Source organism: Pipistrellus hanaki (assembly GCF_964339955.1).
Source record: "Pipistrellus hanaki genome assembly, chromosome: 15".
NCBI classification, from domain to species: domain Eukaryota; kingdom Metazoa; phylum Chordata; class Mammalia; order Chiroptera; family Vespertilionidae; genus Pipistrellus; species Pipistrellus hanaki.
In genome coordinates, this window is record NC_140517.1 from 37934011 (window position 1) to 37994973 (window position 60963).

Below are 60963 nucleotides of genomic sequence, written 5' to 3' on the forward strand. Positions count from 1 at the left end.
CAGCGCGGTGCGGGTCACATTGCAAGGCCTGGCGGGCTGGATTTGGCCCGCGGGCCTTGTGTTTGACACATGTGACTTACAACATATAAATCTTGGTTATAATTTAATCACATAAGTGAGCTTTGGAACATTTCAGACCTGGCATGGAATGCAGTTATTACATAAGTTAATTCTCCATCATAATCTTCTGATGACTGTTCAAGATCCATATCTTTTTAATTTGCCAGTATTAAAATATTTAGACATGGGAACAACACAAGTGACATTTACAATATTGATAGCATTCTCATGATGACTCTTGAATTAGAAAAACTTATCTTACCTAACCATTTGGCCTGCTGCCTCTGCCAATTTAAAAATAATATTGAGGCTGTCGCCAAGACAATCAAACTGCGTTGTGATACCGAATGTCTGACCAACACACCTTGTGATGAAGAACTCTTAATAGAAGGACCGTTCATGAGAATATTCCGGGGGACAGTAGCTGCACAGCGAGCGGTGGCGATGGCACCGAAGTCGGTGGAGCGGGCAGTGCCGGAGGAGGAATTCCGCTGGCTGCTGCACAACGAAGTGCAGCCATGCTGAGGCAGCTACAGGACATCCTAAAGGAAGCCTCTCTTCGCTTGACTCTGCCAGGCTCAGGCATGGAGGGGCCTGCCAAGCAAGAGAACTTCATTCTGGGCAGCTGTGGCACAGACCAGGTGAAGGGTGTGCTGACTCTGCAAGGGGACACGCTGAGCCAGGCGGATGTGAACCTGAAGATGCTGTATTTTGCCTTCCGGGAAGACAAGCTGTGGAAGCTGCAGCAGATCCAGGATGCCAGGAACCATGTGAGCCAAGCCATTTACGTCCTCAAATAACTGGGATGAGAGCTACCAGTTCAGGACAGGAGCAGAGGTCCTTAAGCTGATGGGTGCTGTGATGCTGCAACTGACCAGAGCTCGCAACCGGCTGACCACCCGGCCACCCTCACTCAGCCTGAGAGTGCCGCCAGTGGCCTCGTGCATATGTTCACCCCTGCCCTGCCCTCCGTCTTGCTGGTCAACGTCTACATCAGAGGTTCCCAAACTTGTTTGTGCCGTAGACCCCTTGCCATGTTTTTCGGTTTTGGATAGACCCCCTACTTACCTGATATTGATTTTTTTGTAAATTTCTAACTGTAGTGAAGTTTAGTATTAAAATTTAATAAAAAATAATGTACCTACTTTTCTCCGGCATTCTCAAACAAAATAACACTGATTCACTATAATTTGTATGATAAACTATCAGTTTATATTTTTTTAAATATTTTCTCAGCACTTTCCTATTCAAGATTCAGGAAACGAATGAACGTATTTTTCTCACATTCATATTTATAGAGTGACGGATTGAACAAGTCGGTGCAAGTTCGCGAAGCTTTGAGACAAAAATTGGCAAGAATGTTTACTGCGCGTATGCTTGTAACAAGATGATACTGGTATATCATTATGTGCAGGTTTTTATCCTATAACTTACACAATTTTATAAACATATATAATAAATTTTTTACTTCATAGGTATTTTTATAAATAATTTATATGTTTTTATATTATAAGATAATATGATGTAAGTAAATAGGTACTATCAGTGTATGTTGAGATCCACTATCGTGGACCCCCATTTTCATTTCATGGACCCCCAAATTTTTTTTTGACGTAGACCCCTTGCAGGTTGTCATAGACCCCTGGGGGTCGATATAGACCACTCTGGGAATCACTGGTCTACATCAACCTCAACAAGCTCTGTCTCACTGTGTACCAGCTGCACACCCTGCAGCCAAATTCCACGTGAACTTACGCCCAGATGGGGGCTCCGTGCTCCAAGGCCCTGGAGCCATGTTTGAGTGGGGCTCCCAGCATCTGGAGGTGAGCCATGTGCACAAAGTGGAGTCGGTGATCCCGTGGCTAAATGATGCCCTGGTCTTCTCTACCATCTCCCTGCAGCTTTGGCAGCAGCTCAAGGATAAGATCTCAGTGTTCTCCAACTTCTGGAGCTACAGTTGTTACTTCTCTGCTTCCTTTTCTGATTTTATTTATTTGGTTCCTCTCTCTTTGTTTCTTGATGAGTCTAGCTAATAGTTTATCAATCTTGTTTATCCTTTCAAAGGACCAGCTTTTGGTTTCATTGATTTATTGTGGGGTTGTTGTGTTTTGTTTTGTTTGTTTGTTTGTTTAGTCTCTATGTCATTTATTTCTGCTCTAATCTTTATTATTTCCATCTTTCTATTTATTCTGGGCTTTTCTGGTTGTTCTCTTTCTAGTTCTTTAAGTTGTAGAGTTAAAGAGTTAATTATTAATTTTTCTGGGTTTTTTAGGGAGGCCTGTAGTGCTGTGAACTTTCCTCCCAAGCTGCTTTTGCTGTGTCCCAGAAATTTTGGGTTGTGTGTCCATTTTCATTTGTTTCCAGAAAGTTTTTTATTTCTTTCTTGATATCATTGGTAACCCATTCATTGTTTAATAACATGTTATTTAGCCTCCATGAGTTTGATTGTTTTGGGTGTTGTTGTTTTGTTTTGTTTTTACTGTAATTGATATCTAATTTCGTGCCATTGTGATCTGGGAAGATGCTTGATATGACTTTAGTCTTCTTGAATTTGTAGAGACTTGTTTTGTGTCCTAACATGTCCTCTATCTTTATGAATGATCCATGTGAACTTGAAAATAATGTATATTCTGCAGCTCTGGGGTGAAATGTTCTATAAATTCCAATTAAATACATCTCATTCAATGTGTCATTTAGAGTCACTGTTTTCTTGTTACTTTTTTGTCTGGATGATCTATCCTTTACATCAGTGGGGTGTTAAAGTCCTCTACAATGACTGTATTTTTGTCAATCTCTCCCTTATAGTCCTCTAGAAGTTTTGTTGTATATTTAGGTGATCCTATATTGGGTGCATATATGTTTAACAGAGTTATATTTTCTTGTTGGACTGATCCCTTTAGTTTTCTGTAGTGAACTTTGTTGTCTTTTGTGATGGCCATTTTAAAGTCTATTTTTATCAGATATGAGTATTGCTACTTTTTTTTCTTTTCCATTTGCATAGAAAATTTTTCCCATCACTTCACTCTCATCTTGTGTCTTTTGTTCTGAGATGGGTCTCTAGTAGACAGCATATGGTTGGGTCATATTTTTTTTTTTTTATCCATTCAGCTACCCTCTGTCTTTTGATTGGAGCATTTAATCCATTTACATTGAAGGTATTATTGATAGGTAATTATTTATTTCCATTGTAATTCTGTATGCCTAGTTTTCTCTTTCTATTTCTTCTTTTCATTACAGCAGTCCCTTTAGTATTTCTTATAATGCTGGTTTGGTGGTGATGTACTCCTTTAGCCTTTTTTTTTTTTTTTTTTTTGGTCTGGGAAGCTCTTTATTTCACTATCTATTTTGGTTTTTGTTTATTTGTTTGTTTTAATAGAGTGTTTTTCTTTCTTTTCTTTTTTTTTAAATATATTTTTTTGATCTTTTACAGAGAGGAAGAGAGTTAGAAACATCGATGAGAGAGAAACACCGATCAGCTGCCTCTTGCACACCCCCTACTGGGGATGTATCCACAACCCAGGTACATGCCCTTGACTGGAATCAAATCCGGGACCTTCCAGTCCGCAGGCCGACGCTCTATCCACTGAGCCAAACCGGTTTCGGCTGTTTATTTATTTTTAAATATATTTTATTGATCTTTTACAGAGAGGAAGGGAGAGGGATAGAGAGCTAGAAACCTTGATGAAAGAGAAACATCAGCCAGCTGCCTCCTGCACACCCCCCGCCGAGGATGTGCCCACAACCAATGCACATGCCCCTGACCGGAATCGGACCTTGGACCCTTCAGTCCGCAGAACGACTCTCATCCATTGAGCCAAACCGGTTTTGGCTCACTAACTATTTTGAAAGATAGCCTTGCTGGATATAGAAATCTAAGTTTCAGATTCTTGCTTTCCATTACCTTGAGTACTTCATTGTAGGGAGTGGTTATAAGGTAAGCCTCGGACTGACCTGCTGGCAAAGCCACAAACAAGTCCCAGCTTAGAGGGCACAGCCCTCTTAGCATAATTAAGCTTGACCTTATGATACTCCCTAGATCCTTCCTGGGTAGCTAATGGGCTGTGGAAGGTGCAGCAAGTGCTGCCAAAACAAGTGAAACTCACAAGAACATTGTAACTATGGTGACCACTACCTTGTTTACCTCTGGCTATAAAATAAAGCTTCAGCTTGCAGTCTGGATCTGTTCTGTGGTCTCAGCCAGGCAACGACGATGCACCTAGACCCAGCTTATTCTCTTTGTCTGTCTTTTCGTCATCCTTCACTGGCCCCCCTCATGCTTGCCAAACCCTTGGCTGTGCTGGCGTGGCACACTTCATGCCATTCCCTTCTGCCCTGTAGAGTTTCTGATGAAAAATCAGGTGTCAGTCTTATGGGAGCTCCTTTGTAGGTAACAGTTTGTTTTTCTCTTGCTGCCTTTAAAATTCCCTCTTTGCCCTAGCCTGTTTGGCTCAGTGGATAGAGCATTGGCCTGCAAACCAAAAGGATCCAGGTTTGATTCTGCTCAAGGGTTCATACCTTGATTCCTCCCCAGTCCAGGTCCTGATCAGGACTCATGCAGGAGGCAATCAATTGATAAGTTTTTCTAACATCGCTGTTTCTCTCTTGTCTTTCCCTTTCTCTTCCAATCTCCCTAAAGTTCAATGGAAAAATATTCTTGGGTGAGGATAAACAAACAAACAAACAAAAAATTTCTCTCTTTGCCTTTAATTTTTGGCATTTAAAATATGATGTGTCTGTATGTGGGCCTGTTGGGGTTCTTCTTGCTTGGGGTTCTCTGTTCCTCCTGAATTGTGTGAATTTTTCCTTTACCAGTTCAGGGAAGTTTACTGCCATTATTTCTTCAAACACATTCTCTATCCTTTTCTCCCTTTCTGCCTCCTCTAGCACACCTACTATTTGAATATTGTTATGTTTCATGTTCTCCCACAGTTCCTTTAAGCTGTCCTCCTTTTTTAAATTCGTTTTCTTTTTGGTTTTTTCATTAAGTGGTTTTTTTCCCAACCTCATCTTCTATTTCACTGATTCAATCCTCACCTTCTCCTAATATGCAGTGTATTCCTTCCAATGTGTTCTTTATTTGGGCTATGCCATTCTTTATTTCTGTCTTCATAGTTACTATATCTTTTCTCATGCTGTTGAGCATCTTTACCATCATTACTCTGAACACTATATCAGATAAATTTTTATCTCCATTTCATTTATCTCTCCTTCTGGAGAATTCTCTTGTTCTTTCATTTGGGGGTTGTTTCTTTGTCTCCTCATTTCGGCTACTGTTGAGGCTGTTGACTATGTATTGGGTAGACCTGTTATGCCTCTCAATCTGTAGTGCAGAACAGTGTCAAATGCTGTTTCTGACTAATAATGTCAGCCAAAGAATCAAAGCCTCCAGAGACTACCTCTGCCTACAGTGTGATAGGATTCCATCTTGAATAGCCCTCAGGCAATCATCCATAGGTGTGGCAAGTTTTTTCAACAGGGTGGGGCAATTGCTTCTGCCTGGACACTAATTGTTATCTTCTATCTCTTTTTTATTGTATTTTTTTAATTTAATAAATCTTTAGATTATTGCAATTGTTTCTCCTTTTTCCCCCCATAGCTCCCCTCCACTCAGTTCCTACTCCACCCTCTGCCCTTATCCCCCACCCACTGTCCTCATCCATAGGTGTACAATTTCTGTCCATTCTCTTCCTATTCCCTCTATATCCCTTTCCCCCTAGAATTATCAATCCCCTCCCATTCTATGCACCTGATTCTATTATATTCACCAGTTTATTCTGCTCATCAGATTTTTTATTCACTTGATTTTAGGTTCACTTGTTGATAGATATGTATTTGTTGTTCATAATTTTTATCTTTACTTTTTTCTTCTTCTTCCTCTTCTTAAAGAATACCTTTCAGCATTTCATATAATACTGGTTTGGTGGTGATGAACTCCTTTAGCTTTTTCTTATCTGTAAAACCTTTATCTGCCCTTCAATTGTGAATGATAACTTTGCTGGGTAGAGTAATTTTGGTTATAGGTTCTTGCTATTCATCACTTTGAATATTTCTTGCCACTCTCGTCTGGCATGCATAGTTTGTGTTGAGAAATCAGCTGACAATTGTATGGGTACTCCCTTGTAGGTAATTAACTGTTTTTCTCTTGCTGTTTTTACAATTCTCTCTTTGTCTTTTGCCCTTGGCATTTTAATTATGATGTGTCTTGGTGTGGTCCTCTTTGGATTCCTTTTGTTTGGGGTTCTGTGTGCTTCCTGGACTTACAAGTCTATTTCTTTCACCAGGTGGTGGAAGTTTTTAGTCATTATTTCTTCAAATAGGTTTTCAATATCTTGCTCTCTCTCTCCTCTTCTGGCACCCCCATAATTCTGATGTTGGTATGCTTGAAGTTGTCCCAGAAGTTTCTTACACTATCTTCAACTTTTTAAATTCTCTTTTCTTTTTGCTTTTCCGGTTGAGGGTTTTTTACTTCTTTGTATTTCAAATCTTTGACTTGACTCTTGCGTTCCTCTAGTCTGCTGTTGGGACCCTGTATAATATTTTTTATTTCAGTCAGTGTATGTTTAATTTCTAGTTGGTCCTTTTTCATATCCTTGAGGGTCTCACTAAATTTATCAGCCTTTTCTAGGAAATTCTTGAAAAACCCTTATAACTGTGGTTTTGAACTCTATATCCAGTTGCTTGTTGTCCTCCATTTGTGATCTGTTTCCTTGTCTCGACATTTTCGCTGCTTCCCTGAGTTGGTAGGGTGGCTTTGTGTGCTAGGTGTCCTATATAGTTCAATGGGTCAGCCTCCCAGTTACCTGAGGTGGACACTTTTGGTGCACCCCTTTGTGGACTATGTATACAGCCTTGTTGTAGTTCAGCCTTAATTGTTATTGGTGACACTGGGAGGAATTGACCTCCAGGCCAATTGGCTGTGAGGACCCGCTGTGTCTATAATGGAAGAATTGCAGTGCTGGAGACGTGTTTATGGGGCAGAAATTGTTTCAGGGGGTTTTTGGTGCTCACCGAGTCTGCCTCTTGAATGTGTCCCTTATAAGAGTAGTTGAAATCCGATGTCGTCTCACACAGACCACTAGATACACTAGCTTCTGGATCTCCAATGGGGTATAGGTCAGCTACTGTCTGAGGCCACCCAGCAGGAGCTACAATGAAAACTAGTTTTCTCCTTTTTGCTTGGGGTTTGGAGGTCTTGGAGCTGTCTGACCAGAGCTGCAGTTTGTTTGGTTAAGCTGAGATAGGGAAGGCCATTCATATGCAAAAGCCACTGAGTGGAGCTTGGATGGGTTTGTAGATTGTGTGGAGCGGGGTCTCAGGGCATCACTAGGCTAGGGCGTGGCAAACAGTGATGGCTGCCAGTCAGCCTTCTCTGCGTTTCCGCGTTTTCAAGTCCCTGCTTGCCGCACCCCAGCGCAGTAAACAATGATTGCTGGGTGCACTTTCTGAAAGAAAGTCACCCTCACTTTCCAACCCAATGGCCAACAGTCCAGCTTCTCCTCATAGGAGTTTGGGTCCCCAGCATCTCCCCAGAAACTGGATTTTAGAGTAATCGGGAGCTTGTCTCCCTTTGGGTTGAAAAAAAAAGCAGCACATCCAATCGCCCACCACCAACCAGATTCACAGCTTTTCAGCACTTGTGCACATCTCAATGCTCTCTTCTCTTTCCTTCTAGTTGTAGAACTTCCACTCAGCCAGCTTTCCCATGGTTCTGGGTGATACACATTTTGTATTTTAGTTGTAATTTTTAAAAAGATATATTTTATTGATTTCTAACAGAGAGAAAGGGAGAAAGACAGAGAGCTAGAAACGTCGATGAGAGAGAAACACCGACCAGCTGCCTCTTGCACACCCCCTACCGGGGATGTGCCCGCAACCAAGGTACATGCCCTTGACCGGAATCGAACCTGGGACCTTTCAGTCCGCAGACCAATGCTCTACCACTGAGCCAAACTGGCTTCGGCTTTAGTTGTAATTTTGAAATTGTTGTGTGAGGCAGCAGTTTAGATGTTTAGCTATGTCGCCATCTTGGTTTCTCCTATCCTCAATCTCTTAATGGGCCTCAGAAACTCTGCAATGCGGGGCAAGATATTTTCCAGTGGGGTGGGTGTCAATTGTTTTCACCCCTGGCAAAGCCCCCTCAATAGCAAATGTCTGTCTCTATGCAGTGTCCACTTTCCAGCCTCAGTTATAAGGGTTCTCTCCAGTATTCTATATTTTAATTGTAATTCCAGTTTGGTCCTGGGAGTGTATCTATTCACCATCCACTTACACCACTGCCATCTTTAATCTTCTGGCCAATGTATTCATTGTGCGGGCTTCCAGCCAGAACCATCCAGAGAGTTGTAGTGAGGTATTAAAGTCTCCTGGATACCAGACTCACACAAAGTAAATGATACATGTTTCTTGCTTTAAACCAGCGTTTTTCAACTGCTGTTCCGCAGCACACTAGTGTGCCGCGAGATGTTGCCTGGTGTGCCGTAGGTGCAGACAAGACAAGAATTTTATAATTTTTCACTATTTTGTTTACTTAATATTTCATAATAAAGTAATTATAAAATACTTTCTTTGTGTTTATTTGATTCCTATTCAAGAGAATTACTTTATATATAGTCAATATAGGCACAGAGTTAAATTTTTTAACATTTTCTAATGGTGGTGTGCCTCGTGATTTTTTTCATGAAACAAGTGTGCCTTTGCCCAAAAAAGGTTGAAAAACACTGCTTTAAACTGCCCTTTTTAGAGAAAACATTGCTGTTGTGCACATGACCACCAGATGGCGCCTGGATTCCAAGGATGGAAACGTAAAGGCTGTCATTATGAGAGGGAAATTCAACATATTTAGTCCTGAAGGAAGCTGATCAATGATTCTCTTTCATCATTGATATCTATCTCTCACTCTCCTTTCCTCTCTGAAATCAATAAAAAAAATTTTAATAAATCAAAATGTATCACAGTTCTAATAAAAATGTCATCAGATAATTTGATTCTTAGGTTAATTTGGAAGGATAATGGGCAAAAAAGGAGGGGAAGAAGTGAAGTATTTTTAATACCAGATATTAAAAACAATACAATATTATTGGTGCAGGAATATGCATAAGATCAAGTGAAGGACTAGAAAACCCAGAAATAGAAACAATTGCTTATGGAAATGTATTATATGATTTTATAATAGTTTTTAATTTAGCGATGGACTTTTTAAAAATATCTTTTTTATTTCAGAGATGAAGGGAGAGAGAAAGAGAGTGATAAAAACATCAGTGATGAGAGAGAATCATTGATTGGCTGCCTCCTTCACGGCCCCTACTGGGGATCAAGCTCACAACCCGGACACGTGCCCTTGACTGGAATTGAACCAGCCCCTTCAGTTCACAGGTTGGTGCTCGATCCACTGAGCAAAACCAGCTAGGGTGTGATGGACTTTAGATAAGTTTTTAATATAGTAGGATCAGAGCAACTAAATAACCAAAAAGAAGAGCTTGAATCCATTCCTCACACTGGTACCATATTAAATTTCAAGTATATCAAAGATCTAAGTGAAAAAACACAACCTCACAAACAATAAAAGAAAATTCTAGTGAGTCCTGACAATAGGGTAAATTTTCCAAACTATTCATCAAAATCCAGAAGTAATGAAAGAGTATTTTGTTAAATGGCCAAACAAAAATGAAACCTTTGTGCTGTTCTAAAACACAAACCCTCCAGACACAAGTTGAAAACTTCAGATAACAAAATAAGAAAAATATGTTCAACTCTTATCACAAAGGACTAGTATTCCTAAAATGTGCAGAGCATCTAAAAATTGAGTGGGAAAAGACCAAGAAATTTCTTAAAACTGGGAAAAATATGTGAACAGAGAGTTAACTTAAAATGCCACATGAGTGTGCTTCTTCATTGCAAAAAACTGAAAACTTTTGATGTGTCCATCTATATATATAAAAGGCAAAAGTGTCCCCTTGGGAGTTTGACTGGGAGACTGAGAGTTTGATCACTTGCTATACCGTATGCTGACCACCAGGGAGTGGTGCAGAACAAAGAAAGGCCCCGGCCCTGATCATCTGCCAGGCCTAGGGATCCTACCTGTGCATGAATTTTGTGCACTGGGTCTCTAGTGAGTAATAAAGTACTGGTTAAATCAACTATGCACATCCACAGAAATAGAATACAATAGAGCTGTAAAAAATATATTAGGATTATATATACACTAGAGGCCCAGTGCACCAATTCGTACATGGGTGGGGTCCCTTGGCTGGCAATCAGGGCCAATTGGGGACAGCCAGGAGAGGGACCCTGGGAGGTTGGCTGGGGGAGCCCACTGACCACGAGGGGGCAGCTCCTGCATTGTGCATCTGCCTCCTGGTGGTCAGTGCGTATCATAACTACCAGCCAATCGTCTGGTCATAACAGTTACCTAGGCTTGAGATAAGGGGAGGGGGTAGTTACCTCCAAGATTCAGTAATTCCTCACTTAATATTATCAATAGGTTCTGTGACTAAGCAAAATAGCTTATAATAAAATCATTTAACCATGAGTTGATTGATATAAACGAATTAATTTCTGAACATTATATAAAAAACAGAATTGATTGAAATGATGTTATTCAAGGATCTGCCATATAGTTAAGTGGAAAGTAAAGCAAGGTGCAAATTGGTGTGCAGAGTATTTATTGTCTGGGACCTGGCCCTGAGTGATTAGGACAGATGGATAGTGGCCCAGAGCCTGATAGAGGAGGTGGTGGAGGTACGGGCTCTGGATTGGTTGGTTGGTACATGAAAAGCATACTCACTGGGGAATCATTTACTGTCTTTAGGAATTGGTTAGTCCTGGCTGGGGCAGTACCTCCAGAGTCAGCAAGGCCCCAGATGTCAAAGCATCAGATTAGAGGAGGGAGGAGGAGGCTGGTTAATACACCTCCTTGGTCCAGCCAGCATGGTTGAGCTTTGACCTACAAACCAGAAGGTCATGGTTTGATTCCCAAATCCTGGTCAGGGCACATGCCTGAGTTATGGGCTTGATCCCCTGAGTGGGGCATGCAGGAAGTAGCCAATCAATGATTCTCTCTCATCATTGATGTTTCTATCTCTCTCTTCCTCTCCCTTTCTCTCTGAAAATTTTTATTGCTATTATTACTATTTTTAATACACCTCCTTGACCCAGCTTCTTGAACCTCCCTCATCCCTCCCTTTCTATAACTCCTCACCTCTCCCACTCTCCTCCACCTACCCTGCCTGTCCCTTCTCAGTGTCTATTCCTACAACACCTGGCTAGGGATCTTCTCATGCCACTTGTCTCCCTGGGGCTGCCCATGACTTCAGCTGTCACCTGATTATTCAGCTGATTATTCCCAATCTCAGTTTCTCTTCAGACCTCTCTCTGGGATGTCTGCAGCTGAGTGTCTCACTTGGAACCTGATCAAATCCCAAGGCAAACCCAGCATCTCCACTGTCCTTCCCCTACCCCCACCCAGGCCAGAAACCCAGGAGCTGTCCTGCACTTCCTTCCTCCTCCCAAACTACAGTAATCAAGGCCTTCTGAAAGTCTTGTCACCTTTTCTCACCCCACCCCCACTGCTCTGGTCTGAAGAGTCTCCGCCTCTAACTGGTATTACTGTAGTTCCGGGTCAGTCAGGGTCCGGTGAGGAGACAGAAGCCACACCAGTTACCAGCTCGATATAAAGTTGTTATCTAGATAACTGACCGGGTGAAGAGAGAACTCCAAGGCAGCATTTCTTCGACTTTAACAGACTTGCCTGGAGGACTTGCCCAAGTACTGCTGCTGAGCCTGACACCAAGTCTCTGATTGGTCTGGAATAGGCCTGGAGTTGTGCGTCTCTAACAAGTTCCCAGCTGATGCTGACACTGCTGGTCTGGGGACCGCACCCTGAGACCCACAGCTCTGAGGTATCCGGAAGTAACAGCTTTGGGAAGCAGTGCTGGGGCGCCTGGAGCTGGGGGAACAGATTGCCCCAGCCGCCTGGCTGACGTTGCTGATGGAACTGCTTTTGCAAGTGTTAGAAAATGACAAACTGATTCAGCTGTTGCTGCAGGAAGGCACTGCCAAGGCTGCCGCCCGCGGAAGTAAAATGTTGCTCACAGTAACAGCTGGCCAGCCCCTCCGGGGGAGGTGTGCAGGGAAGGGGTCCCGGAGGCGGGACTTTCAATGATAAAACTGGGAGAGTCCTGGGCAAACCGGGAGGAGCTGGCCACCCTGCTGCTGACGTCTCCTAGCAAACCCTGCTTCCGGAGGGCGACAGAGCCACTGGCCCAGCAGAGGCGTGGCTTCCCAGGCCAGCGTTGGAAAGTGGGGAGCAGGCGGGAGGGCCTGGAGCTCAGAGACAGTAACTTCATAACTGATACTGACTCCAAATAATCGCCTGCGTCTCTGCTATCCACTCTCAGGGCTGCTACCAGAGGCGCTTTCTACGTTGGTAAAACTGATCATTTCAGACTCTTGACAAAAAATTTTCCATACTGCCTATGATTTTGTGATTCGTAATAAATATGTAGTTTCTATTCTCTTTCTCAGCACAAAGTTCCTAAAACCCTTGGAGGTTTCTTTCCTAGGTGAGAAGAGGATAAAGGTGAAAGGAGTGTCTTTGTTAACAGGCTTTTGGAAAGCCCTTGGTAACTAGGGACCCCGGGGCTGGTTGCCAGGGGCTGGCTGCTTAGAGGGTGTGATTTTCAGACCCACACCCCAGCTGGAGGTTAAGTCAGTCACCAATAGCCATAGATTTGGCCAGTCGTGCCAGCATAATGAAGGCTCCTGGAAAACTGCTGAGGGGTCCAGAGAGCTTCTGGGGTGGTGAAGGCCGGAAATTGCTCCCCTCCCTCCAGATCTTGCCCTACGTGTCTCTTCCATTGTATCTTTTTATAACAAACCTGTAGGTGAATTGTTTTTCCTGAGTTCTGCGAGCAGTTCTAGCAGGGAACCCCCACTTTGTAGCCAAGTCAGACAGATGGGGGGTAGCCTGAGGACCCACTACTGCTTGCAATTCGCATGGGGCAGGGGGTGTCTTGTGGGACTTGAGCCCTTTGCCTGTGGGGTCTGATGCTAACTCCAGGTACAATAGATAGTGTCACCATTTAATCGAGTTATGCACACTGCTGGGATCAGCAGAGAACCGGAGAACTTCCTGGTATGGGAAAGACACCCACACACTGGTGAGCAGAACTGAAGTACAGAGAGAGAATGGTGAGGAGAGGGAGAAAGAGAGTTTTTCCTTTTCACTATCTACTAGCCAATCAGGGTGAAATTTCAACTTCAGCATAAAAGCCTCCTACAGTTATTTCCAGCTACAGCCCAGCCTCATCTTTTTTCCTGATCTTGATGATCTGGAAATGTATCCATCTATGGGTTCCTAAAGCAAATCACATTCTCAAGTGGCTAGACTTTGAATACACTATTCCCTCATTTGGATAAAAAGCACAGAGAGCCCCTTTTTTAGAAGAAAATATGAGGTCAGAGTATGTGCTTCCCCTTTAAGAATGGAAGTTAGCTTTTCAGTCTGTACAGTGTAAGCTGGATGTAAAGGCCAATGAAAATCTTGAAGTAAATGTATTTCTCAATTCCACGATATTTACTGTTCTTAAACTCCTGACACCCAAGGGGGAGGAGGAAAAGATAAGCACACTCCCGGTGCTAATGAAACTTGTTAGTTTTTATTTCCTGTTAAAGGTATTTTTACTTGAATTCTCTTTAAGGCTTGAAACATTTTTAGATACATTCCATAAATGAAAAACAATAGTTGGTTTTAAAATTAGACATGGTTTATAAAATCATATCAGATGATGTAAAAGATTTAACAATAGTTTTCTAAGCTGGTTCTCCAATTTGAAGGCCATAAACTTCTTGTGTGGTTATGTGTTAAGAGCGTGATTTTGCTTTTTTTTTTTTTTTTCCTCCCTCTCTCTCTCTACTGCAATATTTAAAAAAAAAAAAAAAATGAATCCTGTGGTTTCTGTCCAGTCTTGTGCCTCCCCTCCCCCCCCCCCCCCCATATAAATCTCTTGTGAAGGCTTCCAAGGCAAACGGGGCTCTTTCTCGGGTCCCACTAGAATCAGGACCGTTTTGATTGAATCAGTTGTTTGTGTGACTGTCTCCACTCCGCTGGTTCTCCTTTTGGGTAGCGACTGTGTTTTGGGCTTTGGACTCCACGTTTTCAGCCCAGTGTCATTCCTATGGCAGGCACTCATCAGACAGTTCTTGAGTGAATGCAACAGCATTTTTTGTAAAATTGTGTTCCCAGCCAGCCCAGCCAGTTATTATTTAACTTGGGCAAGTTCACAAAGTTCCCTGAGTCTCAGCTGGCCTTGGGTGGGAGGCAGAGGGCAGTGGCTGCGGGAGCGCCCGCCACACGGCTCCCCTGGCAGTTGCCCATGGTGTGGTGCGGAACGGAAAATCAGAACCCCACACTCTGGTGACGCGGGTGTGTGCGTGGTTCTGGCACCTTCTCACGGGGGTGGTTTTACTGGCGTGTGGGAACCCAGGTGACACTCTGCAGCTGCGGCGTGGGCCCGCACTGCCGGTGTGGCCGGCCGGAACGGGGGGAACCTCACTGACTGGCTTCTTGGCCAGGAGCACTGGGACATAAGAAGCAGGTGCCCATGGGCCTGCCTTTCATAAAGGGGGCATGGTGGAGCTCTGACCCCGGGGGCCGCTGTGCCTCCCACTCCGTCCGCCCGGGACAAAACGGTCTCCACCGGCCGCTCGCAGGATGGATTTTCTTTCTTTCTTTTTAAAAAAATATATTTTATTGATCTTTTTACAGAGAGGAAGGGAGAGAGATAGAGAGCTAGAAACGTCGATGAGAGAGTAACATCGACCAGCTGCCTCTTGCACACCCCCTACCGGGGATGTGCCCGCAACCAATGTACATGCCCTTGACCGGAATCGAACCCGGGACCTTTCAGTCCGCAGACCGACGCTCTACCACTGAGCCAAACCGGTTTTGGCAGGATGGATTTTTTTTTTCTTTTTCTTTTTTTTAATATTTATTGATTTTGTACAGAGAGGAAGGGAGAGAGATAGAAAGCCAGAAACATCGATGAGGGAGAGTCATCGATCAGCTGCCTCTTGCACACCCCCTACTGGGGATATGCCCGCAACCAAGGTACATGCCCTTGACCGGAATCGAACCCGGGTCCCTTCAGTCCCCAAGCCGATGCTCTATCCATTGAGCCAAACTGGTCTCGGCAGGATGGATTTTCTTAATCATTTTATACTCACCATTGCTTCTTCGGGAATGTCCCTCAAGACCAAATGGTCAGAAGCCTTAGGACCAAAGGACCCCCCGCCCCCAACTTCCCGGAGCAATCTGTGCTTGGTCTGAGGAAGAGACGGACGAGGATGAAACATGGACAGGGAGCAAATAAGAGCAACATCAGCCAGCGGTGCGCTCTGAGCGCGGGGAGCCAGGCCGCAGGTGCCCAGGGGCCAGCAGACGCCGCCTCTGAGGCCCGGCTGCTTTAGGCTGTAACCAAGCCCCGCCCCGGGGGAGGTGGGCTCGTTCATTACTCCCAACCAGGTTTCTTCCGGCGGAAGGGCGTGGGCACCAGGGCTTTCTAGCCTTAGAGACACATTTAACCCGAACACACCAGCAGCACAGCCCTAACCTGCTCACTCCCGTCCTGAGCATCTCTCCAGTTTTAAGGACACCTCCTGATAAGGCTCTCCATATACGCATCCTATTTACATACCGTCTTTTACCAATGGCAGGATAAGTTCAGGGGGGCTCGGTGTTTATAGCCCCAACTTTTATGTGGCGGAAAAGAAGCATCCACACCCAGAGGATGATCAGCAGAGCGACTTTGTTACCAGGGCGCCCTGGCCCCTGTGGCCTCCCGGCTCCTGCCCCCCCCTCCTCCGCAGTGGGGGCCGTCATCAATGGCGGGCATGTCAGAGGCGCAGTGTGTCCTTTGTCCACAAACACTGACTGGACACCTGCTCTGTGCGAGGCCTCGTCAGACCCTGGGAAGTACAGCTCTCCACCGATGTGGGCTTCATTCTTACTTTACCATAGCGTGTAGTTTTGTGTTTTGATTCAAATCTATTAACTATTGATTTCTACATTCTGTTCTCAAATTTTCATCGTCCCTGATGCCACTTCAAATTGTCTTCCAAAGGGGTTTGAAGCGCTCTCGCACAGCTACACAATGCAAGGCAACTCATGCATGTCTTAAATAAGCAACTAATCCCGACTGAGGCTTAGTCATACTTTTGTCTTTCCAGGGAGAGTGATTGGATTTAGGAGTCAAACATATGAACTATAAAGACCCTTATTTAATTCTGGACTAGACAGGAGCGTGGTCTGTGTGAGATCCTTTCCCACAGAGCTGCATGGGACCGGAACCTGGAGGCAGAGCCTCACTGGAGTGCAGACCTGAGGCCTCCCCAATGGGGTCAATACCGCCTACCTCACAGGGGTGTTGTGAAGACTTAGAAGAATGTCAAACGTTTTTAATGCTTAGATGAGAGAGGACATTGTGGAAATCTATACTGTGTGAGAGTTGCACAAAAGTGGACATTGGGTTAACTGTGCCAGATGCTGGAAATGTGTGTGCAAAAGAGCATTTTTACCAACTCAAAATAGTATTAATCTTCTACACTAATAAAAGAGAAAGATGCAAAAGGACCATACCTTCGTGACACCCACCAGCCAATCAGGAGTGAGTATGCAAATTAACCCAACAAAGATGGTGGGTTAATTTACATATGCAGGCACAAGTGGCCAGGGCAGGGCCTCTGGGCAGCATGGGAAGGTGGAAAGTCAGCTCCAGGCCAGAGAAAAGGCAGAGAAGTGGCTCAGGGCTGGCATGAAGGCAGTGCCAGCAGCCAGGGGAAGAAAGCCCCATTCTTGAACAAATCTTCATGCATCGGGCCTCTAGTATCTAGATTAAAAAAAAAAGAAAAGATAACTTGTGTTACTGTAAGTACTAAGTTTGTGGTGACATGTTATATCAGCAACAGTAAACTAATACACTCCCTTGCCTGATGGATATTTCTTTGAGTCATATTCCTCATGAGCTGAGAGAGCCACTGCCTTCTAAAGGGTAGTGGGGAAAGCCCTAGGTTGGGTCTTCAATCTACCTGTTCATCTTTATAAGGGAGTCCCTTTTCCTCTTTATAAGGTTGGGGACAAGGAGATTGAAAACCTGTTGGGCATTCTGGTGGAGAAGACTGGGCACTGGGCATCAGCATAGACGTCATTGCTAAAATTAGGACAAAACAAGTGCCAAAGAACTGAATGGTAGTTCATTTACACAAATCATCTCATTTATTCTGAGAACAGCCCCAGGAGTGAGATAACTATTAGCATCCCATTTCCAAGCTAGAAAACCAAAGACAGAGAGATTGAATAACTTTCCCAGTCACTAAGACACTAAAATAAGAGCCAAGAGTCAAACCTCGCTTTTCAGACTGCTGAGAAGCACCCTTTGCTGAGGGGAGAGTTCTGACCAATGGGATGGATCCATTCTTTCACTGATCCCGCAGATAGTTGGACCCTGTGCCTGGCAGTCAGGGTAGGGTGATGAACAATTCAGGCCAGATTGCTGCAGCGTGGGAGTCAGGTTCTATTAGAAGGACACCATCAACTGAGAAGTAAGCCGACTGTGAGGACAATGAGGATGAATGTTAGGAGAACAGGGCGAGAGGCAGCAGATGGGACTGGGAGGCTGCTCTTCATAGCAATGTGTGGTTCTGAACTCGGTAGCCCACCTGCCTCCAAGGAATATGGTGAGCAAATTCATCATGTTTCCTATCTTTGTTTTCCTTGGCAACCCCCCAAATACAAGCCTTTCCCGTCATCTCGGGTTCTTGCATCTCCATCATTTCCTGTGTTGTCTTTTGCTCTACTCAGCTTCTCTCTCCCTCCCTTCTTCCCAAACTCTTCTACTGTGACCCCTATAAACATTTCACTGAAATTCCTTCTTTGAACCCTAAGGTCTAAGAAGGGCTTTGGTGGCTACTTGAGCTCAAATATTAATTAGTTCATTCATTATATAAGTAATTATAATAATTAGCTAGCTAACAGAGCCTAGCAGTCATCTCTGCTCAGGGGCCTCTCACACAAGGAGAAACCTCTGTACTTCAAGGAGAAACCTCTGGGCTAAAACTGCCGGCCTGCACTGTTTCTGTGGCTGACCCGACCCTTATAAAGGAGTTCTGGGAGTCTTATTGCCACCAATAGGACTGAGGCTTTTCCAGCCAATTGGAGCTGTACTGCACTGACTAATCAGAACAGCTCTATTCTGACCAATCAGGGGCCAGGGGCAGGGACTTCTGTCTATGTAAGCCTGTTCCCCTGTGGCTTGGAGAGTGCACTTTATTTTTTTTTAATATATATATATATATATTTTAAATATATTTTATTGATTTTTTTACAGAGAGGAAGAGAGAGGGATAGAGAGATAGAAACATCGATGAGAGAGAATCATCGACCAGCTGCCTCTTGCACACCACCTACTGGGGATGTGTCCACAACCAAGGTACATGCCCCTGACCAGTATCGAACCCCAGACCTTTCAGTCTGCAGACCGACGCTCTATCCACTGAGCCAAACAGGTTTCGGAGGAGAGTGCACTTTCTATTGAAGGTAAGGAACACTGGTTTGAGCTAAAACACCAAAGACATCAGACCAGAGCACACTGGCAAGGGGCAAAGTGAAAGGGACCATGGTAGAATGGAACTGCCTAACAGCTCAGTGGTCGGCAAACTCATTAGTCAACAGAGCCAAATATCAACAGTAAAACAATTGAAATTTCTGAGAGCCAAATTTGTTTAAACTTAAACTTCTTCGAACACCACTTCTTTAAAATAGACTTGCCCAGACCGTGGTATTTTGTGGAAGAGCCACACTCAAGGGGCCAAAGAACCACATGTGGCTTATGAGACACAGTTTGCCAACCACAGGCCTAGCTATAAATGGGCTGGGCAGGGATCAGTCTCACAGCTGTGTTATTTTGTTGTTGGTGTTTAGAGAGACTGGAAGGAAGGAAAAGAAGGGGAAAGGGAAAGACGGGGGGAGGGGGACATGGATGTGAGAAAGACATTGCTTGGTTGCCTCCTGCACCCACCCTGACCGGGGCAGGGGGCCAAACCTGCAACCCAGGTGCATGCCCTTGACTAGATATTGAACCCATGATCCTTCATGTGTGGGCTGATGCTCTAACCATTGAGAAACATGGGCAAGGACACAGCTGTATTATTTTCACAGCAGTGCTGTATTATTGTTGAGCTGTTTGCACTAAATAAAGTTTCCTTCACTGCACCCCAAATTGGGGATTCCTGTTGGCATTTGAACTGGGCCATCATCAGTTGGCACTTCCAGCTTTTACCTTAACTAAAGCCAGCTCCTTCCCTGAAGATAATGACTACAATCCTAACTGAAGACTCCTCATTCCCTGCACTTGCCAAACAGCTCAAGGTCTAGAGCAGTGGTTCTCAACCTTCTTAATGCCATGACACTTTAATATAGTTCCTCATGCTATGGTGACCCCCAATCATAAAATTATTTTCATTGCTACTTCATAACTGTAATTTTGCTACTGTTATGAATCATAATGTAAATACCTGTGTTTTCTGGTGGTCTTGGGCTCTATAGCAGCAGGTTGAGGACACTGGTCTAAAGGAAGAGAGGGGTAGTATGCCTGCCATGTCCAACCCGTGTAAGCTGGGCTCTGCTCCGTGTCTTCACTCTTGGGCCCACTCATTCATGGGGCAGCCTCTGAGCCACTGCCAATCAAATGGCAGAGAGAAAGGACACATGGACAGCCATGAACTAGCTTTTGATGCTTTCACTCATGTGTCACTTACATTCACATTTCATTGCCTTAAGCAAGTCATATGGTTAAGGCTGATATCACCTGGGGAGACACAGCAAATACTGTGAACAATGGTACACTCTGCCATACCTTGGTACCTCAGTGCTGTTTCCAGATATCATTCCTTCTCCATATTCTTTCTTTCTTTTTTTTCTTTTTTTTTTAATGTCCTGTTTCCCATACACAGGTCTCCCAGAATAACATGTAGACCCTCTCTTCTTCACAGTCTTCCTTCAAACCTGCTAAGGCACACTTTGCTCTTCTCTGTCCTGACCCCATATCAAATCCTTTAGGATGTTCCACAGTTTCTAAATCTGTCGCTTTTCTCAGTCCCCACAAAAGCTACCCTCTTCCAAGCCACCATCATCTCTCGCCAGAACTACTACTGCCACAGCCTCCCAAACATGATCCACCCAACAACCTGGGTAGATCGCGTCACACTACTAATCCTTCTGTAGTTTCCATTGGCCTTCAGGGAGAGTCTGCAATTCTTACCCTACAGAGCACTTACCTGCAGGCTTCTGCTTGCAGCCTCAGTCCTGCCACAGTCCAGCCACTGGGCTTTTTCAGAATCGTGAACTGACACTTTAATTACTTTAAGGCTTTGATAACATGGTTCTCTTTGCCTGGTACTTACTCTCTCACCATCCTCTTCCATCTTTCAGGTCGACTTCCTCACTGATGCCTTCAGACCTGGTTGGTTCTTTCTGCAGCGCCCTCTACTGCCCCTTCTGAAACACGCCACACTCCTGTGTGCGCATGCTCAGTGCCTCTGCTACCCGCCACACTTGGGACTGCGTAAAGGGGGACTGTCCCCTTAACTGCTAAGCCCCAATCAGTGATAGTGCTCAGTAAATATTTTTTCAATGACAGAATGAATTTGTCATATATAAAGGGTGGGGGAAGAAATGAAAAATGTTAACAGATGTAATAATCTGTGACTGAATTAGCCTCTTGACTTAATCAAAAGGCAGAAGAGGGCTGGGACACTTGTGCCACCTCTGAATCGCTTGTTTCCAAAGTCACAGACATCACTCTCTTTCTGCATTTACCTCTATATTTGCAGACCTCATAAAACGCCTTCTTCATCCATACCTATTGAGAGAAATCTGGTTTCATGAGAGTGCTTCTTCCTTCCTCCCTCTTTCTAACTCCTGCTGCTCTCACATCTCCTCCAGTCCTTCTAGCACATCCCACAGCTCCTCTAAACGAAGGCATCTGGAAACGATTGTAACATCGCCAAGATGTTGCCTGTCCTCACATTCCTTCTTGAGCAGAAGGCCGTGAATGACACCCTGAAGAGAAGCATAAGGATGCAGGATGAGACACATCCTAGGCCTGGGCTGCTAAGTCTGTCTGCCAACCAGACGGTACTGTGGGGGTGACGTGAACCGCTTTGGAAAGGCCCCCAGGTTCAACCATGGTTCCTCCCTCCCAGGGATCTTCAAACTACGGCCCGCGGGCCACATGCGGCCCGCAGAGGAGTCTGATCCTGCCCGCCAGGTTTTTTGGGCAGTGAGCGCAGCCGAGGTGTTACAGTAGGAATTAGTAGTTCATATAGTCCGGCCCTCCAGCTCTCTGAGGGACCGTGATCTGGCCCCCACTTTAAAAAGTTTGAGGACCCCTGCGTCTAGGCCGAGATGGTGTCTGAGATTATAGCACTGAAGACAATGTCAGTCTGTGCAGGTGGCTACAGTAACAAAGTTCCACAGACTGAGTGACTCAAGCAACTACAGAGACTTATTTTCTCACAGTTCTGAAGACTAGACATCCAAGATCAAGGTGTAGGCAGGTTTGGCTCCTGGGGTCTCTCTTTGGCATACACATCCCTGGTGTCTGTGTGCTCAAATATCCTCTTCTTACAAGGACACCAGTCCGATTGAATTTGGGCCCATCCCAACAGCTTCATTTTAACTTAATCATATTGTTAAAGGCCATGTCTCCAAACATTAGGAGCAGAAATAGAATAGTGAGGGCTAACTATAATTATAAGAAATATTAATTGCCCTGGCCAGTTTGGCTCAGTGGATAGAGCGTCAGCCTATGGACTGAGGGGTCCCAGGTTCAATTCTGGCCAAGGGCACATGCCTGGGGGGCATACAGGAGGCAGCTGATCAATGATTCTCTCTCATCATTGATGTTTCTATCTCTCTCTATCCTTATCCCTATCCCTTCCTCTCTACAATCAACAAAAGTAATTTTTAAAAAAAAGAAATATGAATCATGCTCTGTTAACCATAATTGTTCTGTCCTGATTAGAGAAAGCACATTCTGACCTTAGCTGAGAGTTGTATCACCCAGATATGGGAGTTAACTTTGAAATACAGCCACTGGGCTTTTTCAGAATCTTGAACTGACACTTTAATTACTTTAAGGCTTTGATAACATGGTTCTCTTTGCCTGGTACTTATTCTCTCACCATCCTCTTCCATCTTTCAGGTCGACTTCCTCACGGATGCCTTCAGACCTGGTTGGTTCTTTCTGCAGCGCCCTCTACTGCCCCTTCTGAAACAATTTGTTTCAGCAAGAAGATTAACAACCTTCTTGCTGAAACAATCTGGTTTTAGAGGTGCCTACTCTTTTCGCCCCAGCCTGCATTGACTGTAACCTATAACCTTTGTACCTTGTCTACTTCCTCATGCCTATAATTCCTACTACTTTCCCATGTAATCTTTGCCTTTCTACCCAACATAAGCAGCTGGCTTATTGGGGTGGGGAGTGGGGCTGAAGCAGATTTTCATGGATCACCTGCTGATCCCTCATACTCTTGACATTATTGGAATCAACGGGGATACATGATTCTACCCTGTCTCTGCTTAATTGGCTCAAGTAGTGACAGCACCCAGACCCATTGGTTATCCAGTTTCACAGAGTCATTTTGAAGCACCAAGGGTTAGAGCTTCCACATATGATTTTGTGTGTGAGAGTAGGTGAAAACGATTCAACTAAAACAGACATTCCTTGGTTTTAGGATTTACCAGTTTTGTGTTTTTTTGGTTCTCTGTATGAATAAGGGCAATAACTGATGGATGAATAAGTAAATGGAATTTGTTGTCCATGGAAGCAAGGAACAGGATATAATTAATTTTAAAATGAATGGGTGCAATTAATTATATGTAAATTAGCTCTCTAATTCAGCAAAGGATTGCAGAGGAGGCATGGGGCCCAGACACCCGGGTTCTTCCTCTCAGCTGTCCCACTCTTGAACTACATCCTTACAGACTGAAAACAAGAAGCATAAGCCCAGAAGTATAAAGAGAGCTCTAGACTCATCACTCTTCCTGGGTTATCTGCCTTAAGCCTGGGTCTAATAGGCCATTCTCACAGAAGAAGAACCCTGGGACTCAGGCAGAGTGAGGTCAGAGACCTACATATAGAATATTCCAGAACCTGAGAGCCAACCCTGAGTTTGTACCTTTTCTTTTTAACCTTTTACTTGGAAAAAAGATGGTGGTAAGCTGTGTTTGTCTCTGCCTCTCTAATGAGTAAAGTGAGAGAGTTTCCCCTGAGAATTCCTACTAGATAATGGTAAGCTACATTCCTGTGGGATTAGATCCTAAATTTGTACTACCTGTGTAGCAAGAAAGACCTCCAGGCAACATTTTAGAATGTTTTCAAGTCAGCTATCCTCACAGGTGCATAGTATAAGCAAACACTTACTCTATCCAGATAAATACATTTTAAACCCAGACTTTAAAGAATTTCCACAGATAAAATCCCAAGGAACATGAATTCCACAAACAACAAAAGCAGAAGCAATAAACCTCAGCCTCAGACCCCACAAATGGCATAAATATTGGAATTATGAGGTACATGATATAAAATAAATACATTAGCCGAAATGGGTTTGGCTCAGTGGAGTGTCGGCCTGCGGACTGAAAGATCCCAGGTTCGATTCCAGTCAAGGGCATGTATCTTGGTTGCAGGCATATCCCCAGTAGGGGGTGTGCAAGAGGCAGCTAATTGATGTTTCTATATCATTGATGTTTCTAACTCTCTATCCCTCTTTCTTCCTCTCTGTAAAAATCAATAAAATATATTTTTAGAAATAAAATAGTTTATATTAAATTTTAATTTTTTATGTTAATGTTTTATTTTTTTTATTAATCCTCACCTGAGGATATTTTTCTATTGATTTTTAGAGAGAGTGGAAGGAAAGGAGGGAGGGAGAGAGAAACATCGATGTAAGAAAGACACATCAATTGGTTGCCACCCACATGTGCCTCAAGCAGGGCAAGATCAAACCTGCAATCTAGGTACAACCAGGAATCAAACCCATGACCTTTCTATGTGCTAGCTGACTCTCTAACTGCCAGGGCAATATATATTAAATTTTTTAAGAAATTAAAGATGGAGTTTGAAAACTATTGAAGAAAAAAAAAAAACCAGTAGAGCCCAGCTGACATGGCTCAGTGGTTGAGCATCAACCTATGAACTAGAAGGTCATGGTTCAGTTCCCAGTCAGGGCACATGTCCAGGTTGCAGGCTTGATCCCCAGTGTGGGGCATGCAGGAGGTAGCTGGTCAATGATTCTCTCTCATTATTGATGGTTCTATTTCTCTCTCATTTCACTTCTGTAAACCCAGTAGACAACTAGATTATATCAAAGCAGAAAGGAAAAGAAACTAGAAAACATTAGTATTTTAAGAAGTTACACAGGTTGCAGCACAGGGGAAAGAAGGAGGGAAATTGCAAATAATGGGTTAAGAAATATGCATCAGAGTGGGAAGGTCCAACATACATCTAATTTGTGTGGGTGTTTTTATTTTTTTATTTTTTTTAAATATATTTTATTGATTTTTTACAGAGAGGAAGACAGAGGGATAGAGAGTTAGAAACATCGATGAGAGAGAATCATCGATCAGCTGCCTCTTGCACACCCCCTACTGGGAATGTGCCCGCAACCAAAGTACATGCCCTTGACTGGAATCGAACCTTGGACCTTTCAGTCCACAGACTAATACTCTATCCACTGAGCCAAACTGGTTTTGGCTAATCTTAGAATTTTTTAAAATTGATGACTCTTCCTCAAATTTAGGAAATCCAATTAATCCCACACAGAATATTTAAAAATAGATCTACATGAAACATAGAGTAAACCTTAGCACACTAAAGGGAAAATCATCACCATAGCCAGAAATGTTATTCTTATTTCTCAATGGCAGTGGGATAATAGTATCCAGAAGACAGTAGAATGAGATACCAGAAGTGCTGAGAGTGCTGAAATAAAAGAACTGTTCCTCAGAATTGTAAGTGCAGCAAAACTACCTTTGAGAGAAAAAAATAAAATTATTGTTCAGATACATCAAAAACTAGGAAACAATTCCTAAAATACCCTCTTTCAAAAAATTTCTAAAAGATAAACTTCAGAAAGAACAAAGAAAATTTTAGCCTGAAAATTTTTATTGAAACATAAGATAGCCTGTCCAGTTGCTCAGTGGTTAGAGCATTGGCCCACAGACTGAAGGGTCCTAACTTCTATTTCCAGTCAAGGGCACTTACCTCGGTTGCAGGTTCCCCAAGCCTGATTGATCAGGGTGCACGTGGGAGGCAAACAATTGATATGTCTCTCACATCAATGTTTCTCTCTCTCCCTCTCATCCCTCCTTTCCACTTTTTCTAGAAATCAATGGGAAAAATATTCTCAGGTGAGGATTTTTTAAAAAAAGAAACATAAAAATGAATGGAGAGAAAAAAATAGGAAACCAAAATGAAAGGTAAACATATATTTACTCTATCAAAAGTACAGCAATAACCCATGGACACAGACAATAGGGTGGTGAAGGTTTGGGGTGGGAGGTGGAGGTGGGCAATAATGGGTCAATGGGAAAAAGAGGAACACATGTAATACTTTCTTTTTAAATTTAATAAATCTTTATTGTTCAGATTATTACAATTGTTCTTCTTTTTTCCACCACAGCTCCCCTCCACCTGGTTCCCACCCACTCTCTGCTCTTCCTCCCCCACACCACTGTCCTCATCCATAGGTGTACAATTTTTGTCCAATCTCTTCCCACATCCCCTACACTCCTTTCCCCCAATAATTGTCATTCCACTCCCTTTCTATGCCCCTGATTCTATTATATTCACCAGTTTATTCTGTTCATCAGATTTTTTTTATTCACTTGATTTTTAGATTCACTTGTTGATAGATATGTATTTGTTGTTCATAATTTTTATCTTTACCATTTTCTTCTTCCTCCTCTTCTTAAAAAATACCCTTCAGCATTTCATATAATACTGGTTTGGTGGCGATGAACTCCTTTAGCTTTTTTCTTATCCGTGAAGCTCTTTATCTGACCTTCAATTCTGAATGAGAGCTTTGTTGGGTAGAGTAATCTTGATTGTATGTTCTTACTATTCATCACTTTGAATATTTCTTGCCACTCCCATCTGGCCTTCATAGTTTCTGTTGAGAAATCAGCTAATAGTCCTATGAGTGCTCCCTTATATGTAACTAGATGTTTTTCTCTTGCTGCTTTTAATATTCTCTCTTTGTCTTTTGCTCTTGGCATTTTAATTATAATGTTTCTTGGTGTGGTCCTTTTTGGATTCCTTTTGTTTGGGGTTCTTGCACTTCCTAGACTTGTAAGTTTATTTCTTTCACCAGGTGGGGAAGCTTTCCGTTATTATGTTATCAAATAGCTTTTCAGTATCGTGTCCTCTCTCTTCTTCTGGCACCCCATAATTCTGATGTTGGTATGCTTGAAGTTGTCCCATAGGCTTCTTACACTAACTTCATGTTTTTGGATTCTTTTTTTCTTTTTTTGCTTTTCTAGTTGAGTGTTTTTTGGTTCTTTGTATTTCAAATCTTTGACTTCATTCTTGTATCCTCTAGGCTGCTGTTATATCTCTGTATAATATTTTTATTTCAGTGTATGTTTAATTTCTAGTTGGCCCTTTTTCATATCCTTGATGGTCTCACTAAATTCATCAGCCTTTTCTAGAAAATAACTGAAAAAAAAACTTAGAACCATGGTTGTTTTGTTTGTTTGTTTGTTTTTTAAATATATTTTATTGATTTTTTTACAGAGAGGAAGGGAGAGAGATAGAGAGCCAGAAACGTCGATGAGAGAGAAACATCAACCAGCCACCTTTTGCACACCCCCCACCAGGGATGTGCTCACAACCAACGTACATGCCCTTGACTGGAATCGAACCCGGGACCTTTCAGTCCACAGATCAACGCTCTACCACTGAGCTAAACCGGTTTCAGCAGAACCATGGTTTTGAACTCTATATCCAGTCAATTGCTTTCCTCAATTTCTTTCATTTGTGATCTGTTTCTTTGTCTCCTCATTTTGGCTGCTTCCCTGAGTTGATAGAGTGGCTTTGTGTACTAGGTGTCCTATTGAGCCCAGTGGCTCAGCATCCCCAGTTACCTGAGGTGGACACTCTTGGTGCACCCCTTTGTGGGCTGTGTGCATAGTCTTGTTGTAGTTAAGCCTTGATTATTGTTAGAGAGGAATTGACCTCCAGGCCAGTTGACTGTGAGGATCAGCTGTGTCTATGCTGGGAGAACTTCTGTGCTAGAGACACCATATGAGTCAAGTCTTGCAAAAGCTTCTGTGCTCAGCTTAGATGGGGCGAAGTCTAAGGGCAGAGCAGACAGAATTGGTTTTCTGTCAGTCCTGCCCTAATAGGCCCCTGTGTCTCAGTGTCCCATGGTAATCGCTGTAAGCATCTCTGAGAGAAAGCCGCCCTCGAGTTCTGCCCACTGCCAGACAGTCCAGTTTCTCCCCAAATGAGTATGGGTCTCCAGAGTCTCACCTGGAACTGCAGTTCAGAACCGTCAGGAGCTTTTGTCTCTCTCCTAATTGAGAAACCCAGCCACGTACTCAATTGACAGTCCTCTCTTCACACATGTTTCAGTACCTCTGCCTCCTGCAGTTCCTCTGAGTCTCAGTGTGCTTTTGTCTTTCCTTCTAGTTGTTAGAATTTCCACTCAGCCAGCCTACCTGTGGTTCTGGATGATGTCTGTTTTGTCTTTTAATTGTAGTTTTGAAATTGTTGTGAGAGGCAGCAGTTTAGGTGTGTATCTATGCCACCATATTGGTTTCTCCCATGTGTAATACTTTCAATAATAAAGATTCTTTAAAGTACAGCAATAATGTCAAATGTTAGTGTTAAAAAAAAAGAAGCACAATCAAAGAACTTATAAATGGAAAGGATTTTTGTTAAATACATATAATGTTAGAGTAACCACCAAATGAAGAGAAACTAAGTATAAAACTTTCAATATAGTATAAAGGGGAAATGGATTTATTGGGAGGAGACTCGGGCCAAACAAAGGCAAGAAGCAAAAGGAAAATAATAGAGAAAATGAAACAGGGGTGGATAGAATGACTGGAGAACTGGGGAGCAGATGAAAGCTTCTTTGTTCAAGGTTAGGTGAAACATGACATTGTACGGTTATTAAATGGAAGATCAACTATGTATAGAAAGGTATGTGTGGATGCTGAGTAGTCAAAAGGATGGATGGACTGTATAGGTTACTAATTCGTTGTTTCTTAGCCCAACCTCGCCCATTTTTACTAGGCTTTGGTTGCTGAGGCTGGGAATCTACAAATCACATTTCTCCTTTGCCAGATGGCTTCCTATTAGATTCTGCCAAAAGAGAGCACAGAAAGAGACAAGAAAATTTCCTGCTGCTTCCTGTTTTGCTCTCTGTTCCTGTATGCATCATCCCATGGTTCTCCGACCTCACAGCGGCAGTTGCCTCCTGTTTTCTCCATACTCTGTCTCATTTTCTGTCCCCGACATACCAGTACCAGCTATCTGATGCCCCTTGTCAGAGGTCTGGGTCTTGGCTCTACAGGAGTATCCCTTCAGCCTTCTAGATTCAATATCCCAACCTCATTCCTTTGTTGCCCAGGCTTAGGAAATGAAAACTGACTTCTGCATTTATTATCTTTGGTTAATACATATTCCTGGACTGTGAAAGGGGGCAGGCCAGGCTGAGAGACCCCTTTCCAGTGGATGAATTTTCATGCACCAGGCCTCTAGTTATGGGATAAAAGAAGAAAGAAGACACATAGTTGCCTCCATAGATTGAAAAAAACATTTCTTTCTTTTCTTTTTTTCTTTTTTTTTGGGGGGTGGGGGGGAAGAAGAAAAACATTTGATAAAGTTAAACATCTACTTATGATAAAAATTCTTGGGAAACTTGGAATGGAAAGGAACTTCCACAATTTGATAAGAACTCTCTACACCAAAAATCTATAGCAAACTTCACACTTCACATAGAACCCTGAACACGTTCCCTTTTCAGGAAGAAGACACAGCTGGGCACCTTTCACTCTTGGGTGTTGTGGCCACTGCAGTAAGTAATTTTATCTAATAATAGAGCAATATGCAAATTAACCATCACTCCCCTACATCCACAAGCCACATCCACCATCCAATAATGAGTGAGTATGCAAATTAACTCAACAAAGATGGCTGTGACCAGAGAGAGCAGGAGGGAGGCTTGGGTTTCCCCAGAGATGAAGGAAGCCAAGCTTTCCACACACCCTGGCTGACCTAGGCCCCCACTTAAGGCTACAAAGTTTCAATTATAGAAGATAAATAAATCCCAGATATCAGGGCCTCTGCCTAGGTTTCCAGGGGGCATGGCCGGCCTGCAAATCACCACAGCCCCTCGCCTAGGCCACCCCACACCCCAAGGTAACCCCCACCATGATCCATGACACCCTTCAGGGCAAACCAGCTGGCCCCCACCAATGCACCTGGCCTCTATCCTATCTAATAAGAGTAATATGCAGACTGACCATCATTCCAACACACAGATGGCTGCCCCATGTGGTCAAAGATCCTGCCCCCATGTGGACACAAGATGGCCACCACAAGATGGCCAGCATGGAAAGGCAATTGGGAAGGACCAGGCCTGCAAAAGAGGGCAGTTGTGGGTGATTAGGCCAGCAGAGGAGAGCAGTTGGGAGGGACCAGGCCTACAAGGGAGGGCAGTTGGGTGTGATCAAGCCTGCAGGGAAAGACAGTTAGGGGTGACCAGGCGGCAGAGGAGGGAAGATGGGGGCAAACAGGCTGGCAGGGGAGCAGTTAGACATCAATCAGGCTGGCAGGGGAGTGGTTAGGGGGTGATCAGGCTGGCAGGCAAAAGCAGTTAGGGGCAATCAAAAGGCAGGCAGGCGAGCAGTTGGGAGCCAGCAGTCCTGGATTGTGAGAGGGATATCCGACTGCCCTCAAGGGGTCCCAGATTGGAGAGGGTGCAGGCTGGGCTGAGGGACACACATACCACCACCACCACCACCACCAACACCACCCCGTGCATGAATTTCATGCACTGGGCCTCTAGTTATAAATAAGTATATAAGAAATGGGCGAGAGGATGACAAAATTGTCATTATGTAGATGTCATTTGGTATTCTATATAGAAAGTCCAAACCATTAAAACTCATAAGATATTCATCAAATTGGCAAAATAAAAGATAAAATTGGCAGCCTAGCAGGTTTGGCTCAGTGAACAAGGCATCAGCCTGTGGACTGAAGGGTCCCAGGTTCGATTCCAGTCAAGGGCACATGCCTTGTTGTAGGCTTGATCCCCAGTAGGGGGTGTGCAGGAGGCGACCAATCACTGATTCTCTCTCATTGATGTTTTTATCTCTCCCTCACCCTTTCTCTCTGAAATCAATAAAAAAATATATATTTTTTAAAAAAAAGATAAAATTGGGGTCGAAACCGGTTTGGCTCAATGGATAGAGCGTCGGCTTGGGAACTGAAGGGTCCCGGGTTCGATTCCAGTCAAGGGCATGTACCTTGGTTGCGGGCATATCCCCAGTAGGGGGTGTGCAAGAGGCAGCTGATCGATGACTCTCTTATCGATGTTTCTAACTCTCTATCTCTCTCCCTGCCTCTCTGTACAAAATCAATAAAATATATTTTAGAAAAAAAAGTTGGGGGAAAAAAAATTTAGATAAAATTGGGAAACAAATAACATTCCTCTATATAATAATTAACAACAAGAAACTCTAACAAAATATAAGATTCTATTCAGAATAGTAACAAAAGTTTAAAAATAATCTAGGGCGCTGGCAGAATGCTTGCTCAGTGGTTAGAGCGACAACCTGTGCATCGAAGAACCAGGGTTCGATTCCTGATCAAGGGCACATTCCTGGGTTGCAGGTTTGATCCCCTGCACTGAGTGAGGCATGTGTGGGAGGCAACCAATTGGTGTGTGTGTGTGTCTCTCTCTTTCTCCATTTTGAGTTTGTTTTTGTGTATGGTGTGAATTGGTCATCTAGTTTGGTTTTTTTTATTTTGGGTTTTTTGTGGTTTTTTTTGCCTTTATCTGTCCAATTTTCCCAACACCATTTATTGAAGACTGTCTTAACTCCGTTGTATACTCTTGACTCTTTTGTCAAATATTAATTGAGCATAATGACATGGGTCGATTTCTGGAGTCTCTGTTCTGTCCCACTGGTCTACACGTCTGTTCTTGTGCCAGTACCTGCATCCTCTACACTCCTTTCTCCCTGAGAGTTGTCAGTCCCTCCCTTTTCAATTTAATGATAGATGTCTCTTCTACCTAAATCAATCTATAAATTCAATGCAAATTCAAATTCCAGATTTTTTTTTTTTAGAAACACAAACATGAGTTCAAAAATGCATGTGGAAGAGTTAAGACCCACAAATAGAAAAGAATGGCAAAAGAGAGATTTCCTGAATCAGATAAGATATACTAAAAAGCCACAGTTAAAAAGAGAAAGCAAAGGTGTGTGACACATAAACAGACAAACTGATCAAAGGAACAGACTCAAGAGGCCAGAAATAGACACCAGTGTATCAAAGAACTTAAGGTATTTCAGAATAAGCATCCTCACCAGAAGAAACAGGATGAATTATTAAAGGATAGTATTGGGCCCCTAGCCAGTTTGGCTCAGTGCATAGAGCATCGGCCTGTGGGCAGAAGGGTCCTGGGTTTGATTGAGGTCAAGGGCACCTACCTTGGTTGCATGCGGGAGGCAACCAATCAATGTGTCTCTCTCACATCAATGTTTGTGTGTGTGTGTGTGTGTGTGTGTGTGTCCCTCTTCCTTCCACTTTCTCTAAAAATCAATGGAAAAATATCCTCAGGTGAGGATTAAATGTGAGGTTAATGTGCAATTTTCTCCAAGAAATTAATGTCTTGAAGCAATCAAGGGCCGGTTTTTTCATAGTTAAAGGGGCAGCTTTAGTAATAAAAGACAAGCTTAAGGGGGAAAGTCGCCTATCTAAGGAAAATATCTTTCTTGATGTCCATAGTGGATTCAAAGACCACAATGCTTGCTATAAATACCGCTTTGCCATTATGGTCTGTGGTAAAGCTGTGAATGCAGGTGAAGAAACTGCAACACGTTTTCCCATATTAAAGTAACAGATTAATGGAGACTACACCTAGGATCAGGTTTTTTAATTTTGATGAAAATGGTCTTCATTAGAAGTTAGTATCTCCAGACCAACATCTCCAAGTTAATAACTCCAGACAAGTTCCAGCCTTTAAGATCACAAAGAGACAGAAGGTGTTGCTAAGAGCAAATGCCCATGGAAATTTAACTGTGCTAGTATTCCTATTGGAATCGTTCATATTTTTATAGTGATCTGATTAAAAAGTTGCATACATTTTGAGCAATCTATCCCTAATTTTATTTTTCCCATTGTGGATGAAAAGGTGGAGGCTATAATAAATCTAAACAAAAATAACCTTACAGGGTGATCTTATTATACATTGCTAACAAGGCAGATGATAGTCATACTCAGGCATGTAACTTCTTTAGTACAAGGTTATCTTTGCCTTAGCAAGCCCTGACCATTGTTTCTGTGAAATGCCTCTTTTTCCAGGCCCCTCTTTTCAGACCCCTCAGAAGGTAACCACCCTCAAAAGAGCACTTGTTAACTATTCCATCTCTGCCTTGCTTTCTCCCACCTTCATGTAATCTTCTTTAAGCTACCTCTTTAAAATATATTTTTATTGATTTTTTACAGAGAGGAAGGGAGAGAGATAGAGAGATAGAAATGTCGATGAGAAACACCAACCAGCTGCCTCTTGCACACCCCCTACCGGGGATATGCCGCAACCAACGTACATGCCCCTGACCGGAATCAAACCCGGGACCTTTCAGTCCACAGACCGAGGCTCTACCACTGAGCCAAACCTGTTTCGTAAGCTACCTCTTTAACTTCAAATGCAAAAAAGAAACTGCAAAGTCATTCTAGGAAGCACTTTTCATTCTGTATCCTCTCCCTGGCTCAAATAAACACGAATAAGCTCTTTTAAAAATGTCACAGGTGCGCCGAAACTGGTTTGGCTCAGTGGATAGAGCCTCTGTCTGAGGACTGAAAGGTTCCAGGTTCGATTCCGGTCAAGGGCATGTACCTTGGTTGCGGGCACATCCCCGGTAGGGGGTGTGCAAGAGGCAGCTGGTCAATGTTTCTCATCAGTGTTTCTAGCTCTCTATCCCTCTCCCTTCCTCTCTGTAAAAAATCAATAAAATATATTTAAAAGAATGTCACAGGTGTTGATGTTCTTATCTTACACTATAAAGCCTTATTTTGTGTTGCAGAAATTCTGTTGTGTTTTCTTTGTTTGTTTTCCAGGAACCACCTGTACTAGGAATGAAGCAGGTCCTCTCTCTTCCAACAATTGTTTTCTCTCTCTCTCTCTCTCTCTCTCTCTCTCTCTCTCTCTCTCTCTCTATATATATATATATATATATATATATATATATGAGAGAAACATCAATCAGCTGCCTCCTCCACACCCCCTACTGGTGATGTGCCTGCAAGCAAGGTACATGCCTTTGACTGGAATCGAACCTTGGACCCTTGAGTCTGCAGGCTGACGCTCCATCCACTGAGCCAAACCGGTCAGGGCCCAACAAGCATTCTTGATAGGGTCTGAGTCTCCCTGACAGGTAGCCAGTTGCCAGGCACTGGCTTCCCTCTGAGAGTGGAACAATCTCCCAGGGGGCCTGTGAGGCAGTTCCCTGGAATTTGGGCACAGAATCCATGGGACTTCCCCTGATCTATTCTCCCTCCAGACCTCCAAGACCACTCAGGAGAAGCCAAGTGAAAAGACCCAAAATTTTGACATTTACGAGCATGAAGGTCTTGAGTCACTCACTGACCTGATGAAGAGCTGTTTCCTCATTCTTTCAAGGGAATGGCGTTTTAGAGGGGAGGGGTGTCGGGAAACACGGTTAAAAAAAAAAAAAGTGTTGGGATTAAGAAGTACTAATTGGTAGTTATAAAATAGGCAAGAGGTGTAAGGTAGAGCCAGGGAATATATCGAATACAGTTGTGAGAATAAACAAGTAATCTTTTCAGTCAAAGCAGGGAGTTTAGGAAAACATCATTTTGGCCTGTGTGACTTACAGCTTCCCCGGGGCCACCATTTTGAAATGGCAAAGGTCAACCTCTTCCTTTTCCTTTAAATTAGCCAATCACACAAGAATGTGAGCCTAAGTTCTGACCAATCAAGAGTGAGGGACATGTCCTACCCGGTTTGGCTCCATAGATAGAGCATTAGCCTGTGGGCTGAAGGGCTCAGGATTTAATTCCAGTCAAGGGCACATGCCTGGATTTCAGGCTCCATCTCCAGTGTGGGGTGTGCAAGAGGCAGCCAATCAGTGATTCTCTCTCATTATTGATGTTTCTATCTCTTTTTCCCTCTCCCTTCCACTCTGAAGTCAATAAAAAATTTTTTTAAAGAGTGAGGGACAGGTGAGGTGGGTGGGAAATAAAGCCCCCACCCCAGCCCATAGTGTGGGAGTTGCCAGGCCCTGTGCGTGCTCACCCTCCTGCAGGAGTAAAGCTATTTGCCTTGCTGTTTGGGTTCCCAGTATCCTTTGTGTCCTACCAGGAACCCTGGTTCAGGGGCTCGCCTTATCTCTAACATAGTTAATAATATTGTAATAACTATTTATGGTGCCAGGTAGGCACTTGAATTATCAGAGGGAACACTTTGTAACCTATTTAAATATCTATCGTTATGCTGTAGTACACCTAAAACTAATATTTTTAATAGAAAAATAAAATTAAGCATAAATAAAATAAAACAAATGTGATGGCATTTTTATTTATTGGTTTCAGAGAGGAAGGGAGAGGGAGAGATAGAAACATCAATAATGAGAATCGCTGATTAGCTGTGGAATGCCATTTTTAATCGTGTTTTTGTTTTCTAATTTAAAAATCTGCCTTTGATTCTTGCCTTGTGGTTTATAGTTCTGGACCTGGACTTCATTCCGCTCTGCCTCATCTGTAAAATGGGGCCTTTGCAAAGATTTAATGATACCAAGCATGCAAAGCACAAGTTGTACATTAAGCCCTCTCCACTCCCAAACCCTCAGTCGAAGTTCCGATCGTGGGAGACGGGGGTTGTCCAGTGCTGACTGCGGAGGTAGAGGACACCATAGCTGGAGAAGGCCAAGGTGGCTATGTTATCCCCAGGGGCAGTAAACACATCCTCCCAGCCCCCTCCTCCCCTCTGAGGCCTCACCATTGGCCTAACTCAGAAACCGAGGTTCCTGGGCTGCCTCCCGCGGTGCGGTCGAGCGCGGACTACATTTCCCCGCGTGCACTTCGGCACCCCTCCCCCCAACCCCGCCCCGCGCACGCGGCCGTCCCGCGGGGGCCTTGTCCTTCCTTGGTTAAGAGGCTTGAGGCAGTAACCATCATTTACGCAGCTCCTACCCTTCGCAAAGGGCGTCCGTCACCACAACCCCACCTTGGACCCCGGCCCCGACAGGGCCTGTGAGGTCCCCAGTGCTTTTGCTCTCCTTCCGGCGTCCGGATACCGGGTCCCAGAAAGGACCCGAAGTCAAATTTATCTCCCCCGGAGGGTTCCTTCGACCCACGAAATCCCCACAGCGGCCCGCGGCTGGCTAGGGGTTCTGAGGGCTAAGGGACTGGGGTGGGCCTCGAAGCCGCGCAGCGGGAGACTACAACTCCCAGGCGGCACCGCGGCGGCGGCGGCACGTCACTCAGGCACCGCCCACGGCCCAGGGAAGCGGCGCGGGCGGGGCCGGGGGCGGGGAAGCGGGCGCGGGCGGGGTGGGGGCCGGGGCGACCCGGAGGCAGGTGCAAAAGATGGGGTCCGCCGGGCCACCCCGCGCGTGAGGAAGCCTAGGGGCGCGCCACCCCGTCCCGGGCGGGGCGGGCGCCCCACGGCCCCGCCACTCCCGCCCCGCCCGGCAGTTGTGACCCGGGATGCGGAGCCGGGGGCCGCCGGTGGTGCTTCGCGGGGTGAGAGGCGCCGGGGAGGGGGCTGCCTGCTGCCCTCGCCCTCGTCCCCCACCGGCGGGCCCCGGAAGGAATTCGGGAGCCGGGCGGCCAGGCCTTCTGAGCGCCCTGACGTTTGAGGGGGACCGGCGAGCCCGCCGCCTCACCCCCGCCCGCCTGCACAGCTGAATCAGAGCGGCTTCTTCCTGCTGCTGCGGAGGCCCCAGCCATGGCCCCCAGGAGGCCCCCAGCCCCCGCGGGGACTGCCCCCCACCCCGGCCGCCCGGGCCTGCCCTCTGCATCCCGCGGGCAGCCCGTGTGAGCGGCCCCCGCCCTCCCCATGGAGGAAGCGGAGGGGGGCGCGGCGGCTGAGGAGTGGGGCACCACCCCCGCGGGGCCCGTCTGGACCGCGGTGTTCGACTACGAGGCGACGGGCGACGAGGAGCTGACCCTGCGGAGGGGCGACCGCGTCCAGGTGCTTTCCCAGGACTGTGCGGTGTCGGGCGACGAGGGCTGGTGGACCGGACAGCTCCCCAGCGGCCGCGTGGGCGTCTTCCCCAGCAACTACGTGGCCCCCGCCGCCCCCGCCGCCCCGGCCAGCCTCCAGCTGCCCCAGGAGATCCCCTTCCACGAGCTGCGGCTGGAGGAGATCATCGGTGTAGGGGGCTTTGGCAAGGTCTACCGGGCCCTATGGCGTGGCGAGGAGGTGGCTGTCAAGGCCGCCAGGCTGGACCCTGAGCAGGACCCGGCAGTGACCGCAGAGCAGGTGCGCCAGGAGGCCCGGCTCTTCGGAGCTCTTCAGCACCCCAACATCATCGCCCTCAGGGGCGCCTGCCTCAGCCCCCCACACCTCTGCCTGGTGATGGAATATGCCAGGGGAGGCGCACTGAGCAGGGTGCTGGCAGGTCGCCGAGTGCCCCCTCATGTACTGGTCAACTGGGCTGTGCAGGTGGCCCGGGGCATGAACTACCTACACAATGATGCCCCTGTGCCCATCATCCACCGGGACCTCAAGTCCATCAACAGTAAGTGGAGTCATCCCCCCACACCTGCTTCCATAGAACTGTAGGAGGCCAAGGCTAGGTGGTGGGGAATGGGAATGCCAGCAAACACTGCCGGGGACAAGAAGGGGCAGCAGTAAACCTTCAGAGCGGGTGAGACAGGCCTTGCCCCATTAAGGGAGGAAAGGGTGGCTCAGAAAGGTTGCAGGACTCCCTGCCTCCCAGGCTAGAGTTATCTGTAAACACTGTGACAGACCCTGCATTTCCAGTGTGAAAAGGAATGCCCTCAAGGCACCCCTGCCCAACCAGGACACCAGAATCCACCAGAGAACCTGGCCTGGAGTAGCAATAGGGTCGGTCTTGTGTGTGGTAGGTTGTTTAGCAGCCTCCTTGGTCTCTAACCACTAGGCATTCCTCACTCTAACCCCTCCTCCAGTTGTGATGAGCAAAAATGTCTCCAGACATGGCCAAGTGTCCCCTGGGGGCAAAATTGCTTCTACTGGAGTCCTATGCTGGTCCTGCTAGCTGAGGCAAACTGGAAAAGATGAGGAAGCAGGAAAAGAAATGTGCCTTATGTAAAAGCTTCCGGGCTGCCAGGCCAATCACGGGCTCTCAAAAATTGATTGGTTGTTGAATGAGGACCGAGGCCTGGTAGAAGGGAAGATTCCCAAGGACCCACTTCTAGATCAAGGAACTTCTCGTGATGTCAGCAAATATTAACTGAGCACCTATCATGTAGGAGCAAAGCAGGGGCGAAGCTGGTCATGATTTCTGCCCTAATAATACCTACAAATAAGACATTTCACTCATTCCCAGATATTTCTGGAGCACCTGTTGTATGCTAGAGCCTGTTGTGGGTTTTAAGGATACAGCAGGAGCAAAATCCTACTCTCCTATCTTCCTCCGTCCCTTCTCACTTTCTTTCACTTTTGCATTTATTTATTCATTTATTCTTTAGTTTGGTGTTTACTGGGCTGGGTCATATGCTAAGCTAGAGGGATCAATGAGAAATGAGCATATTCCCTGCCCTCACATGAACTGTGAAGCGTTCCCCTTGACGCTCACATGCCATCTATTTATGATCCCTGTCAATTCTACATCTTGAAATGTGTTTGAATCCATCCCACTATTTTTTACAAGTTTGTTGCTATGCCCCCACCACCACCTAGAACAGAGAGGTGAGTCTTTCTTACCTCCCAGGCCTGGCATTCATAGACTCAACAGAGAGCTGCCAAGGCTCAAGGTGTGCCAAGCCCTGAACCATGGCTGGGGGATGAAGCAAGACATAGATGTCCCTGCCTTCATAGATGCTCATGCTCTACTCTGAAATGCTGGGTAAATGGAGGCAGGACTCCGGGCATGCTCCTCTTGAAGACTAGGGCACCTTCTAGTTCTTCCTCACCCCTGCTGATTTCACAGCCCGCAGCTGGGCATAAAGACTCTGCTCCCACACCCCCAAGTCTTTGTGCAGCCAGTGCCGCCCGAACAGAGGGTTGTGAGACTCTAGGCCAGGACTTCCTGCTCCGGCAATGGGCCTGCTCCATGCCTGGGACAGAGGATACAGGGCCTCCAGCACAGCTTCCCCCAGTCATCCTTCCCTGAGGAGCTCCTCATCCGATGTATCGCACCCATTAGTTCTTTCAATCAATAATTCTTAAGCAGAATTAAGCATACTAGGCACTGTCCGAGGTCAGGGATTACAGAAGTGAACAAGGCAAGATTCCCCCCTTGTGGAAGTTACAGTCTAGTGAACAGAAATAAGTGATTGATATTTATAAATTTTTGAAAATATTTTTAATTTATTTCAGAGAGGAAGGGAGAGGGAGAGCGAGAAACATCAATGATGAAAGAGAATGATTGATTGGCTGCCACCTGCATGTCCCCTCCTGGGGCTCGAGCCCACAACCTGGGCATGTGCCCTGACCGTGTCCTCCTGGTTTATAGGTCAATGTTCAATCACTGACTCATACCAGTGATTGGTATTTAGATAAAATTTCAGAGTACCCAGCTCTGAAGGAAATAAGGTAGATTAAGGATGGGGCAGAGAAAGCTCTCAGCTGGTCAGGGAAGGCAACATTTGAACAGAGACCTGAACCAAAAGGATCCAGCCTTACAAAGATGTGGGCAGGGCAGAGGACATGAGGAGGGAAAGAGTGAGCCTTGTTAGAGAGACTGCAAGACCCAAGGAGTTGCAAGAGTAGGAGTGAGGCAAAGGTGGAAAGGTAGGCAGGGGCCAGATCCTGTTGACCTCAGGGCTATGGTGAAGACTTTGGGCATTTTATTCAATGTAGTGGGTGCCATTAGAAGGTTTTAAGCAGGAGAATGACATGATCAGATATATATTTTTCTTCCTTTTTTTAAAAATTATCTGTGTACATATTTTACCATTGCCCCCCCCCCCCCAGATATATTTTTTTAAAGGGGACTGATTTAGGCCCAGCCTGGAAGGTACAGAAATGAAGTGTATGACGAGGGGTGTTCCCTGTCACAGGATCATCCACACACAGGAGTGATGGGGACCCAAGAAGGGAGTATTTCTAGTAGCTGGAGTCACAGGCTAGAGAGTCACGGGAGGCTGCCAGGTGGAGCAGCATTTGAATCAGGCTTTAAAACATGGACGAGATTACCAACTATGGAACCGTGGGAAATGTACTGATCTCTCTAACCCCCAGTTTCTTCATCTGCCAAATGGACACGATGGTAGAATTACCTCATTGTTATTGTGACCGGAAAAGTAACTGGGAAGGGTCAAAGGTAAAGGTGGAGAAATAAGAAACAATTATGGTGGCATCACACTGCAACAGTAATAGCTAACACTCTTAAAGGACCTACTGTTGCTTCAGGCAATAAATCTTTGCTATAATCCTATAAGGTAAATACTATTAATATTATCATCTCCATATAAGAGAGGAGAAATCTTAGTGTTAATAAAAATAAATTATACAAGGTTATGCAGCTAATAAGTGGCAGAGCTGTAATTCCAACCCAGGACATCCACTACACTTTGGGGCCTTTGTTTGATAGAAGGTAGTAGAATATCAGAGCAGTTAAAAGATGGGGCTTTGATGACACATCTGGGCTTTACCTCACCATTTCTAAGCTGTGTGACCTTGGCCAAGTGACCTCATTGCTCTGAGCCTTGGTTTGCTAGTCAGCAAAATGGGTTGCTTGCTAGTTAATTTATGTAAATGAATATAATGAAATGGATATAAGTGAAACACTTCATTCTTGGGGTGCTTAGCACTGTGCCTGCCACATAGTAGTGTCCTGATAACCACCAGCCATGATGATTCTTATTAGTATTGACGGTAGGCAGCAAGTAAGTTGGAATCATTCTGTATGCTTGGGAATATGTCAGATTTTGTCACAAGACTGTTGTGTAACAAACCACCCCAAAAACTCAGTGTCTTCAAACTCCTTGTCTTTTATTACTGCTCATGCATTAGCAGGCCGGCTGGAGGGTAATGATGTAGGCAGCAGCATCTGGAGAGGCTTTGCACTGAGGACCTCTCATCTTCCTTGGACCAGCCAGGCACGTTCTGCTGATGGCAGAAGTGCAAGAGGGCAAGCCGGCACGTGAGGTCTCCTAAGGCCTAGGCGTGGCACCCTCACCTCTGCCTCACTCTACTGGCTACAGCAGTCATGTGGCCAGCCCAGAGGAAGGATGGGGAAATGCACTCTCCGTCTTTAGTGGAAGATTTGTGAAGTCATGTGGCAGAGTATGCACAGAAGGGAGTAGAATTGGGGCCATGAGTGCAGTGACCACAGGGATGACAAAGACCAAGGAAACCTCATTCATCCCTTTGGCTCGTGGTTTGTAGCTTCTGCTTCTGGGAGGTTGGGAATCCAAGGCCTGGACCAAGGCGAACCGAGGTCTTGGCCATCGACCTTTTACTGAGCTTCCCAGCGTCCAGGTTGGAGTCAGGTACTCCTGGAAGCTGTAGGGATTAGAACGGCCACTTGAGATGGGGGGACAGAAAACAAATAAAAAGAAGTCCAGCTGAGGCAGGGCCAGGACATGCAGTCTGCAGCCCACCAGATCTGGGTGACCCCTTTCTTCTTATTCCATAGTCCTCATTCTGGAGGCCATCGAGAACCACAACCTCGCGGACACGGTGCTCAAGATCACGGACTTCGGCCTCGCCCGAGAGTGGCACAAGACCACCAAAATGAGCGCCGCAGGGACTTACGCCTGGATGGCCCCTGAGGTTATTCGTCTCTCCCTCTTCTCCAAAAGCAGTGACGTCTGGAGGTGCTGATGGGGCTTGGGAGGCCTCTTGGAAATGGGGGAGTGAGCAGGGGTGAGGGCAGAGTTGGAGGGACAGTCTCCCACTGAAGCCAGGTTCTGGGCCTGGCAAAGTACTGGCCACGTCAGACCAGTAGACAGGCACCAGAGCAGGTCTCTGTTCTGATAGCAAAAGTGGCAGCTGAGGAGGACTTGGGTTGCAGTAAAACACAAACACAAAGCAAAGATGTAGAGATTGGATGTTGTCAGCACTAACGGCCCTTCAGACACCATCCATCACATAGCCCCCACTTGTCACACAGGAGGTGGAGGCCTTTGGAGACAGCCATTCATGCATGCGCCCATCCGTGCACCTGCGCTGGGTGCCAGGGATACAGCAGAAATAAAAGCAGGCACATTCCCTGCGTGCAGGGATAGTAAACAAGTACACAAGAAGCTGGAAAAGGCTGTTTTTAAGAAAATTGTAAAGTAATATTAAAAGATAAGTTAATTCACCAGAAAAAGTATTAGGTAGCATTATGAGCCAGGAGGTTGACCGAAAAGAACTCTGAAGGCTGGAGGCCTATTGCAGAAGGCTTTTATGAAAAGTGATAACTGAGCTGCATCCTGGATGACAAGACAGAGCCAACTGTACAGAGTTTGGGGGAAGAAGCTTCCCTGGCAGAGGGAACAGCTCACACAGAGGAGGTGCTGCGGTGAAAAGATTAGCGGAACCAGAAAGAGCTACGAGGACCTGCGCGGTTGGCTAGAGCAGACAAGGAGAAAAGTGGTAGGAAATGACGGAACAAGAGCTGGAGGGCTTCTCAGATGAGGCACCAGACTCGGGTTTTATTCTAAGCATAATGGGGCGCCATTAGAGGCATTTATGAGTGATGTGGCTGCCTCCAGCTGTAGGGTGGGAATGGATTGTAGGGGAAGGAATGGGAGTGAGAGGCCAGTGAGGAGGCATTGCCATCACCAACAAGACTTTGCGGTGGCAGCAAAGCTCTTTAACCCAGGCATTCATTTGTGGTCCCAGACATTTAGCAGAGCCACGTTTCAGTGGCGAGGAACAGAAAGCAAAAAACAAAAACAAGGCTGAAGTTTTTGCTGTCATGTGAAGCCAAGACTGATACAGTGTTAGAGATCCAGGGTCCTATATCAGGATTCCTTAATGGTGTCATTGGCATCAGCAAGATGATTCTTGCTTGCGTACTCCTGTCCTGTACTTTTCAGGACAAAGGTGTCCATGGTTCGAAGCAGCCCAACCTCAGTAGCTCTCCCCGTCACTGTGACAGGCAAACCTATGTCCCACAGGTTTCCAGGGACATAGGAAGGTGGAGGGTCATACTGCCTCTAATTTAAGCCACTCTGATGTTCCTCCACCTTGCATGCCCTCCATTCCCAAGTTCACTTCATGGTCCAAAATAGCTTCTTGAGCTCCAGCTTTTGTGTCCTCGTTCCAATCAGTAGAAAGGAGAAGCGATGAGGGGCACCTCTTCCCTTAAAGGATACTTCCTGGAAGTTAGTTGCACACTACACACCCTCCTGCATCCCTCTGGCCAGAACCGATGCCATGCTGACATAATGAGCTGCAACGGAAGATGAGAAATTATCTCAGGCAGCAAATGCCCAGCACAAATTCACCAGCACTGCGGCTGAGAGAGAAGGGGAGGCCGTCAGCTGCATGTGGGCAGGGGTCGCGTCTATCTTGTTCCAGCGCCTAGAACGGTGTCTGGCACACTGGGCACTTCGTAGGGGTATGTTGAATGAATGCACATGTGGATATGGGGGACATGTAGGCCCTGCACACAGCAGTGGTCACGATCCAGAGGAGCTTCCTGGAGAGGATGGGCATGCAGGTGGTTGCACAGAGATGCACGCTCTAGAGCTGTGGAGCATGAAGGACATTGCTGCGGGCACTGGGCAAGCCTGAGGCTGCGTGTGGCTCTACTGCTCACTGCTGTGTGACTGTGTGAGCAGCTTAACCTCTCTGCTCATCAGATAAAGTGGGGTCGTACCAAGACCTGCCTCCCAGGGCAGTTGTGAGGATCGCTGAGCGCCTAGGACAGTGCTAGCCTTAGGAAGTACTTTATAAATGGTCGGGAGTGTTAACTTGTTTTTATGGGCAAGTGCCAGAGGGTCTCTGGGAGCACAGAGGAGGGACCTCCAGCCCAGCTTTGGGGGCTGTGGAATCAAAAAAGGCTTCCTGGGAGAGCGAGCGCCTGAGTGGAGACACAGGGACAGTACACAAAGGGAAAAGTGTTCCTGACAAAGGGAACAGCCTGTGCAAAGGCCAGGTGTTAGGAGAACAGGGCTTGTTCAACTGGTGTGGCTGCAGGATGAAGCGGAGGCAGATGTGTAGGCTGAGAGTGCTTATGGGGGAGGCTGCAGCGGTCCCTGAAAGGCAGGGCTAAGGAGGGTGGATTTGCTCAGTGGGCATGGGGACCCGCTGAAGGTTTCCAGGCAGGGGCAAGGGGAGAGAGCAAAAGCAAGACACCAGAGAGCAACCTCAGCACATCTGTTTGAGATCAGGGCAGTGGAGGTCAAATTAGGTGGTTGTGGCCTCTTTGGCCAGGCTGGATGTTGGGGTGAGGGGGCACACCAGGGAACTGGAGGCAGGGCTGGGTATAAGTGAGGACTGGGGTGGATTGTGGCATCACCCCTCCCTCTCCCCACCTGCAGCTTCGGGGTGCTGCTCTGGGAGCTGCTGACGGGTGAGGTCCCCTACCGTGAAATCGACGCCTTGGCTGTGGCATATGGCGTGGCCATGAACAAGCTGACACTGCCCATCCCCTCCACGTGCCCCGAGCCCTTTGCCCGCCTCCTGGAGGGTGAGCTGGGGCCCCGTGGAGAGGGAAGGTTCAGTTGGGTGGCAGGGGCCCGTGGGTCCAGACCTCGCCCCTTCACACCCCCTCTATAGCAATCGGCCCTGGAGTGAGAGAGAAGGGGCTGGACCCTCAGATGATGACTCCCGCACAGTTGGCTCCATGGACCCTGACCCTTACTCTGGCCAGGCCCACAGTTCTTGAGGGCGGTCTGTTAGGATTCATTGGCCCTAGGATCCCTCCCTGATCCCTGATCTTGCCAGGAGCCAGAGATCAGTCCCAGAGTTTCAGAGTGAAATATTGCCAGGAGTTTGGGTTTGAATGTCTTCCCCTCAGCTCTGTGAAAGCTGTCTGTGTTCAGTCCCTTCAAGTCCTGCCTGTCACTGAGCAGGCTGATGCCCCAGAGCATGACCACTGACATCTCTACTCCCACCCCAGAGTGCTGGGACCCAGACCCCCACGGGCGGCCAGACTTCGGCAGCATCTTGAAGCGGCTTGAAGTCATAGAGCAGTCAGCCCTGTTCCAGATGCCGCTGGAGTCCTTCCACTCACTGCAGGAGGACTGGAAGCTGGAGATCCAGCACATGTTCAATGATCTCCGCACCAAGGAGAAGGTGAAGGCAGGGGGCAAGGCGGGAGGGAAGGACAAGACCCCGGAGTTCTGATGCCGTGGGGGGGGAGTCCCTTCCGAGCTGGGGCCCAGGGACCCTTTTTTGTCTAAGAAAAGACAGCCTCCTGTGAGGATTAATAGGTAAAAGGCACCCTGTCCCGAAGTGATACTACCTGAAATCTGGGATTAGTTTTAAATACTACAGCAAAATGAGGAGAGGTGAGAAGGAAGGGGAAGATTTGCAAAGTACAGACAATTGTTGGGTGATGGGCGCAGACTATTCTCTCTGCTTTCATGGATGTTTGAAGTTTTCCTATTGTAATTGAAGAGTTAAAAAATTAAAAATCAAAGAGAAAAAAAAATTCTTTCTTTGGGCTAACATAGACCCCAGCTCTGGCACCCAACTTCTGTGCCCCAATTTGCTCACACAACAGGACACTCTCGGCAGGGCCCCAGCCAGACCCCTCAGCCCTAGGTTCAAGCCCCTCCCTCAGCCCTGTCTCCTCTCCAGGAGCTCCGCAGCCGTGAGGAGGAGCTACTGCGGGCGGCCCAGGAGCAGCGCTGCCAGGAGGAGCAGCTGCGGCGGCGAGAGCAGGAGCTGGCGCAGCGTGAGATGGACATCGTGGAGCGGGAGCTGCACCTGCTGATGTGCCAACTGAGCCAGGAAAAGCCCCGTGTCCGCAGGCGCAAGGGCAACTTCAGGCGCACCCGCCTTCTCAAGCTGCGGGAAGGCGGCAGCCACATCAGCCTGCCCTCGGGTACTCCTGTCTGTCAGCTGGGAGTGTCCCTAACCCAGAGCTTATCGCTTCGTTTTTCTTTACTTTTTAAAATATTTTTAAAATGTATTTTTTTATTGATTTCAGAGCGGGAGAGTAAGAGAGAGAAACATCGATGATGAGAGATAATCATTGATTCGTTGCCTCCTGCACACCCCCTACTGGGGATCGAGCCCACAACTTGGGCATGTGCCCTTGACCAGAATCAAACCCAGGACCCTGTCTGCAGATGCTATATCCATTGAGCCTAACCAGCTAGGGCTTTTAAAAAATATTTTTAATGCTAAATGTCCCACACACACACACAAAACCACCAAAAACTGTACAGCTTAAATCATTATATAATCACCCCCCTGGAAGCAGAAACCCTATAGCCACCCAGGTGCCTCCACGCGCCCCCTCCAACGCCCTGCAGCCCCTGAGAGTAGCTCGTCTTGACTTTCAGGGCAGTCACTTCCTTACTTTTTCGTTTTGTCTCCCAACTATTTGCTTGTTATCTTTTACTCTGCCTTTTTCCTCCTTTCCAGCAGTTTGTTGAGGCTACATCATTTGTCCTGCAGCATTTCCCACAGTCTAGATTTTGCTGCTTGAATTCCCTGGGTTTCACTCACGTATCCCTATATCTCCTGAATTGGTATTAGGTTACCAATTGGTCGGCAAACTGCTGCTCGAGAGCCACCTGCAACTCTTTGGCCCCTTGAGTGTGGCTCTTCCACAAAATACCATGTGCAGTCGCGCATGTACAGTGGCCCATGCGCAGAAGTCGGTTTTCGGCCTGGGCAAGTCTATTTTGAAGAAGTGGCATTAGAACACTCAAGGGGCCAAAGAGCTGCATGTGGCTCTCGAGCCGCAGTTTGCCAACCACTGGGTTAAACCATGTGACATAGCTGATGTTCAGCCATTTTTTATCTACAAACAGATTTCACATGGATCTCAAGGCTTAATTAGTTTCATGTTTAAGTTTGATTTTTTTCTTTCTTCAAAGACTGCTTCCTGGGTGACACCAGAGGCTCATTATGCTGGTTGTCTCTCTGTGATGTTACAACCACAGTACCTAGAACAGCACCAGCTCATAAAATTGCAAGCCACATGTGTGATTTTAAATTTTTTAATAGCTACATTCAGAAAGGGAAAGAGCCTGGCCAATGTGGCTCAGTGGTGAGTATCAACCTATGAACCAAGGGGCCACGTTTGGATTCCGGGTCAGGGCACATGCCAGGGCTGCAGGCTCTATTTCAGTTGGGAGCATGCAGGAGGCAGCCAATCAATGATTCTTTTTCATCATTGATGTTTCTATCTCTCCCTCTCCCTTCCTCTCTGAAATAAAAAAAATTATACACACACACACACACACGCACGGGAAAGAGAAGTGAAATTTTAATAATATATTTTATTTAGCTCAATATACCTAAAATGTTATGGTTTCATGTGTAATAAATACAACAAAGACTTCTTTTTTCCTTACTAAATCTATGAAATCCAGTATGTATTATATATTTACAGTGCATCTCAATCCAAGGGCTGAATTTTCATAAAAAATACTTGACCTGTATTTAGGCTTCATAAAATGTTGAAAAAGCAGATTTATACACCAAAGTTGTTCCATACATGCTTGTTTCTAATGACCAAATTTGCATATTCACCTTTAAAAGTAAACTTAAGTTAATCAGTTAAATAGATAAAGGTAAAACTCTCCAGTTCCTCAGTTGTACAAGCCACCTTTTAAGTGCTCAGTTGCCACATGTGGCTGATGGCCACCAGAGTGGACACTCAGGCCTCGGGTCTCAGTGTGGGCAGCAGCTCTCAAACCTGGATGTGGATCAGGGGTCCCAGGCGCTTGTTCCTCCAGTTAGATGGATGCACCTTCCCTGAAGGCTGCTAATACAGGGGGGGCCGGGAACCTGCATTTCAGTCTGCTTCCACTCAGTGCTGATGCTGCGAGTCTGGGAGCCAACTTGGGGAACCACTGCTACCGAACACAAACCGGTGGCACTGCTTCTGAGCCTCTAGATTAGAATCCAGAGGGAACTGCCCTTCCGTACAGGGAACTGCTCGGGGACCCATGGAACCGTCTGCTTAGGGAAGTTTCTGTTTTGCAGGCTTTGAGCACAAGATCACAGTCCAGGCCTCTCCAACCTTGGACAAGAGGAAAGGTTCTGATGGGACCAGCCCCCCCGCAAGCCCCAGCATCATCCCCCGGCTGAGGGCCATTCGCTGTGAGTATCTCCGAGGCCCTGACCAGCCCATCAGTCAGCAGACTTCTCCGAGTACATTCCTTGCTCATTCTCATGGGTGAGAAACAGACAACACATGAGCAAGCAGACAGGGCCACTCTTTTAGGGATAAGCACTATAAAGGAAATCAGGGAAGGGAATAAAAGAGAAGAGTTGCATTTTGTATCAGGAGGGTCTGTTTGAGGTGCCGGGGTTTGAGCAGGGACCTAAGCGGTAAGGAACAAGAGAGACACGCAGAGATCTGGAGGGAGAGTGTCCCTGGCAGAGGGAGCAGCAACGACAAAGTCCCGGCGGCGGGAACAGCGTGGCATGTGTGTAGGCCCAAAGGTCACTGGCTGGAGTGGAATGACGGGTGCAGAGCAGTGGCTGTGTCAGGGGCTCAACAGCGGCCAGATGATGCTGGGCCTGGAGAGCTGGATAAAGAACCTAGATTTCATTTTAAAGGTGACAGGGAGCGCTGGAGGCTGTGAGCAAGGCAGCAATGTGGTAAAGCACACCTTTCCCTCTGGCTGCCATGGGATGTGGATGGGAAGAGGGCAGGAGACCAGTGAGACGATGGGGCTGAACCAGGGCCTCGGAGGGAGAGAGGTCACAGTAGGGGCTGCCTGGCAGAGGTGTAGCTAGCGCATGGGTTTGCTGATGAATTGGAGGATATAGGGCTGACTCCCGACTCTGTTCTGCCCATCATTCACCCCCAGCCTTGCCCCACAGTCTCCTGCACACGTCTGTGAAAGCACGAGCTTTGTACCAGGCCTGGAGTCATTCTCATGGGGGACACAAGACAAACAACAGCCATGCAGGGGAGTCAGTACTGGTATCAGGGTGCATCCAAAGTGTGTGGTAGGAACAGAGAAGACGCAGCCTTCTAACTCTCTAGGGAACAAATTACTACAGAGCTGGAGGCTTGAAGGGCAAGCAGCCAACACCGTCAGGGAAGGGACTGAAAAGGCACAGAATTCCCGGTGAAGGGACAGCCCGTGCAAAGGCATGGAGGTGTGAAAGCACCCCCCCCCCCGGGAATCTGTGGACATGGGGTTCCAACCATGGCACTTACACCCGCTGCCTGCATGTCTCCACTCCAGCGCCCCTCCTTCCCTCCCTCCACACCAGCCACTCTGGCCTCTGGCTGTCCTGTGACGTTCCGTGCTGTCCGGTCTCAGGGTCTTGGCATTTGCTGTTCCCTCTGCCTGAAATGCTCCTCTCCCTGTGCCTTCTTGACTCACTCACCTGGTCTTTGCTCAGAGTCTCCGCCCACGTGAAGCCTTCCCAGCCACCAGGCCCTTCCCACATCACTTCCCGCAGCACCTGCCACCTCACAGGTGACTCACTGAGGGGAGTCTCGCTGACCATCCGAGGGCCGGGGTTGTCTGCGCTGTCCACGCCTTCTTTACAGCACCTGCCACAGGTCTTGGCAGAACAGGTGCCCAGGAAACATTTGAGCCTGAGTGGATGCCTGAAGGGTTAGGCTGAGAGGAGTGATGGAAACGGGGCTGAGGAAGTGAGCTGGCAATAACACGAAGGGCCTTGAATGCTGACTGAGGAGCTGGGCTGCCGTCCTCGGCAGTGGGGCGCTGTGAGAGGATTTCGAGCAGAGAAGGGTCATGGTTGGAGTTAGAATCCAAGATCCTCTGAGCTTCCAGGTGGAGGTGAATCCCAGGTGAGGAAAGTAAAGCTGGGAACCCAGTGGGGACAGACATTCCAAGACCCAGTAACCAAGTGGCTTTTCTCGGCCCAGTGACCCCTGTGGACGGCGGTGGCGGCAGCAGTGGCAGCAGTAGCAGTGGCAGTGGTACCTGGGGCCGCAGCGGGCCCCCAAAGAAGGAAGAACTGGTTGGGGGCAAGAAGAAAGGCCGGACATGGGGACCCAGCTCCACCCTTCAGAAGGAGCAGGCGGAGGAAGAAAGGTATCCGTGGCTGGGGCCACCCGTGCCCCACCCCCAGGCCCATGGCCGCCAGAAGGCCCTCCACCCACGCCAGCTCTGTTCCCCTGCAGGCTGAAGGCCCTAGGGGAAGGAAGCAAACTGTGGTCATCCAGCGCCCCCAACCTGGGCAAGTCCCCCAAACACACCCCCATTGCCCCAGGCTTCGCCAGCCTCAATGAGATGGGTAAGAGGATGAGGGAGCCTTGGGGGGGGGGGGGGAACAGTCCCTGGCCGAAGGGACACTGCCAAGACAAAGGGGTCCATTCCCCTGGATTGGGGAGGGAGGGATTTCACTGGGCCCGAGTGTAGAAAGCGTTCCCAGAAGGGGGCGGCCCGCGCCTGGAGTGTGGGCATCACTGCCAGGGTCAGGGGGCTTCCGGGAAGTAGAACCGAAAGCCATGCTTAGCGGACTTGGTGGGCTTGCTGTTTGAGGGATCGTTGGGGGCAGTCCCTTGCCTCCAAGTCCCCAGGGACCGCGTGGAGTCCAGTGCCGGCCCTCTCCGGTTGCAGAGGAGTTCGCGGAGGCAGACGGAAGCAGCAGCGGGCCCCACTCCCCCCACAGCACCCTGGCCTACCTCGAGGCGCCGCTGCCCCCCCAGCCCTCCCCTGGGGCGCCGCTGCCCCCCACACCCACCCGGTCCGCGCTCTGCGCCCGGCGCAGGCGCTGCGAGTTGGCGCTGCTGGGCTGTGCCTCGCTGCTGGGCGCCGTGGGCCTGGGCGCTGACGTGGCGGAGGCGCGTGCAGCGGACGGCGAGGAGCAGCGGCGGTGGCTGGACGGCCTCTTCCACCGCGCCGGCCGCTTCCCCCGTGGCCTCAGCCCCACGGCACGCTCCCCTGGACGCCCCAACGCAGCCTCCGGCCCGGGCCTGGCGCCCTCGGCCACCCTGGTGTCGCTGTCCTCCGTGTCCGACTGCAACTCCACGCGCTCACTGCTGCACTCCGACAGCGACGAGGCCGCGCCAGCCGCACCCTCCCCGACACCCTCCCCTCTCGCGCCCTCGCCCAACACCAACCCCCTGGTGGACCTGGAGCTGGAGAGTTTCAAGAAGGACCCCCGCCAGTCACTGACGCCCACCCACGTCACAGTCACTGCCTCGCGCGCTGTGAACCGCGGGCACCGGAGGACCCCGTCGGACGGGGCGCTAGGGCAGCGGGGGGCGCCAGAGCCCACAGGCCCCGGCCCTGGTGAGTGAGGCACCCCGTGCCCGGTGTGCAGAAAGCCCTGCCCTGCCCTTCCAGGGTCCAGTGTCCCAGGCCAGCTCCACCCCTAAGGTGCCAAAGTGGCTGTCTCCTGCTTAGCAGGGGGAGGGAGGGGCTGTGTCCCCGGCCCTCACTGCTAGAGGCATTGTGGGGCCCTGTGACTGTGACACAGGATGAAGCAGGGGTGGCAAACTCTAATGCCCACAGGGGGCAAGCCGGTGGCATTAGTGACAGCAATAACCAGAGCTAACACAAAATTTACAGCCGCGGCCACGCCCAGGCCCTGTTCTCTGTGCCTTTGTTGACCGACAGAGATGCTGGAAACAAAGGCGTTAGGGACCGCCCAGAGGCTGAGCTGTTTGGCCATTGTTATTCTCTGCCTCACTCCCCCCCTACTGGGAGGTGCTGTTGCCCCACTTAGAGATGCTGTCAGGCCGCAGGCCTCTCCTTAGCCAGCGCTCTGTCTGGCCTTAGCCCAGCTCGAGAGAGTTGGGAGGGATGAGGGCTTTTCTCCAGCAGGTTTTTTGAGAAAAGTCAGAAATTCCAGTTTTCATGTCAATGCTCCTGGCTCTTCAGTGCCACCTCTCGGCTCCCCCTCACTCACCCCCTCTGATCCTCTCTTACCAGGCCCTCGAGATCCCCTGGACTTCCCCCGCCTGCCTAAACCCCAGGCTCTGTTTCACACACACCTGCAGCCCCCCGAGTTTCCTGGCCGCCCCACCACCCTGACCTTCACCCCAAGACCCCGGCCTGCTGCCAGCCGCCCCTGCCTGGACCCCTGGAAGCTGGTCTCCTTCGGCCGGACACGCAGCATCTCGCCTCCCAGCAGGCTGGACACTCAGGAGAGCCCCGGGCGCCCCAGCATGCAGCCCACTCTGCTCGACATGGACATGGAGGGGCAGAGTCAGGACGGCACAGTGCCGCTGTGCGGGGCCCACGGCTCCCGCTGACCTGCCCCCGCCGCCTGCCTGGGCAGCGTGAATGTAGTCCCCCAGGCCCTGCCCGCGCACAGGCAGGGAGGCCCTGGGAGGGATACTCTATTTATTGGGGAAGGGGATGGGAGAACACTTAATTTATTCCTTTGTGCCCTGTGCTCGCCCTGCAGCATGGGGGAGGGGGCAGGGATTCTCAGGGACAGGGCCATGAGGGGATTCGGCACAAAACGCAGCATTAAAGGTGACCCCTGCCCCCTGCCATGCTTGCTGTGTATTTTCCCTAATCCCGGCTCATCCCCAACGGGTGGCCCCCACCCCCGCACCCTTGCTTCCTCCTAGGCCCCTCTGGATTCTGAGGTCCAGAGGGTGAGGCCCAAACCCATGTCCCCTCCCTGGTTCCCACAAGAACACACACACAGAGGTTATGGTAAGTGCTTTACCGGCCAACACAGGAGTCGGGGAAGTTACACAGGGAGGTGGGGGAGGGAGGGGCAGTCCCCATGGGTGGCCTCAGCCAATGACATCCCGAGGCTGGGCCCCGCTGTCTTCCCTCTGCAGGCTGCACCGGCTCATCTTCAGCTGGGTCAGCTGGATGTAGCGTAGGACGTTGGTGTCTGCAGGGACAATGGACAGGGCATTATCTGGGTGTCCTGGTGACGTCTGTAGCACCTCAGGTCATGCCTCACTGTCCCCAGCCTTCAGTGGCTCCCCAGCTGGTATTGCCAGACAGACCCCTTCTTTAGGGGTATGTCCACCTCCAGAATAGCTTTGCTATTCCCCTTCCAGGAATGCTGGCTCAGAGGTTCCTGTTATTCTCTGCTTAACCTCCAGCGGCACCTGCCCAAAGCCTGTCCTCCAAACCCTTTACCTGCCTCCTCTCCACAGCCCAGGTCATGCAGGTGGGGCTCCTCTCACTGGTTCTTAAAACAAAATCTCATATTCTCTCTACACCCCAACACACCCAGAGGGCAAGGAGCAAGTCTCCAGCTCTGCCATCCCTGTCCCACCCCCAGCCAATGTCCTGCCAACTCCCCCTCCCCCAGGGCGTGTAACTCCTAGCAAGTGCTTCACAAGTGGTGGCTGGGAGAACTGGTGGATGGTAGGTGGGTGTGGCAGTGGGTCAGTGAGGGAGTGGATGGATGAATGTGTGTTGGGGGGCATGGAGTGAGTGCATAGAGAATGGGCTAAATGGGAAACATCAAAGTGAGTCGATAAATAGATGAGAGGTGGTGGGTGAGTATAAAGGAAGCATGGGTGGGTGGGTGGGTGAGAGGGTGAGCAGGAGGAGGTGGAGAGGGGGAGGTGGGGTGTGCAGCACTCTCTTGAAGTAGCTGTGCCCTGGCCTTCCTGCCTTGTTTGTTCCGTCCCAGCCCCTCTCCCCGCTCCGCCCAGCCGCCACCCGCTCACCTGTGGGCTCCCGGTTCCGGGCCTCCTGCAGGTAGCGCAACGCACGCGCATAGTCACCCAGATGGTAGAAGGCAATGCCAGCGCGGTAGGTGGCCTTGAAGTTGCCCTGCTGCTTCTCCAGCACCTTGAGACAGTACTCGCGCACCCGCTCGTAATTCACCAGCTCCGACTGCAACAGGCAGGCTGCGGGCCCCAGGACCGGAGCTCTCAGAGCCTGCCGGCAACCCCAGATTTCACACCCCCGAGGAGCATGATATCAGGCTGCGAGGGAACCCCCGCCCTTCAGCACGGCTGAGCGGGCCTCAGGGCTTTTTCAGGCCAGCAGGGGCTGCCGAGCCTCTGGCCAATCAGAATGGAACCAACCTGCACTGCCGCTAGAGGGTGCGAAAACCAGGCTAGAGCTCAGGCTATTTTCGTAGGGGGGGGGGGGGGGAGGAGTGGTGTAACTGAGGCTACCTCAGGTGAGGGATGAGGCTTTAAATGGTGCATCCAGGGCAAGGCTTTCTCACCTGAAGTTCACGGTGGCAGCCCAAAGCCCATTTCCTACATCCCAGCTCCTTCCATCCCCGTGGTCCCCTACATCCCCAAGCCCTCTCTTTGGTAAGTTCTGCTGTCTCCCACTCCCCCGCACAGACCCCAGCGCCGGTCCCTTCAAGTCTCCGCTCCCCCCGCCCCACCCAAGGCTTCAAGACTGCCCCTCGCTCCCACCCTCTGCGCCCCCGACGGCGGCCGCATACCTGTGAGAGAGTCATAGCACTCCACCTCCGTGTTCTCCACCAGGCGCCGCTGCTCCTCGCTGAGGCGGGTGGGCCCCGGGCTGGTGGGGGGCCCGGGGGCGGGGGTGGGCAGGCCCCCGGCGCGGGACCCCTGCGCCGCCTTCAGCTGCAGCAGCGCGCGATGGTACTTGCCAATGGCTTCCCGGAACTTCTTCTCTCGGTAACAGCGCTGACCCTCCGCCTTAAACGCCACGGCGGCCCGAAGGCTGCTATCGAGCGCCGCGCCCAGGCCCCCCGACGATTCCGGGGCAGGACCTGGCCGAGCGGAGCCATGACGGGGACCCGGGCCCGGCGGGGAGAGCGCGGGAGGTGGACGCGGTGGAGGCTCCGGGGCTGCGCTGAGCATCAGCACCGGGGACAGCGCGCCGCGCTGCATTGTGGGAAACTCCTGCAGACCGCTGCTGCAGCTACGGGCGCGGGCCTATCCCCACCCTTTCCCCGCCCCTCACCTCCGGTGGCCGACTCCGGCTGCCCCCTATGGGTCTAGAGAAACCCCTCAAGACTTCCCCACTCTTTTCTTCAAATCAGCCCCAGACCTCGTTCTCCAGCCCACCTTTTCCTCCTCTCCACTCCCCTATCCGTCTGCCAGCTCTCCTTCCTCTCCTGCCCAAAGCTCCCAAAGCTTTCTAGAAGGAAAGGGTACATCTGGGGAAAAGAAAAGGAAGATTTCTATCTCCGGAAAGCTGGTTTTCAGCCCACTAGGCATTTGCCATGTTGGATAAGGATACAGGCTTTGGAATCAAGCTGCCCAGATTCAATTCCTGGGTCTTTCCTCGCTAGTTACATTGGACTTGGACAAATCACCTAAATTACCTGGGATTCTATATCCTCCTCGGTAGCATAGAAGGGACAATGATAGCACCTTTGAAACTCATTTATCGATGCAACAAGCAAATACTCATTGATATCTTTTCTGTGCCAAGCTTTGGGCTGGGCAATGCTGGGATGTAGCAGGGAAGGAGGGAACTATCCTCATGGAGCCCCTAGTCCCATGAGGAGACAAACCAGTAGCCAGGGACAGCCCAGAGTGGGCTAGCCTGGGAAGCTCGGGCAAAGGGGTCAGGGCAGGAGGGGGGGGTGCAGGCCCCGGAGAGAGGACACAACAGGCTCTGAGGGCCCTGAGGAGGTGTCTGCCCTGACTGTAGTGTGAGTGAAGACGAGATTTGTCGTGAATCAATGGGTCTTCTAGAGGAGGGGCTCCTATGAACAAGAGAGATCTGCTGCTTCTTGCCCTCATGGAGCTCACTGAGTGGAAAAACCAGTGGGAATGCAGGTGGCAGGCCCGAGTGAGTGGTGCAAGCAAAAGAATGAACAGAAAATAAAGCGTGTGAGAACCTCTGGGAAGAAAAGCGGAGGCTGAAGGAGATGGCTGTCCTCCCGCTCTCCTTAGCCACGCACTCAGCAGCGGGGCCGTGGGCAAGCTCCTCACTCTGCCTCCACCTCGCCTGCCTTCTGTGCAACGTGAGGATTGCAAATGAGCTTGCTTCAGAGTAGTTGCAGGGACTGAATTTTGCAGACAAAGCACTTAGCACAAGGCCTGGTACATACTGGGCAACTAACAACCTGTGCTTCTTATCGTGAGACTATGAGATAGGGGAGCATAAGTGTCCAGCTTTGAGTCAGCATTTTTATTGGTTGTTGAATGAATGAATAACTTTATTATTACACCCCCACCCCCACAAGACCCTCGCGTGGTCCTCAGCCCCAAGAGCCAAGCTTGTGTTTTCATTGTCCCTTTCCCCTCCCACCCGACATCTCCCCCAGGATTCCCAAACCTGAAAAAGGCACCATCCATTCCAATAGCTGCATCTGCTTTTACCTCTTACTGTACTCTGCTGAGTGAGGCTCTCCCCCATCCTGTCCAACCTTGACCATCTTAGGACAGAAACTTCTCTTCCCTGCACCTTCAAAACCTGGCTTGGCTAAGAATCTAATATTCCTGCAGTTGAATTCCAGTGCAGTGAAGTCAACTGTCTGTACCTCAGGTGTGTTTTGTTTTAATTAAAAACATGGCGATCCATTGATTCATAACAAATATTTTCTGATTACCTACTACATGACTAGGTACCAGGGGTTTGGTAGAAGCAGGGCCACTGCCACCAACTCACAGTCCTGCTCTGATGCAATGCCGCACTTCCACAGTGCCTATGAGGTGCCAAGCAATGTCCTAACACTGTGTGAATATATTAACTTACAATCTAAATACACTGCAATGATGTTAAGTAAATCAGATCCCACTTATAAAACTCTTGCTATCAAAGACCAATAAAGCCACAGATGACCCTCACAGGTGATGTGTTGGGCTTGTGCAATCATTAAAAAATATTGAATGAGTTGCCAACAGAGGAAAGCAGAGATATTTAAGGAATTGCAGGTTTTCAGCTTCACTTGAACAAAATCTGAAAATCTGGAAACATCTAGGTAGAATCCATGACTGGGGCAGACATTGTGTTTCCCACAGCCCATCCCTCCTAGGTACTTCCCAACTCTGAGACCGAGGGCCATTCAGGCTGCACTGGAATTTTCCTGGTAGCCTCCCTGTCCAGCTATCTGTCTCCAGCAAATGTTGGCGCTTGGGATCCCAGTTTGATCCTGCTGAGCCGTCCGGGCGGAAGCCCACCACTGCCCCCTCGTGGAAGAGTTCGTAATTTTCATCATTAAGGAAATTAGTGATGAGGCCCGGAAAGTAACCAATCAAAAGCAAGAGATGGACCAGAATTTGACCAATAAGGACAGAGAGCGCTCGGCATAAAAGAAACTCTTTTATTCAAGTGGGAGACAGACACACATTGAGTCTTTTTTGACGGGTTTCGGGGCTCAGGGGGGTCCCGGCTGGGGACAGCAGAGCAGGCGGGCAGCAAAGAAGCTGGTGCCCCTGCGCTGTGGCCTCGCATACTTGAGGAAGATGGCAGCACGGCCGGGTGCGGGGCCTCGGAGCACCGCGCGGGCCATGCACGGCTCCAGCGGGTCCAACTCCGCGGGGCTGCGGAGGAAAGACGGAAAAACTAAGATGGGTGCAGGGGGTGGCGGTGGAGATTACCTGTCCTTGGAGCTGGGCTGGAGGCGGAGAAGACACATTGACTTGGGTCCCCGGAAACCTCCCAGGGCACGTAGCCCACCATCTAGACTAGAAAGGGACTGGAGGGGCCGGCAGACTCTGATTCTTCCCACAGGGCGCAGTGAGAGCGCCAGCGCCATTGAGGGGGGAGGCCTGGGGCTGAAGATGGACTGGCATCCAGCTCTCCCCGTGAGCACCGCTGGGAAGAGACAATTCGCCCAGCCCCTTGACGGCATGGTTAACAGGAATAGAGGCTCTAGCAGCTAACGGGACACCTCATTTGCGGTTAGTGGCTAGCAGACCTCTCATTCTCCGCCCTGAAACACAGCTAGAGCATCTTCCGGGCTTGGGAAGATCCTATATCACACCCTAGACAAGATTAAGGGTCTCCAAATCTGGACAATACCCCACTCTCTCAGACCCGCCCAGAGAAAAGCAAACGGGATAACCCAAGGCTAGGCAGATACCCCATTCTCTCTTATACCCAGAAAAATCTAGTCTAGGTGTCATCGTGCCCTCCCCTCAATAATTTCTTCCCACTCTCTGAGACAGTTAAGACAACGATCAGGAAGGCAGATCCTGAAGCCACCGCCTGGGGGCGGGGAGGACCCTCCTCGGTGGCCTTACCTGTAAAGTGCCGGCTCCACTCCGGAGCCCGCCACGTGGAGCACACGGTGCGCCAGGCTCAGGGCCGCAGCTGCGCAGCGACCAGGCTCCCACCCAGCTGCCTCGACCTCCAGCAGAGACAGCTCCAGGAAGTAGGTGGCAAGGAGCGTCACCTGCCAAAGCATCGTCACCCCCGGATCGCCAGGCCACGCCCCCAGCCGCGCAGGCCACGCCCCTGATCCCCTCCCCCCGCACCTGGGGGTCGCTCCCGGCCAGAGCGGCCAGCAGCTCCAGGCAGAGGAGTGGACCTGGGTGGTGCAGGCGGAAGTCCAAGCGGCTCAGGATGCGGCGCTCGGCTCGCAGCAGCTCCGCCTGGGAGAAGGAGCCAGCGCCCAGCAGGCAGAGGGAGGCGGGCTGCGGGTTGGGGAGAAAGAGGTGGGGGAGTCTTGAACCTTTGCTGTTACTCCCTGCCCTGGGTTCGGGTCCGTCCCCGTTCTGGACCTCAGTTTTCTGCTCCGTAAAATGGGACCATCGATGTGTTGTGTGGAAGTCTTGGGGAATATAGGCTTCAGAGTCAGAAAAACCTGGATTCGAGTTCAAACCCTACCACTTCCGCACTGTGTGACCTGGACATTCAGGGCGCTCTGAGACTCAGTTTCTTTATCTGTAAAACGGGGATATCTCTCCTTCTTCACCAGGCAGTTGTGGTACTGCACTGAGTTCACACGCATTAACTGTAGCTACTCGTTAAGGGTCATAACTACCGTAACTAAGTCCAAGTCCCAACTACTCGACTTTGGGCAAATGCCTTCCTCTCTCTGGGTCTTAGCCTCCTGTTAAAAGGACAGACTGGCAGCCCCGAACTCATCAGATCTACTGGGATTCCAAGACAATGGGAAGTGTTTGTGGGGACGGTGCTTGGCACACAGCAGTTCAGCCTGTGCCCGCGGCCGGGAGGAAGAGCACCCTCTCCTGGCCCCGCCCGGAAGTACCTCGGGAAGCACGCACTCTTCCATTTTGCAGGCCACGAACAGGCAGGCCATGCCCAGCAGCTGCAGGCGGTGGAGGCGCACCCGGCTGGAGCGCAGGTAGGAATCGAGCAGGTGCACGGCCAGGTAGAGCGTGTCCCCCGCCAGGCCCAGGTACTCCTGGGGAGGGGCGCCGGTTACAGTCAGGCTGCCATGCGGGCCCAGCCCCACCCCCTTCTTGGTACCTACGTACATGCACCTGGACCAGCCAGTCCACCACGAGTGCGCGCATCTCTGGGGTCACGGTGCGGGGCAGGGTCATCTGGGGCAGCGCGGGGCACACCTGGGGTCAGGTAGGGAGGCCTGACTCTCCGCACCTGTGCCTCCGCCTCTCCTAACGCCAGCCCTGGGTGCTGCGGCCTCCTCACACCAGGTGGAGGCAGGTGAGTGCCTCCAGCGCCTCCTGCGCTCCTTGTCCGTCACCATCTAGAACCCGGGGCTCTCTGCTGATGTTTCCCTATCCGCCCTCCCAGTCTTCAGCCCCTTGCCACAGCACCTCCCCCTGCTCCCCAGGCAAATCCACCCTCAGAACACTGTTTCCTAAGTAGAAGCCGGACCAAGGAACTCCCAGCTGACAGCACTTCCTCAGCTTCCAGGACCCTCAGACTCTCCCAGGCCTGTCCTTGCTCCAACATCACCTCTTCCCTCTCTCTCCTCACACCCCAGCTGCCCCAGCCTTCTTTCGGCTCTGGACTGTGCCAACCATATCCCTACCTCAGTACCTGTGCATATGTGTACCGTGCCCACCACCTGAAATGGTCCTTCCCCAGCTCCTTGCATTGCTGATTTCTAGTCATTCATGCATCAGCTGAGTCCCTGACTCTTTCCACACTCCTCCCGGTCACATCACTTTATTTCCCTCATATCATTTTCACTCTGGAGATGGCTATGTTTCATTGTGTATTTTGTTTGTCCAACGAGGCTGCTGGCACCTCAAGAACAGGGATTTCTGTCCAAATCCCAGCTGTGTCTCAGCTCCTCACAGGGGCCCTGGCCCAGAAGAGATGGTCACAAGATGTGTGAAAAATAAATTCATCCCTTGAGTGTTTCCTCTGACAGCGTCTGTCACGGCCTGTTTCTGTCTTTATGGCCCTTCTGAAGTTACCACTACACTTGCTTGCCTTCCACAGGGAAGACAGACTGTAGCTGTTCATCACCACATCCCCAGTGCCCGGAGCATCCTCAGAAACGTTTGTTAAAGTTACATTGTAACTCTGTAATTTTTTAAGGCACAGGGAGGAAAGAAAAAAAAAAAAAACATTGGTTGACAAATTGCTAAATATTTGTTAAACGAGTAAGTGTGAGGGACGAGTAGGAGGGGTCTGAGGTACCAGAGGAGGAACTGCAAACAGCCTGGAGGGTGGAAACAAGTCATTGGAAGATAACTGTGCAGGGAAAACCAGCCAGGAACTTGGGGTGGGGTAGGAAGGGGCGGACAGGCTGGCCGGGAGGGAGTTCAGAAATACCCATCAAACGGGCTCGTCTAGCAGCTCTGGCCTGGGCCAGCCCACCCCCTCGCTGCCCTCGGGGCCGGGGCGGCCTCCAGGGAGTGTCCCATCCACCTCACCATGACCTCGGCGAAGATGTCCCCAGCGTACTCGCGTTCTCCCTGCAGTCCCAGCGCGCTCAGAGCCGCCTCCAGGCCCGGCGGCGCGCGCCGTGCGGCCGGCCTCCCCGCGGGTCCGGGGACGTTGGCGGGGGCCGGGGCGCTCGCAGGCTCTGGGCCAAAGGAGGCTGCCTGACTCTGCAGGGGAGAAGGATTGGGGTCGCGCCTGGAGCGTCCCGCGCGGGGAGGGGGCCCAGGCTCCTGTGGCTCACCAGCATCCTCTAGGCTGGCGTCGAGGGTGAACCCGGAGCCCGGCTCTTCCTCCTGGAGCAGGAGCCGCGGCCGCCGGCGCTTTAAACAAGCCTGGGCGCATGCGCGGAGTAAGCTCCACCTGGGCAGGTGGGCAGGTGTGTGGTCAATGGCGAACACCGCACCGACCCTAAGGTCAGGCGGCTGGGGTCAAGCTCTCGTCCTCCACTTACCGCATGGCGGGGAGCCGTCTCTTGGAGCCTCCCGCTCTTCAGCTATGCAGTAGGGATTGTTTCCATTGATAGTTGGCCCGAGGACTTTCTAAGATTGTGTTCGTTAAGTGGCTTAATAGAATCAGAGCTCAGTACATAGGAGCTACCAGTCACTTCACAACTATGTAGAGAAGGCCTGTGCTCTGGGCAGAGGATTCGGGGGTGAGCAAATCCCCTGTAGCCGCCACCTGTGGGCCC

The 60963-nt window shown here is 48.8% G+C and overlaps 3 protein-coding genes and 1 pseudogene across 5 annotated transcripts; 2 read left to right on the forward strand and 2 right to left on the reverse strand.

The window, feature by feature from the left end:
- The first annotated feature begins 81 nt into the window (after window positions 1-81).
- On the forward strand, window positions 82-2693 carry LOC311610276 (protein rogdi homolog; annotated as a pseudogene). Its single transcript has 2 exons — window positions 82-1046; window positions 1738-2693. The product of its transcript is annotated as a protein rogdi homolog (transcript).
- A 32928-nt stretch (window positions 2694-35621) lies between these two features.
- MAP3K10 (mitogen-activated protein kinase kinase kinase 10) lies at window positions 35622-52102 on the forward strand. 2 transcript variants are annotated; one of them, XR_014792894.1, is made up of 10 exons: window positions 35622-37117; window positions 41165-41345; window positions 44004-44152; window positions 44585-44760; window positions 45268-45514; window positions 47632-47748; window positions 49502-49670; window positions 49760-49872; window positions 50137-50873; window positions 51516-52102. XR_014792894.1 is itself a non-coding variant. In XM_084860918.1 (10 exons), the coding sequence occupies exons 1-10, from the start codon at window positions 36433-36435 to the stop codon at window positions 51836-51838; spliced, it is 2835 nt and encodes a 944-aa protein (XP_084717044.1). In that variant the 5' UTR covers window positions 35633-36432; the 3' UTR covers window positions 51839-52101. The 2 variants fall into 2 exon arrangements, 1 of the variants encoding a protein (XP_084717044.1); XM_084860918.1 differs by having other exon boundaries at window positions 35633-37117; window positions 50199-50873; window positions 51516-52101.
- Window positions 52103-52245: 143 nt separating this feature from the next.
- Window positions 52246-54666, reverse strand: TTC9B (tetratricopeptide repeat domain 9B). The gene is made up of 3 exons (XM_084860980.1): window positions 53968-54666; window positions 53231-53413; window positions 52246-52437 (listed from the first exon to the last, which is right to left on the reverse strand). Exons 1-3 carry the CDS (start codon window positions 54380-54382, stop codon window positions 52334-52336), a joined length of 702 nt encoding a protein of 233 aa, XP_084717106.1. The 5' UTR covers window positions 54383-54666; the 3' UTR covers window positions 52246-52333.
- A 2157-nt stretch (window positions 54667-56823) lies between these two features.
- CCNP (cyclin P) lies at window positions 56824-60731 on the reverse strand (the record flags this gene model as incomplete). Its single annotated transcript, XM_084906830.1, has 8 exons — window positions 56824-56989; window positions 57692-57843; window positions 57926-58084; window positions 58663-58818; window positions 58892-58981; window positions 60266-60417; window positions 60517-60635; window positions 60727-60731. The coding sequence occupies 8 exons, from the start codon at window positions 60729-60731 to the stop codon at window positions 56824-56826; spliced, it is 999 nt and encodes a 332-aa protein (XP_084762956.1).
- Window positions 60732-60963: the final 232 nt, after the last annotated feature.

Excerpts from the sequence above, each read along its gene's own strand:
- MAP3K10 (XM_084860918.1), top strand. The coding sequence starts at position 36,433 with ATGGAGGAAGCGGAGGGGGGCGCGGCGGCTGAGGAGTGGGGCACCACC. Across the intron at positions 44,761-45,267 it reads ATCTCCGCACCAAGGAGAAG|GAGCTCCGCAGCCGTGAGGA; the intron begins GTGAAGGCAGGG and ends TCTCCTCTCCAG. Across the intron at positions 50,874-51,515 it reads GCCCACAGGCCCCGGCCCTG|GCCCTCGAGATCCCCTGGAC; the intron begins GTGAGTGAGGCA and ends CTCTCTTACCAG.
- TTC9B (XM_084860980.1), bottom strand. The coding sequence starts at position 54,382 with ATGCAGCGCGGCGCGCTGTCCCCGGTGCTGATGCTCAGCGCAGCCCCG. Across the intron at positions 53,414-53,967 it reads GTGCTATGACTCTCTCACAG|CCTGCCTGTTGCAGTCGGAG; the intron begins GTATGCGGCCGC and ends TGGGGCCCGCAG. Across the intron at positions 52,438-53,230 it reads CCGGAACCGGGAGCCCACAG|ACACCAACGTCCTACGCTAC; the intron begins GTGAGCGGGTGG and ends TTGTCCCTGCAG.